Source organism: Calypte anna, chromosome 6, assembly GCF_003957555.1.
Source record: "Calypte anna isolate BGI_N300 chromosome 6, bCalAnn1_v1.p, whole genome shotgun sequence".
In the NCBI taxonomy this organism is placed as follows: domain Eukaryota; kingdom Metazoa; phylum Chordata; class Aves; order Apodiformes; family Trochilidae; genus Calypte; species Calypte anna.
In genome coordinates this window covers 28,564,206-28,636,294 of record NC_044252.1, presented here as the reverse complement: position 1 = coordinate 28,636,294, position 72,089 = coordinate 28,564,206, and the positions used below count along the sequence as shown (strand labels likewise).

The window sequence follows — 72,089 nt, the reverse complement described above, 5'->3', positions numbered from 1 at the left end:
AAATGGCTTGCACTGATACAAAAAAAAAACCAAAACAACAAAGCCAAAAAACCTCAAAAGAGAATGAATGAATAAAATTCTAAAAAAAAAAAAAAAAAAAAAAGCTATACAAAAGCAATAATTCCTGAGGTAAGTTCCTTCCCTCTGCCAATACACAATAATTTACAGAATATTTTCTACTGTTTTGCCCTGTTTAAATTTTCCCATCTGATATGTTCAGAATTTCAGATTTCTAATTAGGATAAACATTGTTTTTCATGCTTTCATCTCATCTCACAGATTTTTTGACAGTAAAAAATCATCACCTAGTGTGAAGTCTGACCCCATATTCCCCAAATTTTTGTCCAAGCTTAGGTAACACTGCTTACACACACATTAGTTGGCCACTCCCTTATGAAACTAATTAAATGTGTTCTACTCAAGCACCTTAATACTTTTCACTTTTCTCTGAAGTCTGTCCAATTTCCCATTAGGCTTTGTTACAGTCATCAAGATTAATAACAAGGATTTAATTCTGTTTCTCAGTTTTCAAGTCATCTTAATGTAGCTTAAGAAATAACACAGTAACATGAAGAGAACAGCAGGTCCAGTAAGAGATTAAAAGAGCAGCATGATTCTGAATAAGCTGTAAACTTTTTTTTTTTTTAAATAAACCAGAAAGGCAACTAAGAAATTATTAAAGGAGCCATCCAAGGAAAATGCCAGTGCTAATGTGTTTCACAGCCAAAAAAATTGTTTTCAGCAAACAAAATCTATGGAATAGTGCATATGAAATGTGAAACAAATATGTGATAAAAGTCAGGACAAGAGTCATTTAACTGTGGATTCCAGCAGGGATATTTCAGCAGAGATTTTCCAAAAGAAGGTGAGAATTTGGGGCTCATCTATCCCTAGGTTTCTCAAAATCTTTTCTATACAAAAAGGCAACAAGGAGCTGTTGATGTATGTTGTAACTGATGTTTATTTATGCACATAGTTCTATATCAGACACAGGGGAGCTTCTGGGTTGGTTTAGGGAAGGTCAGATTTTTCCCACTGAAGTGGAGCTGTAAAATATTCCCTGCAGTTATTTGATAACTTTTTACTTGTTGCTCTTCTGACTGGTGAGAATTTGAAGGTGGAGAAAGCAGCAGGCAGCTTTCTGATACATTTCTGAGGTGACACTAATGTTTTGGGTGGGAAGGTGGACAGTTTCTGTGAATGATGCAGCTATAGCCTTTGTTTTACTCCTCTAGGTCCCCCAAAACTACATATATATTCATATATACAACGTTAAATAATTACTATAGTAAGAGTATTTCACGAGGTAGCAATTCTATATTTTTTGGTAGCACTTGACTTAGGTTTCAGTCATATTATGCCTTCTATGTCAAATCTTCTGTCTGTATCTGCTTTGACATGTTTGTGCTGCTAATCCTAATTCCAGTCTCCTGACACAGTTGGAACACAGGTGTTGTACATCCTAATGTTGAAAAGACAAAAAAGGAAGAAAAAGGGCAGTAAAAGCTGCATAATTTAAAATGAAAAGCTTAAGCCATTCAATAATATCCAGAAATGAAGATACCAGGGCAGATGCTTGTCTGTGAGATTGCTTTCCCTAAACCCAAGACATTTTATGTTCACATGCTTGGCTGATCTTCATCCTCAAACCTTTGTGCAAGAGTTTTTCAGCTGCTGCAAGGTACCTATTTGTGTAAGAAGTAAGAATTCACTGGAGTGTAACAATTCACTGTTACTTCCCTGGGCCTAAGAAATGCCCATGGGGGTCTCTTGCCTGCACAAAAGTGCTACCAGAAATCCCTAGAATGTCCTCAAGGAGCTTAGTAGCATCATCTTTGGTTTTGTATCCACACCTGAGTCTCTTTTTTTGTTAACCTGTTAGGGGCTGCCAAGTGTGATTCTGGTGTGTTGTGTTGTAGGGCAGATGCTTATTTTGGTAGTTTTCCAGTCATCTTTTTGGGAAAGTTCTGTCTCATTTGATATTCTTGCAGCATGTCTTCTAGTTTCTTGGCTTCCATGGCTTGTTTAGAACTAGTCAGGATTCCTTCTGATTAAAGGTGTGTGGTAGTTTTTGGAATTAAGGTGCTTTCTTCTGCCCTTGAACATAACCTGGTAAGTTTAATTAGGGAGTTGAGTGTCAGAAGAGCTTTGTTCTACAATTGCCTGTCTGATTTTAGATATGCATCAGACTTCATAGTGCAATTTACAATTGACTGTCCTCTGATTCCTATTCCAATCTTAACAATTTCTTGTAATATGGAAGAATGTCTCTTATAAAGCACTTTGAACCCTCCTTGGTTCTTACACTCCTCACATGAACTGAACACAGTGTTCCAGGTGACACCATCATGTTTAACATAGCTTTATATCTGTATTTTTAAAAATTCTTTTCCTTATTTCTTGCTGGCTTCTGAATGGTACATTCACAAATGCCTACAACCTTCTTTGTTGGATTAATTTGGACTTTAGTGGTGTTTTCAGGAAATCCAAATTATTTTTCCTGAATAATTTGTTTTCCTTGCATGACACTGGATAGTCTGAAATGTCATCTGGATTGCTAGTGTCTGATTTTAGATATGCATCAGATTTCATGGTTCTTTTGGTCTAAAATACTGGTTTTGTGTTTCTGCCACACTGGGACTAGAATGATCAACTTGCTTCAGATTTACGCTATGGGAATTTTAAGCAGAACTTTATTGATTTCCTCTGCAAAGTTAAGATTGCATATTCAGTTGGCTGAAGAAAAAGGCCACATCAAAGAGCAGAAATTAATCAATTGGGACAGTGTCAATAGCTATTTTGTAAGGACTGGCTCTGTGTTTCTGGAGCTCCTGTCATAACATTAATGATGTGTGCCATGCATGGGGATGCTCAGAAAGCAGGTACAGTGGAAATAACACTGAGAAGTTATGGGTGTTTGGTCAGTGATTGAGTGCTTATAGGTTTGGTAGAGAGCTCTGTCTGAAGCCTCCAGGCTCCTTCATGTATGTCTAAGAAGTAAAGGTAAGCTCTGGGTAAAAATTTATTGTAAAATTTGGGCCTTGGGACAAACAGGGTTTGGTGTGAGCAGTGTGGCATCATCTGTTCCTTTGTGAAATGCAGGGGCAGGATCACAGAATTATATTGTCTCTGATTGGGTTATCTTTTATTTTAGATTTTTGTTGATACTGCATTTGGGCTTTGGGTGTGGTTTTCTTTCTGTTTTTAGGATGCATTCAGTTCAGCAGTTTGGCAATTGCAGTTTTGGTTCCTAATTGGATCCGCGTTTGGTCCTGAAGGGGAAAGAGATTATTTATCCAAAAGGTTTTTGGATTCAGATTTGTCTGTCAACTCAAAGGCTGTGCATGGCTGTTTTGAAAGGAGCTGGTTTCCATTTTGTTCTTGCCTGAGTGTGTTTAACTTTCATTGGCTTTAAAGAAGGTCACACAAGGTTGTGGGGGGGCAAAATAAGCTCTGCATAAACACAACAGATACTGAGAGTGGAGTTCCTGAAGATGATATTGTGCCATTCTGAAGATGTCCTTGGCTGTTCCAGAATGCTTAGATAGCAATAACCCTCAGGAATGCTTTTATCATCTATGTTTGCCCAAGAGTCTGCAACCTTTACTTTCAGATGCTGGCCTTACATGGTTTCCTGTGCCTCCCTCACCTCTTGAGCAGATTAGTGGAGTACATGGTATCTTGAGTAAAACACTGCAGTCATTGGAAGCTTTGGCTGCTGTGGGAAGTGGCTGCTGCCTTGTTGAAAGAGAATGATCCGAGTGTTCAGAGTCCTGAAGAGTCTGAATCCAGTGGGATTTTGAAATCATCTGTCTGGATGACTTCTTGCTGCAGAAGCTGATGTTACAAGTATAGAGGATTATAGCCTCATCCTTTCTTTCTTCCCTACTTTAAATCTTGAGGGAGCTGGATATAAGGAGTAAAGGAGCCTTGGAGATGTGTTTAATTGGCATTTTTTGTGTGCTTTGAACTTTTGATTAGAGCATAATATTCTTCTGTTCTCACAGATTTTTCTGCAGAAATGGTTGATTTCAGTAGGAGGGAGTGAGGAATCTCTACTGAGAAAAAACCTGCCAATTAGTTAATTTGGGCCTTTTTACCAGGGTTTTGTGGGTTCATAGATTTGTGGGGGTGGTATGCATGCTGGCTTGTGGGACAAACCACAGACAAACAAATATGAAGTCATGGTCAAACTTTTTGTCTTGTACTGCAAAACCAAACACCACAGGTCACCCTTGGTTACTTTTAAACATAAATCCAGAATTGGTTTCAACTTTGCATCATAAATCTGTCTAAATTAGGCATAGAAATTAAATGTCATCTGCTTTGGTGTATATATCAGGTTAATTTACACAAGCAGAAGTGGAGACATCCTTGCCAGCAGTTTACCTGAAAACAAAGAAGCTAGGTGAATGTGTATCCCTCTGGATTCATACTGTTGGATCTCTTTCCAGGTTCAGGGTGGGTGTCTCACACAGCACTAACAAACGCTTCTGACCTTGTCAATAGATTTTGTACTTTAGACAGAGTTTAAGAAGATAAAAATCTTTAAAAAAGTATCTTAAAAAAAGTAAAAAAAAAATCTTAAAGTTTAAGAAGAAAATAATAAAATTGTAAATGCTTTCTGGGACTTCTGTTTTGGTCTTTTGTGATGTTATTCACATGAACGTATTTAAAAGACCTCTTGCTGTTATAAAAAAAATAAAATGCATCTGTCTCAGGCCTAGACCTTTAAAGGTATTTGAACACTTCAATCCTGGGTACTGCCTGACTGTGGTGAGCCTTGTGGCTAAATGGAGTCCTCGGCTCCAGGATTCCTTCAAAATATTTTTTAGGAAAGAGCTAAGTAATCTAGAGAAGTCTCACAGATGCCAGCTGTATGGAGAGAAAATCTTACTAGCCAAGGCAGGAACATCAAGGACTCTGATGGGACTAAGAGGGTCTTTGAGCAAGCAGGCAATTCCTTTGGGATTCCTAATCATGGAATCTCTTCTGGAGCTATGAGGCATTGGTAACAAGAGAAAAGTTCAAGTCTCCTTGTCACCAGCACTTCTCTCTCCCACTGTATACATCTGGACAGCAAGTATCCTTTTGGCATAGATGTGCTCAAGGCATCTGAAAGGATCAGAAAGCACAGGCACTGAAAAAATGGGAAGCCCTGCTTTAAAAATCCTACTACAGATCCTGAGGCATCAGCTTGAGGCTGAAGCTGGAGGCAGTTTATTAGCATCTGCTGCTTGGCAGGAACTCAGCTACCTGCAGGCTTGGAAATATGCTGCAAGAGGACTTGGAGAAAGCAGAAATCCTTAACTGGTGAACCTAGGCCCTAAAAGAGACCTGTCCATAATTTACCTATTGCTCTTTTTGTACCAGTTTAGAAGGACCAGCCAAATACAGAAGCATTTCAAACAAAACACTCTATAACAAGAAGATTTAGCAGTGAATTGAAAAGAATTATGACTTTAATTGCCCACCTAGAATTGTATTTTTGTCTAGAAACCAGATAAAATAATAAACTGTACCATAATAAGAGCAAACAATGGGATCTATCCACGTAAAACTTGTTCATCTGTAACACACTAGAGAATTTCACATGTAAGTACAACTGCTTCCCATCTTTGTGGTGACTCTGTGTATGCAGTCATTTGAAGTTCTTGAACCTTCAAACACCTGCAGGAAGACGCAGTTTAAGGGAACTACTTCAGGGCAAACAATTTTCTGTCCAGCAAAAATCCTTGTAATTGCAAACAGTATAAAACCTTGCAAACACATGGATACAGAGAAACATCTATCACAGGGGAAAATGCTTGTGCCAGTAAGGTTGCCAAAGGACCTAGAAATGGAAATAGCTTTCCAGCTTGCTTTCAAAAGCAATTTTACAATTACCTCCTGTAATTTTCACTGAACATTAGGTGGCTCTGTGAATTTGAAAATTCAGATTGGTGTATAGCTATCTCTGAGTGCTCTAAATGCTGGAAATTTGCTCTTTCTGATGTTGAGCAGTGGCATCTCAGGGAAATCAGCAGTTAAACTGTTGGAAAATCTAAAATTTACCATTCAGAATTAGTGAGTGCTTCTGAACCATCGTTCTCCCTGCCTTGAGTCTGGAGAGGTTCTGAGTCCTCCCAGCACCTGTGCAGTGCTATGGGAAATGAGTTATGGATACCCATGAAAAATTGACTATAAAGCCTCTTGTTTGAGTTACCTCAACTGTAAAATCAAGGTGATTAAAATTGTGTGCCACTTTTGCACTGATTAAACAGCAAGCATTGAAAAGTTTAAAGAAGGAAAGGTGGCTATAAACAGTTGTTCATGGCAACGTTTGGACTGTTTATGTGCTCATGTTCTGCATGATCCATTTATGACTGGGAAGACAGCTTTAAGTTAATGTCATTCCAAACCCATTTATCTGTAGAAAGTGCCCCTCAGATCTTGCATCTGTGAACAGAGAGATGTATTTGATACAAGCACCCTATCTTCCCTGTGGCTATATACAGTATTTCATCTCCTATTAACATAATCTATCTCCAGAGAAGTTTATAGGCCTTGACAGACAGTACCTCGGGTGAGAAAAAGGATGACAGAGAAAATTTACTTTTACAAAGTCAATCTTTCTGGATCTGTTCTTGGACATCTTGACACCAAAGGCTATAAACATAGACTGGAATCTGAAACCATTTCTGCAATGACCTTGTTTTAGAAAATACTGTTCTTATCTGCTTGCTCTTCTCTTGGCAGCCACTCCTCTCTGTACATTCCTCACCATGTGCTCCTTATTTCTTGAACACTCCCTTCATATTTATTTTTGTTTACTACACGTTTTTATTTGAGCCATGCAGTCTGAGGACCTACTTTATGCTCCTACCACAATTATGTTAGTGAACCATTTGATTTGATACAGGCTTCTTGTCTCTGGCTGTTCCTTTTCCATTTCTTGGGAAGAAAGCTTTTCCAGGAGGAGGACTGCTCCTGCATTGAGCACTGCATTAAATTATACTTTAATGGCAGCAGTTTTGTACATTCAAATTTAAAATTGCCCAGTCTTTATGTTAGGAAAAAGAAGGTCACTACTTTCTAAATAACAGAGCAGTCACACGCAAGCTTAAGGCAAAGGATTGAAAATAGGGATTCAGTCAGAAACACAGTCCTTTGGAAGGGAGATGTCAAATGGATTTGAACAGTGTTTTTACACATATTTCACTGTTGATAAACAGTGTCAAGAACTTCTTTTTGTATGAAATGGTGTGCTGCCATTCTGAGCAAACCAAATGCAGTTTCCTGTGGTGCTGGCGTTTTATGTTGTGCTTGCACCCTGCCCATATGACAGACATCGTCTGCAAAACTGATTTTAAAGTAGCACCTACATTTCCTTTCATTGCCCTGTATTTCAAAGCCAAGAGACCTTGAATGAACAGAGTTTATCTGAGGTGTGGGCACATTATCTCAGTGCATTTGCTGTGTTTGGGTTTCAAAACATCCTTCTTGAGATCTGCTGGTGTCGCCAGATCCTGACAGCAATGCAGTCTCTCTTTAAGTGTGTTCTGCCTCTTTTTTAACCTAAAAAAAACCAAACCAAAACCAAAAACCAAACCAAACCAACAAAACCCACCCAAAATCCTGAAATCCCAAGTTCTTCTTGTGTAGCAGACATCTTAAAGCATCTGAATCCAAATTCTGTGACAGTCATTCTGGTGACGAGGAACAATCACAGTTCCTGTGTCCCAGCTCAGATTAATGAAGTGCCAGCTAAAGACTGTCTGTCTCAGAAATGCTGGCCTGTCTTACATCCTCTGTTATATATTCCCCAAGATACCAAGGCAGCTATGACTTGACCTCAGTGGTTTAGGGCTTGATTTAAAATCTTTGAAAGCAATGGGAGATTTTCCACTCATTTGAATCAGTTTGCCATCATGTCTTAAGTAGAAAAAGGCATGGAATATTTTTATTGTCAATAAAAACCCTGACACACATGCATGCATAGTATACTAAAATAATCAGCTTTGTCTTTTTCTGAATGATAATCTTCACCAAGACATAAAAAGCATATCTTTTATTGCAACTAACAGGGTCAATGCTGTGTGATTCTTGTCTTGGCAATGAAAGGGGGTAATTAATATGACTACACTATGTTTTTTCAAGGGATTAAAACATCATCTTTATGGTACTTACCTTTAAGAAAGTGGAAACATTTAAAGGAGTGCTACTTTTCCTCCTGAACAAATTTTTAGTTCGCTGAACTGCCAGAACTAAGCAGTTCAGTAATAATTTAGGCTGAACACTGAAAGGAATGTCAACAACATTCTTTTCTGCTGGCAAAGAAGACAAAAATAATAAATCATTATTGAAAATACCAGAGTCAAATCCAACAGATTCAGTAAGAGAAAGGATGTTTCTTGCATTGCATATGGCAGTTTAAAGATTTTAAAGTGGTATTAAAGTGGTACTTAAATGAGAATGGACAAATAAGGATCATCTCCAACTCTCCAAGCTCTATGCTTCATCAAAGTAACATTTAAATAATGTTTTTTTATTATTATTTCAATTACATTTTAAGTCAGTAGAGCTCTGCCATTTTTTTTTCTTTATCTGTTGTTGAATTCTGAAGTCCGGGCCAAGCTGTATTCTCATTTACATTTGTGTAAATACAGGAAGTAGCTTATTTTTTATTCTATTTTTATGCAGCTGTTGCAACTAACTCAACATTCATTTATAGAAGCTGAGTGTAGTGCATATTTCAGTGATGCTAATCTTGTGTAAGAGGAACTACTTCTCTTGGAAAGAGTCATGACTGTTACGTGACTTTTGGTTGTTACATGTTACACAGTTTGACTTCTTAGGTACTTGCTACCACTCAGGGTAACTTTTCACCTTTGCAGGAATGACTAAACAACTCATAGCTTTTATTTTAGCATACTCCATGTATAAGAATCTCCAAAATCTGTTATTGATGCCTTCTTCAGAAAGATTTTACAGCAAGTGAGAGTGAAATGATCTTTCTGACCTGGCATCCTGTTAGTGATGAAAAAAAATTGATCAGAGGTCTCATGTAACCTGTGGTGAGAGAAATCAGAGACTGAGCAGAAAACCTCCCACTGTTAATTTGGGATATTATGTACTTTCATTTAGATGTGTGTGCCCTCATTAAAGGTTCCAAAAATAGGACTATCTGGTAGTTAACTAAGAAGGTACAGAGAGAAGCAGCACATCAAGATTCTGAGAAAATGTTAGTGATGCTTAAGGCCCCATTCATTTCAGACATTTTAACCAAAAGTAAATAAATTACTCACAGTGATGAGTTAGCCTTTTAATTTTTACAAATGAGTTAGTTACTGGAATTTTCTTAAATGTTTTATAAGAACATAGTTCAACCAGTACATTCATGCTAAAATATCTACTTCCTCTATGTCTAGGATTATTTCTATATTTTCCTTCATCTGTGTTGTTTACTATGCTTCCTCTACCCATGACTAAATAAATGATACCATTTGATTATCTGAATATCATTTTCTACTAAATTTTCTTTTTAAAAGTGCAGTGCTCTAAGAAAATAAAAATAAAAAATCCAGCATCAGTTATATTAACAGACATAGGTTTCAAGAGAATTTCAAAGGCATGTCTTTTTAAAGCACCTTTTACAACATCTTAGCCTTTTATTTTTGGATAATGTTCCTAGAAAGAAAACAACCAAATCATATAATGTTCATATACAGGAAATGTTAAAGGTAAAACTTATCAAAGTATGTTTACAATGCTAAAAATATTTTCAGTATTCACCAGGCACCTATGAAGAGTGTCAGAGGGCTTTTGGTTATTTTTCATTTCCGTTCAAAATCCAAAATGTCCCTGTCCTGCTGCTTTGTTAATTGTCAGATGGAAGCTGGAAGTCAGTGGAATTCATTAGGATTTACTCCAGTGAGTAAGCAGTTTGTTCAGCCCTAGGTGGAGATGTGGATTCCTCCTTATGCTGCAAGTAGTGTCTTGTAAAACTGATCATGTTATTTCTCTTGTTTACTTTGCCAACCTTCATTTCTGCATTTGACCTTTAAGCTTCTTTTTACACACTTTACACGTGTGTCCCCAAATGTGACCTCTTCTACCTCCTAGAGCCAAGGTGAGGTGGTTAAAATCTAATGCACATTATAGTGCTCACTCCTCTGATTCATTCTGTACTAATCTGGAGGATCTGGGTGGACATTTTTATTATATATAATAGATTGTTATATTATACTCTCCACACAGTTGTCAAACATCTTAGGGAAAAACCCAACAAACCTTAAGCTAACATAGAATCATAGAATCATAGAATTGGCTGGGTTGGAAGGGACCTCAGAGATCATCGAGTCCAACCCTTGAACCACCGTTGCGGTTGCTAGACCATGGCACTGAGTGCCACATCCAGTCTCTTTTTAAATATCTCCAGACACGGAGAATCCACTACTTCCCTGGGCAGCCCATTCCAATGTCTGATCACCCTCTCCAGAAAGAAATTCTTTCTAATATCCAACCTAAACTTCCCCTGGCACAACCTGAGACCCTGCCCTCTTGTCTTGCTGAGAGTTGCCTGGGAAAAGAGACCAACCCCCCCCGGCTCCAACCTCCTTTCAGGGAGTTGTAGAGAGTGATGAGGTCTCCCCTGAGCCTCCTCTTCTTCAGGCTGAACACCCCCAGCTTCCTCAGCCTCTCCTCATAGGGTCTGTGCTCGGGTCCCTTCACCAGCCTGGTTGCCCTCCTTTGGACCCGCTCCAGGACCTAAATGTAACATGTACTTAAATAAAACCTTGTTTCCTATGAGTAATCAATCTATGGAAAATGCACATAATTCTAGTTTCAGATTCTCCCCTTGGATGCAATTTTTTTTTTTTTTTTCAGTGTCACCCTAGTCCTGTGTTGCTTATCTTTCAGCATGCTGCCTTTTCTTTCCAGTATTTAATTGGAGAACAGGAAGCTTCAGAAAGCAGTTAGGTAGGTGCCTGGTAACTCTCATCTGTTCTGTGTGTTTCTGTGATGACATTTTTATGTACCACAGGTGCACAGTGAGAGAATGGGCTCCGATGTCACTTGCTGAAGCTGACAGTTTTCTGAGTCCTTTCCCCTTTAACATTGTCAAATTCCCTATACTCAGGCTGGCACAGGGTATTTTTAAGGGTCAGAATTATTGCTTGCTGCAAATAACATTGCAATTTTGGTAATGATGTTTAATCCTGTAGGCTGCAAAGCAAGGCTATGAATAATGATATCTATACATGCCACCTGAGAGGTGCAATGTATTCTCTGGCCATAAGAAGCAAGGTAGGCAGAATTTTATCCTGCCCAACTCTGGTTCTTTGGTTATAGATTTGGCTGAGCCATCTGCCACTTGTATTGACTTCAGTGGAAGCCAAGATGTTCGTCCACCTCATTAAGCTGTGTACATGTTAGCAAAAAATATGGAACAAAACAAAGTTGAACATTTGGTGCCCCTTCAGCTTTGTTTCTTTTGTAACAATAAGCACTGTAGATGCACAATCTGGCTTGAGATTTTAAAGAAGCCTTGTCAGAATAACATTTTTTGCTCTATCTAGATGGGTGCTTATCTGGAGAGTGATGATGGTATAATCCCATTGTTAGAGAATAAATCTGTTTCTTCTGGGTTTTTTGTTTGGTCATTTATTCTGGGGGTTTCTTTGGTTCTGGGGTTTGTTTCTAACACATCTAGGAGGATGTATTAAGTGATGAGGAAAGGCGGTTGTATTTGAAGAAAAAAAGAGTTCAGGACATAGAGTATGAGAGGGAACCTTAGGGACTGAACCCATATTTTGGTTTTGTTCACACCCCACCTAGCACAGTCCATTGGGGTCCACAGACAGACCTTTCAATATGGCTATGATGGGTTTATTGGACACTTTCTACATTGTTTGTAAAAGAAGTGAAAAAAACAAAGGGTGTGAGCAATGGTGTGAGCACTGGGGTTGCCATTTCTGCATTTGAAGGTAGTCTTCAAATGACTGTGTTACCAGAGGCTTGTGAGCACCAGCCCCACAATTACAGTGTTTACAGCCTAGTTTTTACTGCTGTAAAAACCTCCTTCTCTGAAATGCTAAAGAATTTTATGCAACCTCTGTTCCCCAAGTGATGCACTTCCAGCAGAATCTGGGATAACAGGAATGAGACATGTAGAAAAGTCAGATGAAAACTGTATAGTCTGTTCCTTTTGAAGAAACTCTTTATATCCCTATGTGCCCAATAAGCTGCTTTATTGAAAGGCTGTGACAGGGAGGAACAGAACAGTTTTTCATTCTTTTCCTTACGAAGATTTCTTGAGTATTAATATAAAAGGCTGTTTTTAGGAAATGGGAAGATAGCAACTGCATCTAGGGAAGCAGATTGCCAGTTGACTCTGTAATAAAAATAATTTCTAAGTTTTTAGTAAATGAACCAATAAGCAGAACTGGTGAGGTTTAAGTGCTGCATGCTGAGAAGCTGTGCAGCTGGAATGAAGGAGGAAATGCAACAAGAATTATGCAGGTGACAAAAAAAATAAGGTATTGTGTGTTTAATGATACTCCAGATAGTCTGTAAGATGAAACTCAAGTATGTAACTCTTACCCTAGGAATTTGAATTGAGCAGACTGGCATAGTGCCTGATGAGGGATGTTTACCTGCTTTCTCTTTTTTTAAAATGTATCTTTTTGAAGATACAGCACTCTTTGGTCTGGGCATTGGGCTGGGGGTTTTGGACTTGGGTGCCTGATCTCTGTGTCTGTGTGTTCCCCTTGCACCGAAAGCTTTATTTAAATCTATTAATTTAAATGCCCACTTTACTCCCAGATCTCTGTGCCTAATGTTTATGGCCTCCCTGATTCTCAGTACTACCCCATCAGTGCCTCACTTAGAGCCTTGTAGTCATGAGTGAGGAGCCCATAGCTCTTCTCACTCACCAGCCACAGTTTTATGTAGCTCTCACAGCACGTGAATATGGCTCTGAAAGGGCACTGTGGTGATCTTCAGCTTCCTCATGAAATTTTGATGGATGCTAATGGATAACATGTATATGGCAGCTCTGCTGACATCAGAGCTAGGTTAGGCAGCTGTTATTCTTGTACTGTCAGTTTACACCAGCATATCTGAACCCTTTTTATGATGAGCTGAATGGTTTGAGGCTTCCTGGGGATCACCTAGAATAAGAAGTGCTCTGCAGAGGCAAAATACAGCATAGAAAATCACTGTTCTTGATTGTGCTTGAGGAGTGTTCAGTCCCAAGTAGATGCTTGAGAGGGGACTTGAAGGAGACCTCTGCCTCAGGATACTGCAGAAATCATGCATTTCCCCATAGGGTAATCCCCTGACAAGTGCTGGGTTTGGTCCTTGACTTTAACACTGGCAGGTGTCTCAGTTGGCTCCCTGAACACCACTTTGATATTTCAGAGGCAAAAAAAAGTTCTTCCTTTCTGCCTCTACTCTCCTGTAATGTACTAAGCCTGGTGATGTTAGCTCAGTGAGAGGCGGAAAAATTCCTTAGCAGACCCCTACTAAAACTGAATCACATAGAGGACAAGCTAATGAGCTCACTGAGGTGTTTGTAAGAACAGATGTTCAGAGAATGTAGATGACTTTGCTTGTGTCATTGTTTTCAAAATCCATCTATCTGTAGGTTTTTTAACATCTCAATAATTACATTTGAATTCCTACTACACTTATAAAATCTCAACCTTCAAACCCACAGATTCCAAACAATCCAAACCGTAACAGTGGTTCAAAGGTTGGACTCAATGATCTCTGAGGTCCCTTCCAACCCAGCCAATTCTATGATTCTATGATTCTATGATAATCTATCAAAATGACCATAAAAGTGACAAACTTCCTAAGGAATAAATAATAAAAGTAATGTCTCTTCAATTTCAGAGTGAGATCATATGGTACAGTAACCTTTTATAAAGCTTTTTTTTCTTTTTTTATTTCTTTCATATGAAATGTACCTTATATGTTTCTAAGGGAGGTGACAAGGGAAAAATAATGCATTATTTTATTTTTTCTGTAGTTTTTTTTTTAATCTATAGAGCTAATTTTGATCTATATAAAACAGAACAAAATTTAATGTGTCTTAGTCCTTTGGTTTGTATTTCAGATTGAGAATCTAATTTTATCTCAAATGCATTTTTTAACTTTGTTCCTCCTTAAAAGGCTATACTGAACTCTCTGGGATTATTTCTGAAACTAGCAGTCACGTGCCTTCAAATATTCTCCTGCATTATTCAGAACACCTACAGCTGAGTGTGTAACTTAGGCAACCTGGCTTGATATTGAATAATGCAGTCACTGCCTTGACATTCAGAAAGGTGCCTGTACCCAGCAAATGCTATTTTTATGTCTGTCTTGTTGCTTGAAGTATAGTGGCAAATTAAACTGCATACAGTAATTTTTTTTTTCCTGAAATCATACTATTTGGATGTGTATCAAGTTTTCCTTAATTGTTTGTTTTCCTTCCCCTCCGCATTTGTTAATTATCTCAATGCATTCTTAGAGCCCATGATTAATTGCTATTGAAGTTCATTTAATCTGAAGCAAAACTTTCTGCTATTTAAGTCTCTTGTCAGGAAACCAAGTGTTAGAGGAGTTGTTTGGTTTCTTATTTCCGAGGCTGTTTAATGACAGCATAAGTATTCAGCCTGACTGCAAATCCGTAACTAAAGCTGACTATTGGCCAGATGTTCCCTTTGGTGCCTGGTGTGGAGCAGAGGGAAGAGCAGGAAGTCCCAATAGCAGCAGTCCCAACACACACTGCCCCAATGCACACTGTCCTTGGGTTTTGGCAGATGATGGTGAGGCCACACCTCAAGTCCTGTGTCCAGTTCTGGGTCCCTCAGTTCAGGAAGGAGATTGAGGTCTTGGAGCAGGTCCAAAGGAGGCAACTGGGCTGGTGAAGGGACTCGAGCACAGACCCTATGAGGAGAGGCTGAGGGAGCTGGGGGTGTTCAGCCTGGAGAAGAGGAGGCTCAGGGGAGACCTCATCACTCTCTACAACTCCCTGAAAGGAGGTTGGAGCTAGGGGGGGGGTTGGGCTCTTTTCCCAGGCAACTCTCAGCAAGACAAGAGGGCAGGGTCTCAAGTTGTGCCAGGGGAGGTTTAGGTTGGATATTAGAAAGAATTTCTTTACAGAGAGGGTGATCAGCCATTGGAATGGGCTGCCCAGGGAAGTAGTGGATTCTCCGTGTCTGGAGATATTTAAAAAGAGCCTGGATGTGGCACTCAGTGCCATGGGCTGGGAACTGCAGCAGTACTGGATCAAAGATTGGACTTGATGATCTCTGAGGTCCCTTCCAAGTGAGATGATTCTATGATTCTATGATTCTATGACGTGAGTGATCCCCCTGTAAGAGGGTCTGCAAGATCAGCAGCTTATAGCTGACCTGGGTGGTGAACTGAGCTGCTGTTCATAGAATCATAGAATCCTAGGGGTTAGAAGGGACCTCGAAAGATCATCTAGTCCAACCCCCCTGCCAGAGCAGGGCCACCTAGAGTACATCGTGCAGGAACATGTCCAAGCGGGTTTTGAATGTCTCCAGTGAAGGAGACTCCACGACCCCCCTGGGCAGCCTGTTCCAGGGCTCTGTCACCCTTACAGTAAAAAAATTTTTTCGCATATTCAACTTGAACCTCCTGTGCTCCAATTTACACCCATTACCCCTTGTCCTATCACTGGTCATCACTGAGAAAAGCCTAACTCCATCTCCCTGACACTCACTCCTTACATATTTGAAAACATTGATGAGGTCACCCCTCAGTCTCCTTTTCTCCAAACTAAAGAGACCCAGCTCCCTCAGCCTTTCCTCATAAGGGAGATGTTCCACTCCCTTAATCATCTTAGTAGCTCTGCGCTGGACTCTTTCAAGTCCATGTGCTCCTTTCCAGTTTGGAAAATCGTTTTGTGCTGTTGCTTGTGGGAGGTGGGCTGAGGAGTTCAGCTTTTCCCCAGGGAGAGGCAGTGGGTTTCAGGATGAGGTTGTCTTCTGAGACTGTACAGGGTTGGTGCAGGCCTTGGGGATGAGTCAGGTGTGTTGGGGTGAAGCAGTTTATTGCTTTAATTCTAACTTCAGTGGCACACTCTCTGTCCTCAGATGGAATAAAACTTACAGGGAACAGAGCTAATGGCACGAGAGGAGGAAACCGAGGAACAAAGAGAGGGAGGTGCTGAGTAAGCACCTGCAGTGTCTGGGTTTTGATTCAAAATTCCCCAGTCCTTGGATGTTTCATAGGGATCCTGGCTTGTGTGGGTGATGGCTTTGGTGAGGTGACTCAGGAGAAATTTGTGATAAATTTCACAGTGACCTCCTGGATTTAGCAAAGAACTGACACTGGGCTTGGTGTTAATGCCTTGAGTTATTCCAGGTGAACTGCTGGCAGTGCTTTTAAAATGTGAATGGCTAGAAAGTAAAGGAGAATTAGACCGTGAAGGATGGGAGGAAAACATTTTCTTGGGCCCCAGGATTGTTCATGGGAGGAGACCAGCCTTGTTTTATTCTCAATTTTGTAATGGCTTCTTCCTTACATTGGAAAACTCTTAAAACTTATTCATGTATCAAGTGACAGCAGGGGTGGTCTCTCTCCCAGGTGCTGGAACGCTGTTAATAAGCTAAAAACCACTAGAAGCAGGAGGTTCTGCCCCGATGGCACTGCAGAACCACATGGGCGAGTTCGTTCCAAAGGCAAATAAAGAGAATCCCATGCCGTACAACTTCCCTCGTAATTGATGATTTCGGGGGACCAGCTACTGATTTCTGACTGCAGGTTAGCTGTACCTACACCCCTCCGACCCGGCAAACAACCAGCATCACCTGTGCAAACAGTATCACTCTCTGTCCCTTAGCAGGGCTCCAGGACCCTTTTCTCTGTCTCTCACGGCTGCGGGTGTCACGCTCGGCCGCAGAGGGGGATGCTATCACCCTGAGGGTTGGTTGTTTTTTTTTCTACTTCAGTAGCCGTGCAATCCGCATCTGGCTGGGCTGGGCTATCCCCCCCCTCCTCCCGCCGAGGTCTCTGCCACCTCCGAGCTGCAGCCGCGGGTCCCTTGTGCGGCTGCGGGGAGCGGGCGGGGAGGGGCTGCGCAGCCCCGCAGCCTGCGCGGGAAGGCTGTCAGCGCCGGGGCAGGAGTGGAGGCTTCCCCTTGGCTCCCCGCACCGTCTGCAGGAAGGCGCGGCGAGGCGGGGTGGGGACGAGAGGAAGGAGCGGAGCCTCCCCCCGGGGTGGGCAGCGCAGCTCCGCCGCCGGCCCATGCCTCGGCGTGCGCAGTGAGCGCGGAGAGCTGCGGGCGGTCAGGCCATGTCGGAGGCGGAGAGCGGTGCTGCAGGTAAGGGGGGAGGCAGCGGAGAGGGGTGGGGGGTTTTCCGCGGCCCAGCGCGGTTCTGCTGCCACCGGGTCCCCGCCGCAATGCAGGAGCGACGGGCGCGGCACAATCCAGGCTCTCCTCCCGGCCCCCCGGCCGAGCGGCTCCGGCTTATCGGGGGAAACGATCTGGAGCCATAGCCCCGTCCGGAGGAGGGGGAGGCGGCAGACAATGTCGCGGCTGTGTCGGCGCAGGCAAGGCGGCCGCGGCGCGGCGTGGGGCAGGGCCGACGGACCCCTCGCTACCCCGGGGGGTGTGGATGGGTGGGGGGTTTCCGTGGGAAGGGAAGGGGGGGCTGCGGTACAAGGGGGGGGTGCAGCTTGCAGCGGGGACCGAGCCCCCCGGCTGCTGCGGAGCTGCGGCGGCTCCTCCTGTGGCATTCCCGGGGGAGCCGGTGCAGCAGAGTGGGAGCGGATCCAGGTGAAAAAACAATGCGGCGGCATTGCCGGACCGGAGCCGGCGTCGTGCCGGGGCTCTGCGGCGGGCGCGGCCCGGCGGGGCGGTACAGCATCTATCCATCCCTCCCTCCATCCCTCCTTCCCGGCGGGGGGGCCTTTGTGCGTCTCTCTTCCTCGTGGGTTGGGGTCTCCCTTTCCCAGCAGCGGCCTGGGAGAGAAGGGGGAGGGCTGAGGCTGGCAATCAGGGGCTGATGGTGAAATAAAGGAAGGCAGATGGGCTGAAAAAGAAAGACCTGGCGGTGTGGTGGGAAAGAGCGCTGGCTGGGATGAGAGCCTTAGTTAGCATCCTGGCACAGCCTCGGGGACCGGAGAGCTCCCAGCGAGGCGGAGGGAGGAGATCAAACCCAAGTGGTTCTGTTTTAACACGTTAAGGGGGCAGCGGTGACTTTGCGAACTGTTGACATATGCGCTGAGGGGATCTTAATCTTGCTTTGCCTGAAACACGGATTCTGTGGTTCTTGTCCTGGTAAAAATAATACAGACTTTGCAGGACAGGGGTGGTCTCTCCTTGTATGGGAAGGGAACTGGAGGAAGGAAAAGGGTTCCAAAGATACAAATGATACGGGTGAATAACCCCAAGGGAAGTGCAGACTCAGCCTGATTTAATTTGATCTCTCCATCCCTTCTCCCTCCCTCTCTACTGCAAAGATTTGAAGAAACTGTTATGTTGAGCCTAAGGTGCAGCTAATAATGTATGGGGAAACCTCAAAGGTTGAGTTTATACAGATCATAATGAGATTTGGGGAATATTTTCAGTAGAATAGCTTAATTGCAGTGCAGCTGGGATGGAAGAGTCATAAAATATCTATTTTTAAAAACCCAGAAAACAGTACTTAGAAACTAATTAAATCTTCAAGATGACCTGCCCTACTGGCTTCCCTCCCTCATCCTCAGCTTCCTAAATAAAGTCTCATGCCTTTAGGTTTGAAATAACCTGTAACAGTTTTCTAGCATGCAGCTGACAAAGAGAAGAACAGCCTGACAGATTTGCTTGTCTTTTAGGTTTCAGGGTATCTTATGTGGGTTTTTTTCTGCAAAGTTGCAAGCTTAGTGCAGTGCAATGCTGAAATTAACTAACTTGGGGCATGGGGAGTATCTATACAGGAGGGATTTTGTTTGAAGACAGAAGACCATGTAGCAAAGCAACAATTTGTTCTGCAGGAAATCTTTATGTTCTTTCCATGCACTGGGATGCTAAAGCTGTCAGAGAAAAAAAAGGCTTCAGGATGAAACATGATGTAGTGAGTGTTGTTGTATTGACAGTATTGAAGCTGCAGTCACTTATTGCAGTGTAGTACAATGCAGAAGAGAAATGTCTGTATGTAAAATACTGGTGGTGTGTGCAGTGCCTGCCAATCACTTTTATAGCTTCAGTTAGCACAGCACTGCGGTATCTGCAGCTTGGTTAGGATCAGCTTGGATGAAATTGTTCATACCCAGCAGCTGTTGCATGTAAAGCTTCTACTTACACTGACTTTTGCCATTTTAAAAGCTCTTGGCTTGTAATTGGGTGGTGCTAATTCAGCCGACAAGTTTTCTTTTATGGCACTGTCACCCCCTGAGCTTTCAGGCTGAATATTTAGTTCATTCCCACTGGGACAGCTGTTGGTGTTCAGCAGAGCTGCCCTGCTCTCTACCTGCAAAGTTTCCCTAAAGCAAGAGGAATGCTTTGTACAGAGGTTGCTTTAGTTGATGCACATCTGGTGTAAGGGGCTTTTATCCCAGTCTAGAGGGTCTGCCCAGGATGTCTCTCAAACACAGTGGTCACCAGGAGCTGGAAGAGGTGTCCTTAGATGTCAGGTCAAGTTCGAGCATCCTTCTGGAGGGTGGTTCTGCACAGGAAGGACCAGAATCTGCCTCAGCTAAAAAAGGTCAGACCTCTGTGTGTAGATGTTGAGATTTAGGATCTGGTTTGCTTTCTGACTGCATCATGTAGTTTGGGTTATATGCAAGTTGACTGGTGTCACATCTTGTGCTCTTTCCTGCTGTATGCTTTTTTTTTCTTTGAGTTGATGTGACCTGCCATGGCCAGCTTCTCCCATTTTAATGGGAATGAAGTTGAAATATTTGAGTCTCCTTCTGGATGCCAGATCTGCAGTTGCAACTAAGTGTGGATTTTTTGATTTTTACTTTTATTTCTTTTTTCCTTTTGAAGCTATGTTTGTGGCAAAATATTTTAAAATCCCTATTCTTTTAGGATGTTCTGGACTATTCTTTTTTTGCTATCCTCTACTATGATTTTGTCTATAATTGCACCACACAACCATTCAGTTGTGGTTTTTTTTTAAGAATGGAATGTTTTTTATATCCAGAGGATCCAAGTTACTCCTTTTCCTGGACCTGAATTGGTTCTTCCTTTTGACAATGTGTTAGGTGGGATTTCACAAGTGTTTGACTTCAAAGAACACACCATTTCTCTCTGTAGAAACTTCTCTCTTTGGCTCTTTTAGTTTGTAGGTAGTGTGAAGGAACACCTTGGGTAATTTTTAGTATTTGAAAAAACTGAGCTGGTTCTCAGGAAATTATAATGGAAAATGTGAAACGAGTAAAATCTAATGCAGTCAAAAGATGCTATTCCAAACAGAAGAAAAAGAACAGTCATGATTTTGGATATGAGTCAACCTGACCTTTTTGGAGAGTTTAAATACATTTGTTTTATTTATTTTTATAGGTAAAATAGACATTGACTTTTTCCATCTGCAGCTTAGTGAAATCTTTTAGAGTATTTTGTTTATCCATAAATTACTTTAGTTGCTTACTTATTAAGCTTCTGTATGGCACTTGTCACCTTTCAATCAAACAGAATTCCTAGCTGAAAATGTGTGATAGTCCAGGGTGCATGTCTGTCATACAGGCTTGTTCAGCTCTGTTTCTCCAAAGGTGAAAGAAAGAGAGGAGGAGGGCTTGGGATCTGTTTCAGGAATGAGCTCTGAAGTCCATCAGTTCTGATTGTAGATGGTGCTCTCACTTCACAGATGTTTTACTGAGGAGTGTGCAGCTGGTGGGTGATGTAAGGTCACAGATGTTGGTGCTGTGCTGAGGGAATGCTGCTGCCAAGTCTGCACATCCATGGGCTGAAACACCTCTGATGTACCTGCTGACTCTTTCACTGTAACAAATATTCTGGCTCCTGGGTCATTAAACCCCAACTGCTTCTCACAATGACCAAGCACGTTTTTGGTCTTAAAAAAGAACATTCCAAAATTCTAAAGTTCCTCAAAAGATGTTAACCATGGGCCATGTGCTGTGCTGTTAAGAATCACAGTGATGTGCATTTAGAATAAACAAATGTGGATTTCAAGTTTTGCCACAACTGCTACTAAAGCAGTGACTTTGCAGTGGTTTAAAATTAGGACGGCAGTGGTGAACTGAGTAAGTAATGGGGATTAAAACAGGAAATTCCTTCAGATGCTGTCTCAGAGGGATTTGGGAAAGGTTTTCATGTAAATGAGAAGCAAAATGCAGTCAGTTCTAATAAAGTAAGCAAATGAATGAACTAAAATACTCAGAATATGAAGGCTAGAAAGCCTTTGTTGTTTACTCAGGACTGCATCAGGGTGTGTCAAGGACACCAGAGGATGGGTTTCTGCATTGCACTGGCTCCTTCCATCATTAACCTGGGCTGGTTGCATATGAGAGTTGCTTAGTGCTTGCTGATCCAAATGAGTCTCTTTAGAGATTGATTTGCAGGGCTCTGGGCATGCAGATCTGTCTTAAAAGTGGCTTACTTAAATGGACAGCAGCTCTGAAGAGGGTTTTTCTTGGATTTGTTGTTTCTTATGTAATTTATTCCTCGGTACCTGAGTCAACACTCTTAAGAGTGCAGATGCAGATCTTAACCCTGCAGAACTGCAGATGCAGTTTCTGAGGGACCCTGAGAAAGATTTCCAGTAATTCTTGTCATTTGGAGTCCAGAAAGAAGTGTGCACCTGAGTGGGTTTTCACGGTAGCAATTTCATCTCTTCTTAAGGAGTTTGATCACTTTGTCTCCCTCAAGAAAAACTCTTGCAGGACCTTACCCAACCTGCAGGGGTTTCCTTGGAGGGAAGGCAGATTGCTCTGCTTGTGCTACTTCCTTCTCCCATAGGGAATATTCTGGGAACACTGCTTCAATTTGTCTGTTTGTGGATTCACCTCATGTTCTTGGTGCTGCTCAGGACCACTCTCTCGGGTTGATATTTGTCTGTCTCAGGGTTCTACAAACCTGAGCACTCCATGGCCACCTGTCCCACACGTCTTTTCCTTGCCAGGCTCTGTGCTTTTGTATTCACACTCCCTTTTTCTCCTGTTTCTTGTGAGATCTGAAGAGTGGGTATCTCTCTCTCCTCATTTTGGGCAATTTTTGATAACAAAAATAAAATCACAGTTTCTTTAGTGTCTCCCAGTCATTGCTTGGGAAATTCCTGGGATAATTTGATCTTGTGGATTTCATCCTTGCTTGAGGACTCTTGATGCTTTCTCCAGGCTTAAGGATCGAAATACCTGTGGTTACAGGCTGACTGGAAACTAACCCTCTTCCCTGGTACCAAACAGATCCAACAAATTTACCATCTCTGTCTCAAGTTTCCATGGATACCTTAGTAGAGCACACACTGCAATCAGACTGGCAGGGCATGGCATTTGCAAAAGCTTTCAGAGTTGTCATTCTGGAACTCCTGCATTCAAAAATCAACCTCTTGTAGTAACTCTCTTCCTCAGCCATGCTCCTGTGAGGATTTTAGCCACTTTTAGGATCTTCTTTGCAGGCTGGGGCTGTAGCATCTGCTTGTCACCATGACACTGGAACTTCCCAGTTGGTTTTCTGGCTGATCAGTGTCATTCTCTATGTGATGTGGATGCCCAGTCAGGGCATTTTAATGTAAGCTGGATGGGTGCTAGTATAATAACCTCTGGAAATGTAGTGTAATAACCTCTGGAAATGGATTTTGGTTGGTAACTGCATGGTTTTATGATCCACTCTTCAAATATTAAGTATCTACTTGCTTCTCTCCTCACAGGGTATTTAGCTTTAAGCCAGGTAGCTGATGTGTTTTGATAAATAAAAAGAAGAAGCACAAATTTGTGTTTCCATTATCTGTGAAATGTCCCTCTCCTCCCCCTCTATTCTGCATTGGTGAGGCCACACCTGGAGTATTGTGTCCAGTTCTGGGCCCCTCAGTTCAAGAAGGACAGGGAAGTGCTTGAAAGAGTCCAGCGCAGAGCTACGAAGATGATTAAGGGAGTGGAACATCTCCCTTATGAGGAAAGGCTGAGGGAGCTGGGTCTCTTTAGTTTGGAGAAAAGGAGACTGAGGGGTGACCTCATCAATGTTTTCAAATATGTAAGGAGCGAGTGTCAGGGAGATGGAGTTAGGCTTTTCTCAGTGATTACCAGTGATAGGACAAGGGGTAATGGGTGTAAATTGGAGCATAGGAGGTTCAAGTTGAATGTTCGAAAAAATTTTTTTACTGTAAGGGTGACAGAGCCCTGGAACAGGCTGCCCAGGGAGGTTGTGGAGTCTCCTTCACTGGAGACATTCAAAACCCGCTTGGACACGTTCCTGCGCGATGTACTCTAGGTGGCCCTGCTCTGGCAGGGGGGGTTGGACTAGATGATCTTTCGAGGTCCCTTCCAACCCCTAGGATTCTATGATTCTATGATTCTATGATTCTAAATCAATAGCCATAAACTATGGATTCACAGATGACTTGACTAACAAATTGTCATATTTGATACAATGTTTTTTTCCAGTTTTGTAATAACTGGTATTCTCTTATTTTCCCATCTTTGAACAAAAAATGGTTTAATAGCCTTGAAGAATATGAAGGGTTTTATATGTAGCATCAGTCATGCTGATTACAATGGGAAGCAATAGTAGCAACAGTTACCATAGTTTGGCTCTTCTTTCTTTGCATTATTTTTTTTTTTCTTTTTGATGGGGAAATACTTGTTTTCTTTTTGCCAAGACTTCAAGAATGTATAAAGCATATTTGGAATTCCTGAAGATTGTCAAAAAGAAGAAAATGAAAAACATTTTCCAGTATTTTTCCCAATTCATGTTTCAAGAGAAAGGATTTGCTTCATTCATCCAGCTTGATGAATTGCAAGACACTTGAGAGTCTTGCAATGTTTGATAATTAAATGAGCCTATTGCTTTCTGAGCAAACCAGTACCAGACTGTTCTTCTCATATCTGCTGGATGCACAATCTGGAAAAGCTGAGCAATATATTTATTTTCCACATTTTGAATAATATTCCTTTGGTTATCTTGATCTAGAAAGGTAAATCTAGGATGGTGTAGCTTTCAGCATACTATTGCATTTTGAGATGGTTCTTAAATAGGAACTTACAGTACAATGGGGATTTTTATAACTGTGATATTTTGATCTTGCTCTTTTCAAAGAAAAAAAACAAACAACCAGCCCAGTGTCAGCTGGCAAATGGTGTTTTTTCCCCAGTGAAGCTGATGAGATTAAGAAATGGTGTGTTTTATGAGCATGAATTTATTAACAAGTTACTAAGTTATCTTCTCACAGAACCTATGGTTCTGTATACCAGTGTTTTGTTTCCTATTCTTTGTTTGGAAGCAAGGAGGGAGGGGATGAGAGATGCAGGGAAACAGTGCTTGCACAGAGGCAAATGGTGCAAGGCAGCTTGGAGGAAACAAGTTCATAGAAAGGCTCATTAAAGGAAGAGTTCCTTGGTGCATATTAATGATGTCTTATTACAGAATTTATCTGTGGAATGATTCTAGCTGCAAAATCTGTTGTTACCCCACGTGCATCTCAACACGAAGCCTGTCCTTTCCATCATGTAAACTGGGATCAGCTTTGGGAGTCCTGGCAGTAGTGTGTGTAGCTGGCATCCAGGGGGGGAGCACTGACTGCAGGGTGATGCTGGTGAGACTCCCAAGCCCCAGGTTCTGGGGTCTGAGCAAGTTCCTGGCAAGTGGGAACCACATCAGGCCTGGGAGGGAAGAGGGAGCTGAGTGTGGGAAAAGCTGGGAAGTTCTCAGGGCATTCAAAGTGGAATTGGATTTAAGACCTTACAGTGTTAGATGGTGAATGGGTTTGAGTTTAAGGCAGCTTTAGGGTCAGGCATAGCTATTGGTGAAGTTTTGGCTGAGGTTTTACAGTTGTGAAGTATGCATGGGAGTGTAATAGGTCTGGGGGTATAATTAGTCCAGCTTACCAAGCACTAGCAAGGTCAGATCAAATTTAGGTAAAGTAGTTTAAACTACATCCTGTCAAAAAGAGGAGTGAACATAACCCATGTGGCATTTGCAGAGGGTTATTGCAAGTTCTTGTGTCTCTCTTTCATCTTAAATTAAGTTCACAGAAAATAAGTGGTGTCTTTTGGTTTCCCTTTGCTGGCAAGGTGCAGAAAAATTACTGTTATCCACAGAGTGAGTGATGGGATGAACCTGGGGTCTTTTTTTGATACTCTTAACAGTAACATTAAAAACTTAAATTATCTCAAAAAGCTTGAAAGCACAGTGGAAAAGTAATTCCTCCAAACTGTAGTCATTATAAGAGGCACCATAAAAGCATAAATGAAAAAGGTCAAAGTTGTAATGAGGAACGTGTCTTATTTTTAGAATTTTTTCCAAAGAATCGAGAGATTATTTTTATTTTTACTTAGGAAATTACTGTTCTCTAATTGGTATCAGTGCAATGAATACCAGCTCTTTGGGTGACCAATAATTAAGAAAGGGTATCGGGAAACTTGGATTTATATCAGAGTTTTGCTTTGGCTGTACTCACAGGAGAGAAGGGGGTTGCAGTCTTCAGCAAACCACTGGATGCCTACTGGCATTTTAAAACAAAGGACTCTGATTCCCTTGATGGTAATAGCAGTGGCTTTGTTTCACTAGAAACAGAAGGGTCTTAATCCTGATATGAAATATGAGATCTTTTTATTAAGCATAAGAATATTTTAAGTAGGATTTTTTTTGAATTTGCTTTTCTCTGACTTTTTTGTGGTTGTTGTTCTGCAATTATTTTCAAAGGACATCTTTGTATTTGCAGTGAAGTGCTCTAGGTTGTCATGTTACATTTGGAAGCCATGACATTTTCTTAATGCAAAGCAAAATCTCAGCAACAGGAAAAGCTGAATAAGATTTTCTTCAGCAAGGCAGCAGTTGCCAGCCATAGCAATATGGGAAGCCCTTCTTTGCCTGTTGTAAACACCATCAGCAAGCTTTACTTGCAGCAGAATTATTTATGCTCAAAATTATAAACAATGTTTTGAATGAAAAATTATGTTTTAATTCCATTCTTTTCTTGCCTGATGGATACCCCCCACCCATATTTCACTTGGCTACTCCTTTTCTGAAATCCAGATTTCTCGACTGGATAGAAAAATGAGGAATCTGGCCAAGGTTTTGGTTTGACCACCAGGCTGACTGAGGCCATAGCTACAGATAGCAATCACTTTCACCAGCTGCTGGATGGCTGAAAATTCCAGAAAAATGGTTATCAGATACGTGGAGGTGTTTGATCTGAGAAAATGATTGTTATGTGCACAGTACATTCAGTTAATGTGGATTTATTGCACCCATAAAGATCAGCTGCAATAGTGGCATTTTTAGTACATCTGATGCATCCTTGCTGAACTCTGCACCTGGTTCATCAGCCTACAAATAAGTGGGAGGCTGAGTGGATTTGGCATATGGAACAGTGCATTCTACATCTCAGAAAGGGTTATTGCAGCTTTCCTTTGGAGACAGGGGGTTGTACTGCAGGAATTCCCAGTCAAGAGTTTGGGAGAAGCCAGAAAAGGGTGAGGGGCTTAGGTCTCTAACCTCAGGCAGAGCTGCATTGAGTTCATTGCATTGAATATAATGGATTGGGGATTAAAAAAAAAAAAAAAAGAAGACCTAATTTCACAAGGACTTCTTAAAATACTAGAAGTATGCTCTGAAATGGAATGGCATTGATACGACTGTCGATTCAGAAACCATTAGAAGAATTTAACGAGCAAAGGATGGGTTTGCAGCCACTCTTGCAGGATAGAACTGAGGATAAAAATGAACTTAAGATACATAAATTGGGATGTAATAGTACCCACTGGTGTTCAGGCATATTCCTACAGAGAGCTGGTTTGATAGGGACTCTGCCTGGTTTGCAGAAGAGCCATTAGGGATACAGACCATGGGGAGTTCCTTTCACCATCACTGGGAAGTGAGTCCTGTGGAGGTTCAGAAGCTGCACTTCTCTCCCAGCCAAGCCTCTTCTTTTGTAGTCATGCTTAAAGTACTGCAGAATGTGCCTAAAAAAGGTCCACATTGGGGTTTCTGATGGCAGACTGGGGGCTTGATACCTTATTTTATTCTTTTTTAATTTCTTGCTCATGTTATAAACTGGTGACATGAGACACATTCAGAAATTTCACCCCTGAGTTGACTGCATTTTTCTGCTTTAGAATTACAGAATAGCTTAGGTTGGAAGGGACCTTGGAGATCATCTTCTCCAAGCTGAATTTATATGAGGTTAAATATTTAATTAAAGCCAAATTTAATAGAAGAGAGCTTTTGTGTAGCTGCTCAGAAGAGGTTTTTATTTAGCACTACCTTAGTGATACGTGTCTGAGGTTTTGCAGTCTCCATGCAGGTTTAAGCCTTCTGTCTTAAAGCTGATTATCTGTGACCAGAGTTGTCCATGTCTGATACTTCCAGTGGTTCACTAAAACTCATTTATCTGGTCCTGAATAGGACTTTCAGATATCCAGAAGTGTCATCCAGAGGAGATCAGATGCCAGTAAATGAACTTTTTAATTAAGTAGCAAGCTTGGTCCTTCTCTCCAGATCTCACGGAAATTCAGATTCAGCTGAAATGTTCACACCAGACAAGCTGAGTTTTTATAAATGCTGTGGACTTTGCTTTTACTCTGTGTTTTGTGATGCTTAAAGGTTAATCCTGCATTGCAATTTTGTCACCAGTAGAGCTGGAAATCTAGAGGGTGGCTGATCATTTACTGAAAAACAGAAGAGGCCAAATTGATGAGATGTTGTAGGAAAATACAGAAAGCACTCGTTCATGTGTTTAGATTAAGAGAAGAAATAATTTAAATTAAGGCTGCTAAGCCAGCAATTGCAGCTAATATGATAATGGACATGATTCACTATTAATACAATATTTGTGATCTCATAGTTTTACCAGTCCTGCACTTGTTTGGGAATTTGGAAAAAAAAAAAAAAAAGCTGAAAAAAGTGCTGAAACAGGTTTCTCTGTTTGCCCTTTCTCCTTTGGTAACCTTGAAACTGCAGTAGATGTTGTTTGGCAACTGCTTACCTTAGCACTGAAGTCAGAAATTGTAGTGATGTGCTTAAATTAATTCTATACATATTTACTTCAATTTAATTCTATACACATCTACTGAAGTTGTCAGAACCCCTGATAGAGACAGTCAGATTTCAGGTTAATGATTATAAGCATCAATGTGCTCATCAACTAATTTGTGTCCTAAATGAAAGATTGTGATTTGAAATATTTGAGTAAGTATTGGAAGACTGAATAATTTACATTCTAAATCATATTCCTTAATCTTATTTTTTTTTTTTTGGCAGATAACCTGTCAAGAATCAAGTATTTATTTAACAGATGCTGTGTAGCATCCTTTCTTTCCTTTCTATCCTTTCTTTGTCTTTTTTTTTTCTTTGTCTTTTTTTTATTCCTTTTGTTTTTCTCTTTCAGATTCAGATCATAGGCTGGACTTGATGATCTCAGAGGTCTTTTCCAGCCTCAGTAATTCCCTGATTCTCTGAGTGCAGCTCAGGTTGCTAGCAGCCCTCTTCTCATATTCTCTCTTGAAACAGATGCTTTTTTCTTCCAGATCACCCCAAAATGTGTATGCTGTCACACAGGGTTTCTGAGTTGTGTATAGAGATATAAATAACTTCTTAGGGCTGATAACTACAGAGATAACTCTGGAAGATAGGTTGCTGAAACAGGTAACAAACAGAATTAGTAACAAAGAGAAGCTCTGAAAACACAGCTGGGTTGATGTCTATATTTTTGTTTTCTAAAGCCAGGATCTTTAGAGGGGGAAAGGAAGATTTTCCAGAGGTGTTGGGTCAGTATTGCAGTGTCCTGGTCTACTCGTGAAGTGTTGGTTCAGGTCCAGTCAGCAATAATAGCAGGATGCAGGGAACCTGTATTGTTACTAATTTGCCTTTTTTATTTTTTTTTTCCCCTCTTTGCTGCATGATTGTGCTTCAGCTCTATGAAAAATGCCATGTTGATGGAACAGAAATTAATCTGTTTTGAAAATGGGAAGAAATAGCACAAAGAAGGCTGCTAACAAACAGCATCTGAAGCTGATGGCAGTGTCTGATTCAAATAAATCTTAACAAACCAAGCAGATTCTGTGTGCTTGTCACACTTGGCCTGTGGCTTTTTGTACTTCACCCCAAGAGGAGTAACATGATATTGAAGAGCTAGGACAGGAAATGTGAATATTTGGCTTCTGCAAATGCTTCTGAAGATCAGGCTGAACATGCATATTATAATTTGAACACAGATAAACATTATTATAAGACCATCATCAAGATTTAGAGGAAGATTTTTTTTTTCCTGTGGGCAGATTATTCCATAGTTGCCTAGTGCAGAGTTTTTGCATCTTTATCACAAAGCTGAATACCAGGAACCACAGGTTTCTTTATGAGGAGCCTCCTCCTAAAGTAGAGGAGAGCTCCTGTGTCATCTTAGAATAATTCTTTGACTTGTCAGTCATACCCAGGAATTACATGCTATGCATAAGTATGCATTTTAGTATGTGGCACATCCAAGTAAGTGATAAAAATATGATGAAATTTTATTTACTTTGATATTTATTATGGTTACCAATTTGCAGAGACTTATTAAATAATTCTGCTTTACATCCAATTAGCTTGTATTCTAAAGAAGAGAATTCAATGAAGGCTTAAATATGGGGGCAGAGAGGTATCAGCATAACCAGGGTGTGTGGCATCTCTTCTATATCCCATTTTCATAAACTATTGCAGTCTTCAGAAGAGAATATATTAGATAAAAATCTGCCCAAGTCATCAGTGCTTAATTATTTTAATGAGCTATTTCCTTTTCTGTCATCAGCGGGGTAAATATAAGAAGGGAAAATACAAATAGTGCATTACAGCATTTGTCACTCATTTGGGATGTTCCTTTAAATGAAATTTCAGTATTGTATGCAGAGTAGAAATATTTCTTGCTTTGTTAATACTTTCCTTTTTCCCAGCTGGATTATGTCCTTCAGTAATATTAACAGCTGCAAGATGTTTCAGTGCCAAGTATATTGAAGAATAAGCACAGAGACAGTATTGGGAAAGTTTCAGAATAAGGGTACATGATGAAATAATTGCAACTTCTTAGTGCCTTGTCAAATTTATATCAGCTTTATTTCTCTTAATATTCTCTCTCTGTCCTATTTTTGATCTCACAGCTTGTGTTTAGTTTTTGCATTGACACTTAGGCCATTCCTCTGAGTATGCAAAGTTCAAAATGCTTGGATCAGCTATTACTTCTGAATAATTTGGGAAGAGTTTTAAACTTATATATGGTAATGTAGTAGGCAAAAGAATGAAAATTAGTTATGAAGGTCAGACAAACATTTTAAAACCAAAACTGCAGTCCTTATGCCTTTAGCATATTGTAAGGGAAAAAAAAATGTATTTTACATGGAAGCTGTGAAGTTTGCTTTATTTTAGCAGATTTATTACAACAGGGAAGTATTGCAGCAGTATGCAAATGGCTTGTCCTACTCATCCTGCCTGCTAAAGATTTGTTGTTTCCTTTCAGATGCAGTTTCCACATCTGCTTACTCATCACCAGCCAAAAGTTTGGGAGACCCTGGAATAACTCCACTGTCTCCATCACATATTGTGGTAAGAAATGCACTCTTAACATAAAATGCATGTTGACATTCCTTTATCCTGCTTCTTTAGTGGCTGTAATTACTTTAGGAAGCTGTCATTGCCCCATGTGAAATGCCTTTTATGCTATCTTAAGAGAGGCTTTGGTCACATTGGAGTTACATGCACAGTTCTCATTCATTTAATACAGGTCTTGGTTTTGTTTTGTTTTGTTCTTTGGGTTTTTTTTGTTGATTTTTTGTGGGTTTTTTGGGTGGTGTTTTTTTTTTCTTTTTTTTTTTTTTTCTGCTTGCTTAGGTAATAGATTTGCTTCTGTGTATTTTTATATCAAAGTTGGGAGCTTCATCATCCTGAGGGTTCCAAGGTCTGTCACTGTCTTTTGTCACTGGATTTGTTTAGGCAGCCTCTGAAGTCTCATTCTGGTCAGAAAGATAGATAGGATATTCAACAATAAAATACAAATTCCTAGACAAAAAAAAAATCTTCAAGAGAGAGAGCCTTGGAATAGGACTGTTTCTTAAGGAAAAAAAGCTTCTTTTAAGGTTTCAGAATAAAGCAAATGACCCATAAAGGTAGTGTGTTTTAATCTCATGTATATCATGTTCATTTTGTTGAAAAATTCCCATTAAACTAAATCCTATCTATTTTTAAGACCATCTGCATCATCTGTAACACAGCAAATGCACAGTGCATTTCTTGATAATGCAAGGGACCATGCTGAGGACAAATTGCTGCCCTTGTCAGAATTCTTCCTTAGATTTCTGAGTCAAGTCCAGAGTTTTGTCACATTTCTCTTCAGTATTTCCAGATTACTCTTTTATTAATTTTTGCTTTTATTCTCTTTTTTTCATGTAGTCTAGAGCTTCCCTCTTTTATTTCAGTCACTGATGTGTTGATATCCTCTTCCAGTTAAATTTGCTTCTTCAACTCTTTGAGGAAGACATAAATAACATCATTCTGGTTGAAAATTTTATTAAGAAAAGCCAAATGAGTCTTTAGTTATTTGAGCCCAAACCTTATTGCTCTCATTTCTCCATTTCTATTGCCTGATACTGAAAAATTCAGGGGCACTATAGAAAAGTGATGAAAGTAGAAGGCATGGAGGTGGCTGGAGATATGTGAGGAAGGTTGTAGTGTGTTCCTTGTACTATATGGATGTTTGGTTATTCCTATGTGAAAGATAATAACTGGTGCTTCAAAGTGTTATTGAGGGTACATGCTGAGCAGCAGTGGTGGATGCAGAGGTGACCTGTACAGTAATGGGTCAACAGGTCTGTCCCATGATGGTTTTTCCTTCATACAGGATTTATGTAGGTGACAGCACACTGGGAAGTGGTACAGCCCCTCATTTATTCATGTTGTGCTTTATATCACATCACTATGATTTGGGCCATAACCATTTCACCTTGTAGATAATGTTCCCACGTTGTCCTTGGCTGAGATGTTCAGGGATTTTGGGATTATAGGTGAAGACAAGGAGAGGGATTCAAACTCACTACAAGCAGCTGAGCAGCTTTCATAGAATCATAGAATCATACAATTGGCTGGGTTGGAAGGGACCTCATAGATCATCAAGTCCAACCCTTGAACCACCGTTGCGGTTGCTAGACCATGGCACTGAGTGCCACATCCAGTCTCTTGAAATATCTCCAGGGATGGAGAATCCACTACTTCCCTGGGCAGCCCATTCCAATGCCCAACCACCCTCTCCATAAAGAAATTCTTTCTAAAATCCAACCTAAACCTCCTCTGGCACAACTTGAGACCCTGCCCTCTTGTCTTGCTGAGAGTTGCCTGGGAAAAGAGCCCAACCCCCCCCTGGCTCCAACCTCCTTTCAGGGAGTTGTAGAGAGTGAAGAGGTCTCCCCTGAGCCTCCTCTTCTCCAGGCTGAACACCCCCAGCTCCCTCAGCCTTTCCTCATAGGATCTGTGCTCGAGTCCCTTCACCAGCCTGGTTGCCCTCCTTTGGACCCTCTCCAGGACCTTGATGTCCTTCCTGAGCTGAGGGGCCCAGAAATTCTAACACAGAGAGGAGGAAATAATTCATATAGTGGTTACAAAATAAGTGTTCTGTGAATTCTTCATAAAAATGATGGTGAGGCATAAACTTATTGCTGTAGATATTGCTAATATATGGAGTTGTATATTGAATTTCGACTCTCAATGGAACGTGGAGCTTTCTGATACCAACTTTAGTCACAAATGGGGTCTTGGGGCAGTCCTTATTTCTGCTGAAGAGCTATGCATGTCTCAGAGAGCAGAAATCCTAAAGGGTAAGACAGGTTACAGATACTCTCATGAGTGACTCGGTGTCTGTTTTGCTTTTGCTACTGAACAGAAGGACTCGGATGCAGATGATGCTGTAGAACAGATATTTCTTGTTGTTGTGGCTATTGATTTTGGCACCACATCCAGTGGCTACGCCTACAGCTTCACCAAGGAGCCAGAATGTATCCATGTAATGAGGTAAGGGCTGCAATGCAGCATTCACTTTCCAATTGGGATAACGTGGATTGTCTGCATTAGCTGTAGGTGTGCAGGAACCTGAATTGTCCAGATTTCTGTGTTGTTGCCACAGTGCACACCTTTCTTATGGTTATGTTTTTGGTTTCATCTGATTTTATTCTAATTTGCTTTAGTTATAATCAATGTGGATGCATCCTCTTGCTGTTCTGAGTTATCATGTAGAATTGTGTAAAAGGAGGGATAAGTGAGTAATTTGTCAGGGAGCACTGATAGTTATTGCTAGGATGCCCTTACCTGAGAGATTGAGAGAAGCTCCACATTTATTAAGAGTCATGGCATTTCCTTGGAGCCACCTATCCCCTCCAATCCTGCTTCTATACAGGTGCCTGTCCAACTTTTAGTTACTTGTACCCAGAAACTGTTAGTTCCTTTGGATGATTTATGCTTTTTAGCATTAAATTTGAATCAGATCTCTGGTAATGAACCAGGCATGAATGTGAAAATTAAGGTGAAATCTATCCTGTATTATTATGTTTGCAAGGGACAGACTTCAGGTGCTGTTGTGTAGGGTTTCTTAATTTTTTTTATTTCTTGGTTAATTCAAATTAATATAAATCTATGCATATAAATCTAATGCAATAAAAATGCAAAAAATATAACTGCATGTACTTGAAAGGATTGGAAATAACAACAAAATAATTACTATTATCATTATTACTACTTAAAATGGCTACATTTTAACAAGACCAAAATATCAGTAATATCAAGATAAGGTGTGTATGAAAAGCTTAGCCATAGAAGTTCTAAACAAAGCTTCTGTTATAGCAGTAGTTCATGGACTATTTTAGCACTGTAATACTGAGGACAAAAGGGAAAAAAAGACTGAACTTGCTGTCCAGTGTGATATACTGTGGTTTTTCTAAGCAAAGATGCTAGCTGAATGTTGCTCTCTAAATCTCAGCAGACAGCATTGATTTTGCAGTCCCCCTGCATGGTTGATTTGTGTGAGATTGTGAAGTATTGCAGAGATCTAATGCAGCTGGGTGATGGGAAATAGTGCCTAAAGGGAAGTAAATTTTGGGATGGGATTGGGCCCCCCACTTGCAAAGTCAGCTGCCATTTCCAGGATGGAAAAAACCCTTCTCTGCATCTCACCCACCTCTTATTCAGCAAATGATGTAGGAAGCTGCATGGGGCATGGAGTCCAAGGGCTGCTGGCTTATCCCAGGGTACAGGGGTGTGGGGTTGAAGCCCATCAGTTCCTGTTCTCTTTTAACAGCAAACAATTAACCATATTTCTTAAAGAAGCTGGATAAAATGAGGGGAGACATCCCTGAAGTCCTGTCTGAGCAAGTCTAAATCCCACGTACTGTGTTGGTCCTATGGGTTCGGTAGAGATTTTACTGTGTGAAATCACTGCTGTTTCTAGGGATGTCCTTTAAGCACTTTGGACTCAAAAAGTTACTGTGGACCTGGTTTTGCTTTTGGGTTCACACACTATACTGCAGTGATTACAGAGTAGGTTTCCTCCTGGGGTACCATGCTTCTTGCTGGAGAGCTCTGAGACATTGAAATCCAGGTGCCATGTGGCCAGCTGAGAGCTTATTCCAAATCTTAATTGACATTTTAGGGTTCATAACACCACATTTTGTTTCTTAACCAATAATGATAATGTCATTGTGGTTTTAGACCCGTGTAGATATATTGTACAAGATACTGATATAAAATTAAGTAAATTAATTCATATATTTCCAACCAGAAGGGAGGAGCATATTTTTTTTTGGGGGGGGGAATACATTTAGATTTCTAACCAGTATTTCAATGAAAACTATTTTAATACCAAAAATTATTTTTATTTTTTAAAAAATACTGTTTGAGAAGGATTTTTTGAAAATACAACTGAGAATTGATGTAATATTTATATTATACACTGATACGTATTTATATATGTACTTATGTATAAGTATGCATGAAATATATTTTGAAGTCTGGTATATGTATGAAAATAAGGCTTCAGTAGCTCAGAAGTTATTAAGTTCAAACTCTGTGTATAATGAGGCATCCATGTACCATAATGTACAAATATTTCAGCAGAGCAAATGTGACTTCCTGCCCTTACTCAAGAATATTTACATTAAAATAAAACATACTCATGATGCATGCTCCTCTTTGCTTCCTAACATTTTTTCCTACTTTCTCTCTCTAGTGTTGATCCTTTCCAGACATTTAGTTTTCTGACTGCATTTTAACAAAGCTGCTTTTCTGGAAATGCCTCAGTGATGGATTTATTTAGAAGGTTTTGCTTTGGAAAAGAGCAAACCCAGAGGGCTTTAGGACCAAGTTGGATTGTAGTATCAGCAAAGTTGTGATTTTAGTTGTGTAGCAGACAAACTAAGTCATGTTTTTGACTGTGTGTACTTGTTTGCAGTAGTTAAAACATCAGATTTACTGTTTTATCCATTTTAAATGGTCCTTCACACCTGTTAACTCTTACTAACTGACGGCAGCTTCTGTAGAGATAGTTGTGGTTACCTTTAAGCTCTTGTTGCAGAGTCATAGTAGATGTTACAAGTGGTATTTTTTGCATATCTTGAGACTGAGTGAATGCAGATGAAGAACCCAGCCCTGAGCTGAGCAGGCAGGGCAGTGCCTGAGCTGTAATGGAAGGGATTGGGGTGCTGTGGTACCAGTTGATGGTGCCTTTGAAGGGAATTCATGAGATCTGACACAGTTCTGAAAAACTCCTGTTGATTTATGTGCACTTACCTGAAACTATAAATGTTTTGGCTGCTGGTTAAATGGCAGCAAACTGAAGGTGAATGTTTTGCAGGTGGAATAAAACGCCTGTGATTATGAAACAACATGCAGCCTGTCTTTAGAAGGAGGGAGAAAGTGGTCTTTTTGCAGTGTAACTTTACTTCAACCTTCAGAATTTTCCTTTTCCATCTCTTCCCTGTTGGATTTTAATTTTTGGCAGACACTTGCCTGTCTTTATTCTGCAGACACAGCCCTGTAGCAGCATTTGGCTGAGTTTTGATGACCCCTCTGCTTGGTTTCCTTGACTGTTTTGTTGCAGGTCTGGATTAAATTCTCATCACTCTGCACCATCCCTCTCTTTGCTCTGTCTGGCAGCCAGGTCCGTGTGTAAGGAAGGGCATTTCTCTAACCTTAGTATAACCTTGTGATCTTTTTCCACACTGTCTTTTCTCTTGTCTCTATTTTTACTTTTAATACAGTCAGACCCTCTGTGGACAAATGCTGCTCTGATGAGCTACTGCACTTCATTTCACTCTAGAACTGATCTCATGTCTGAATTTAGGCAGAAATTTACCTTGAGTAGATTTTTAGCTCTGACCCTGCGTTGAGAAAATATCCCCCACATGCATTTAGGGCACTGCTGGCTTGTATTCTGCTATTCTTACCATCATTTGTAATATTGGAACCCTAAAAAAACCTGCAATTGAAAATTTTGAAATCCCAGCCCTGCTGACAGGAGTGCCCACGAGCTGGAGTGATGCCGGGGCTCAACCTGAGGAGTGTCACAGTCAGGAGTTACCACACACATGCCTTTGTGTGGCAGATCCAGAAAAGATGCCACACAAGAATATCTTCAAAGCTCTGATTGCAGAGGGTGAAGTTGGACCTCGCATTCTGTTTCCTCATTGCTCTTTCCGTGAGAGAACTGTAATACAGGCTGAGAACTTTAGAACTTGCTGAGCAATTACCATGTCTTGTTTCTGTCAGGAAGCGATGCCATCAATTCTCTAGGTGGCTTGGAAATTTCAGCCCATAGCACTGAGCATCAATTTATCTTCATTTAAACTGCACCTTAACCATACTGAACCTGGAAAGAGAAAATGTGCCCACTGTAGAGAAAAATAAAGAAGTATTGTTATTAACAACATCCTATTTATGGAATTTCCTACCCATGACTCAGAATGAATCATTAATGATCCCAAGTGAAAGTGATATCAGTCTGTCTCCTCTCTGCTTGCAGCGGATGTGTAGGATTTAAAAGTTCTGGTGAAACAGGCAGTGTTTTCTGTTCTTGGGCTCTGGGATCCCAGCTTCTTCACATTGGAACCATGTTTTTGCTCTAACACTTACTCAAAGGTTTTGGAGTTGACCATGTACGTCTCTAGCAGCATGTTAGAAGAAATGACCTGGAGCAGAGTCCTTGCATGCTGATGATAGCTCAGGGCTGAGCAGCAGGATTAGAAAAGTTTAGAAGAGTTTCTCCAAGTGGGTGAAGGTAGAAAACATTCCACTTATCATCATCATGCTCTTCTGCTTCTAGAGCAGTGCAATTGCCCTCTACAGTCAAATAAATGTATAGATATGGGATTCCCTGCCATTGCTGATGCAGAAAAGGTCAGATTTTGTTCTCTTTGGTGTAGCTGAATGATCTGAAGGGCTCCCAGCTCTTCAGGAGATCTTGTTCCTTTGCTAAGTATGAACCCCTGGGACTGCAGTTTTCCATTTCAGTTGTCTGCCTTGGCCTGGAGTTCAGTTAATTCTCAGTTGGTTCAACTGTTTCTGAGAGTGAAATGGAAAAGAAAACTTTTTTTTCTCCCTAATTTTCCCATGTCGCATAAGGAAGCAGCACAGAACAAGGCAATGTTCTGGTGCCTTGGAGCAAGGACTTCAGCAGTAGTAGATTATGAAAGTGTGTTTTGCTATCTTTAGAAAAAGCAATCAACATGTGGTTTAATAATGAATGCAGCTGCCCACGTGGTCATAGCTTGGCTCCTGTTGGAGCTGCATTATCATTATGTCTGACAGCATAAAGGAGATTTTCCACTGATGCCTTTTGAAGCAAATGTACGTGTAGGTTTCCCATGCTGAAACTACTTGCATATGGGGCAAGGAGAAACAGTAATGCAGATTTCTTGTTCTTCCATTATTTGTTTGGGGGTTTTTTGTGATGGAGAAGTGAGAAGATAGTGCTCACAGCTCTGCTACAACTTTACACTGTCTGACCTTGTTGTCCTGCCATGCCTCCTCTCCAGTTTCTCCTGCATTTAATAGTGGCTCCTCTATTCAATGTTCTTATTTATTTCCTTATTTCTGTGAAAGAAACCTTGGGTTGCTTTCACCTTAATACCTTGGTGTGTCTTGGTACTTCCTGAAGATACCTTCACAATCTTGATAGGAAACTTTTATTCACCATTTTAATGGGTGGTGTTGAGAAAAAGCCTATAAGATAGTTGGGGCTTTGGGAAGTCTGCCTTATTTTTGACAGAATAAAATTTTTGGGCATTTTGGGCATTTAAAACAAAATCAATCAACTTCAGGTGGGTAGGAAGTACAGTGAGGAGACCTCAACATCTGCAGGTGTGTATTGAGTGCCAAGTGTCCAGGAAATTAGGCTCAATAAGAGGTGCTGGTTGAACTGATTTGTCTTGCTTCAGAGAGCATTCTGTGTCAGAAGAGGGGATATAATTGACTTCTCTGCACTGGTGTTCAGCTGATTTAAACAGGTTCTTACTCAAAATGGGGTAAAATATCCTGTACAAGTAAATACTCCTGGAGTCTGATAGTTGTGTAAGACATCTTGAGTGTTTGGTTTTTCATTCATTGTGCTTACTTGATTTTTTTTTTCCTTAAAATATTTATTACATATTTATGTTTAGTTTTAAAATGTAATACTGTTTCCTTGTTAATTGTGTGCAGTTTACTTCAGGGAACTTGTATTATAAAAACGAGAGTATTAATATATCCTCAGAAATCATACAACTAACTGAAATTTATTGAACCGACCGAAATTAAAATTCCAGCCCCGTTTTCTTGGATGTGAATAAATACACTTGGTTTTGGTATTACAAGGAGTGAAATCAGTATCTTAAAAGGTAAAAGTGGTTTGTGCAATCTGTCACCAGGTTTGGTTTTCTTGTGCTCTGCTGTTTTTGCTGCTGCCAACTCTTACTTACTGAAGCTGTTTCATTTGCTGGGCAGACGATGGGAAGGTGGAGACCCTGGTGTATCCAACCAGAAGACACCCACAACCATCCTCCTGACACCAGAGAGGAAGTTTCATAGCTTTGGGTATGCAGCAAGAGATTTCTACCATGACTTGGATCCCACCGAATCAAAGCACTGGTTGTACTTTGAAAAGTTTAAGATGAAGCTGCATACTACCAGTGTAAGTAACAACCAGCTCACTTGGGTAATTGTGCATCTGCTACTCAAATTATCTTCCTGTGGACAGAACTAGATTTTTGCCTAGATTGTCAACTAGATTGCAAGCAGCTCTGTTTCTAAATATAGAGAGCAAATAAAATAAATTAAACTCTTCTGGTAATGTTGTGATTAATTTTGCTTCTCACTTCATTTGGCAAGTATATTTTGCCAGCCTTTCTTTCTAGATCTTAGAAGTTCAATGTCTGTTTTGCTTAGATCTTCATTCCTAATTTTCCTGAGTTGAAACCCATAGTTCTCTAGGGAGGATGCATGTAGTTGGTTTGTTTTATAAATATACTCAGAAAGCAGAAATGGAATACAAGAGCCATATTGAACTCTAGTTCAGAGGAGCAAATTTACACAGTTTATTCTCAAAACTGCAAGTGCAAACCACGTTGTTAATTTGACATTATTCCTACACATTATATTTAAGCTATTGGTGAGATTTGGGACTTGGCCAGTCCTTTCTGTATTAAGGTGTTTTGTGTGTTGGTGGGAAGCCAAAGATCTGTGCTTTTAACTTCTAACTTGGATTCAATACCTTGCGTATGCAGCTTTGTTGGGATCAATTATAGATTAATCTATTGTAATTACCTAATATTTAGTCCATATTCCCTTTTCTGCCTGCAGTAGACATGGTAGGTGTTTAAAAACAAAGTCTAAAATAAGCAGCAAATGTCACGCTCCAGGAAATTCAAGTGATGAGTTAGATCCTCTTCAGAACAATTTTGTCACTTTTTCCTAACCAGGTGGATAATGAAGAATTCCCTTTCCTCGAGCAGTGGGAACTAATTTCATGTTTATCTTTTACTTTTAATAACTTCTGTTTGTTTTTTTTTTTTTCTTTCATGTAGAATCTTACCATGGAAACAGACCTGACAGCTGCAAATGGCAAAAAAGTCAAAGCACTTGAGATATTTGCTTACGCTCTGCAGTTCTTTAAGGAGCAGGCATTAAAGGTAGAGTAATGCTTCCTTATCTAGATTGTCTGTATTTATAACTGGTATAAATGTGAGCTTAACACTTCTAACCTTGCCAGGCTTTGACCTCAGTAATGTTTGATGTAAACAGAGCAAGGCAGCTGTAGAAACTCCAGGCAGGCTGTGGGCTCCAGAGACCTCACAATAGCCTGAAGTGATTTCCCCTTGCACAGGGGAAGCTTGATTCAATAATAGTAAGTGTATCACTGCCATGCAGAGTTCTGAATATCTTCTTACCATCTTTAATATTTTCTACTCCTTTTTTTTTTCTTGAAAAAACATTGATTTGAAAATTTAGAAGTGCAGGAGCTGAACTTGTGTAATTAAATTTGAGAGGGTGCCCTATCCTTGTCCCCTGCGCTTCTGCTGCTGAGACAATGGAATTTCTGTGTTCATGCAAGGCTCTCCCTCATGGTAAAGAGTTGACACAGTGAAATACAGCAGGATGAGCATCTCCTGACCCAGCCTGACTTCATTGTCTTCATGGATTAAGCAAAGCAGAGTCTCACAATTTGGATTAATTTTGTAATAGAAAAATTGTTAAGAATTCCTTTACACTTTTGTGGCTTGAATATCACTGCAAGTCTGTATGAAGATGACCTGTTCAGGTGTGCAAACCTACTGTGGAAATGGTGTGATGAAGCCACTGCAATGATTTGCACAGGGCACTTGATTGCACTGGGAGGTTCAGTAAGTTGGCCCACATGGGATTCTGCACTAGCACAGATTTATAGTCCCCATTATCCAAACCAACCTAACTACCTGTGCACAACACTCCTTTATTCAGTTTTACACAGCTAAGCACAGGCCAAAGAGCCATGATTAGGCTATGGGATTTTGGACCCGTGCTGACCCTTTGCAAGGCTGAGTTTCATATTGTTGTGCTGTGATGTTCTCTGGCAGTCCTGATACTCAGTGCACATTTATGCAGAAAACTTAACATTAGGGAGAACAAAAACAGGCAGACATCAGTGAGGGTTTAATTTGTAAATTCATGCTGTGTTCTGATGGACTGCCTCCATTTATGTTGCTTTTTTTTCCCTTTTCTTTCCCTTACTGTGGCTTGTGTTGCTAAGGAAATTGCTTTTTATTTCCCATTTCCCATCTGAAATGTTACAATACTCATTTAATGTAATACTCTTTCCAGTCACAAGCTTGGGGTTTTTGGGTGGGATTTTTTGTATGTTTGTTTTTTTATTATTTTTTTTATTCTCCAATAAAAGACATGGTCACAGTGAACAGGTTTGGAGATTTAAAATCTTATGTAAATAGTCAAATGTGACTCAAGTACACACTGGCTTCAAATGCACCACTGTAACATCAATGTAAGCATAGCAGTAGCTGGGTCAGATCAGTGTTCATCAAGCAAGTATTGTTTAAAATAACCTTGTTAAAAAAAAAACTTTTGTTTTTGAATGGGTTTAATTTATTTGCTGGGAGATCTCGGTCTATTCTTTAGGGCTACAGAGAGAAATTATCCTATCATTGCAACTGAAAATCCTCATCTTGTCAAAGCCTGTATTTAACTATATTTTGGGCTTGATGGTGGAGTCACAAACCTGAGCCTGTGCGTAGTCTGAGGAAATCTGCAGTGAATAGGAATGTTGTAGGGTGCAATCCCATGTATTTCCTGTGCTGCCTGGTCAGGGCTACATCCCTTATTGAAGTTAGTAAATAAATAACTGTGATTTGTGAATTCCTGCTGAAACTAATTAGGCAGGCAATGTAAATGAAGTGCTACTTGGGACTATGATCTGTCTGTTCCTCATGCCCTGTGCAGTATAAAGCTGCTACTCTCCTGCTGAGGATTTTTGAGCAGCAATATAGCAAAGCAAACACAACACCTTGGCACAGCACATGCAGAAACATTTTCTTACATTCTAAAGGCTCGTTGTTCACCTTTCTGAACCTTCCCCTGTTTGGAGGGAAGTCTGGATAGGACATATGGTAGGGACATTTGACTTGGAAACTTTCCCAAAACATGTCAGTGTATCACCTAATTTGCAAATGCAATACAGGCTTTCCTCTTTTTAAGGGGAAAAAAAAAGGACAATAGAAGAACTAAATTAGTCTTGAATGTTTGCTTGAAGCAAAATTTTCAAGAAGCAATCAGTCTTTTTTTTAGGGCTTAACTTCCCCTTGTTAACTGAGCTGTAAAAATCTGATTTAAAAGTAAGTGCTGTATAAAGAAGTCATTGAAAAATCCAGATTGTAAAACATAATGTTCACCAGTGATACCTCAAGTATTTTTCTGCATGTTAATCAAGATACAAGTGTGAATTTTTCAAGCTAACAGTAAATAATCCCATTCTGTGACTAAGAGTGTACATACACGTTCTGTGATATTCATCAGTGCTTGAGCTGCTTTTGGAAAAACGTAAATTCTTTTCTTTATGTGAAGCAGTAAACTTTTGGGTAGGCCTCCTTGACAAGGCATCAACTCAAATCCCAGCTTTTGGCACAGTAGAGCACTCTTGAGAGGTTAACACTAATTCTGATTTGTAGCATCAATGTAAATGCTAAAAATTGAAAAGAAAAACTTACTGGAGCCGGCAGAAAATAATGTTTTCTTATATATTTGACACCCATCATTTTACATTCACCTCTGTTTTCCTTTTACATAGGAGCTCAGTGACCAAGGAGGCTCAGATTTTGAGAACACTGAAGTCAGATGGGTCATTACAGTGCCTGCTATTTGGAAGCAACCTGCAAAGCAGTTTATGAGACAAGCTGCCTACAAGGTAGGATTACAGGCTGGATGTAGAAATGCTCCTATAAAGCCCTAGTTGACAGGCTAAATGATAAACAATTAGCTCTAATAGCAACTGGATAAAAATGGCCTAGAAAAGAGTCGGATTAGCATAATTGAAGGAGATATTAACTTTACCAGGCAGTAGCTTTAAGTTGTATTTATTCACCTCTTAAATGCCTTTTCTATTTATTTGTATATATTGCTGTCCCTCAGTGCAGACTGATATTTTAGTTGTCTTATATACTGTATTCCTCCTGAATTCAGTGTGTGTGTGTAACAGATGCACTTTTGAGATTCAAGAGAAATCTGATTTTAAAATACTGGACACAGTCTTGTTTTGTTATTTTCATTAGGTCATCACAGACTTTCAAAGTTAAAAAAAAAAGAAAGGCAAAACAAACAAACCAAAACCAGCAGAAGAGGAGAGAAAGCAAAAGAGCCTCCTCAGAGGGACTTTTTTCCCCGGTTCCCTTTTTCCCACAGTAGGAATGAGAGGGTTGTGAACCGGATAGTCTGGATATAAAATTAAATTCAAATGTTATTTTCACCAGTTAGAGGTTTATCTGCATTGAACTCCCAATATCTCCCCTTTCCATCTCCATGTCCATTATCTCAAATTCAGTTGATGTCTTTGTTACACGCATTGTACCCATTCTTCTTTCCATCAGGATTCTTTATTTTTCATTCTGTTTTATTTCCTTTTGGTCAGAGACTTGTGTAACCCCTTGGCAGCTGCAATACACAGTGTGTAAAAAAAAAAACAACCCATCTAGCAGTAGTAAGCAGTGTGCAGAGTGCTCCTGGGAAGCATCCAGATTTTTCTAACTCTGTTTCTAATGTTGAGCAACGTTTTTCTTAACAGTCTGTATTGTGGGATTGCTAAAGATAGTGCCAGAAGCAAAACACTCTTAAAGTTCTGATGGAAGGCCACGGTTGTAGGTAAATCTGTAAAACTAGAGACCCATTTGTTCTCTCTTTGTATATTGTTGTCTGCCTGCTGTCTGTGTGCATGTGTGCTCGTGAACCCGGGAGCTGTGTAAGGAGCAGGGTAGGAAAAGGTAGATCTCTTGGCATTTCTCCTTTGTGGCACAATGGAATGGTGTTAAGTAGTGTCTGTGTCTGTGGTTGTGTCTGTGGTTGTGTACTTCTATTGGCAAGCTTGATGAATAGCAAGGCCTGACAAGACTTAACTGGGGATGTGTGATCAGTTGCAAGAAGACAGAGCTGTTTAGGGAAAAAATTGGTGTTTACCTGATACACGGTTGATTTTTTTTTTTTTTAAGAAAAGTTAAAAGTTTTGCATTGCCATTCAGTCTTTCAGATTCCCGTTGCTGGATCCAACATATCCCTCAAACCAGTATGTCCAAATGGATCAGAAGTTGCAGCCCTTGTTGGTAGCAACTGGAACATGTGAGCATCATAATGAGAGCTTGCTGTCCTAGGAGTAATCAGGCTATTAAGGACAGAAAAATGTGAAAAGGCAGGGGTAGAAACTTTGTTACTGGAAGCACACTGAGTTAATATCACTACTGTAAGCTGAGAGTTATCTAGTGGGCATGAGGTCTGGAAATCTTGAGCAATATGTGGCAAGTGAAATAGCTCTAAGAGAACAAAAATATTAATAGCTTGAGTTATTGGATCACAACATAAAACCACGCCTTTCTGAAATGGTTAAGTAGTTGTCTAGGCAAAGCTTAAAAATACCTGGAATTAATCAAGTCAAGTAGGAAGTGTTGTAGATCTGCTCCTGCTTCCAGCATCCACCAGATTTTGTCTAGCCTGCAGTCTCAGTGCAATGCTGACATCCTCTCATCTCTGTCTTGCCTTTAACAAAACATTTCTAACCTGCAACTCTTCATCTGCCCATGGGCTCCCTCCAAGCTCCCTCCCAGCTGCTGTGCTGCTTTCCCATTTGAATGAGTAATCTGGGTGTTCCCTTCAGCTCTCTTCCTCTCTGTGTCCATCCAGCCTATCAACATTCTGCTAATTCTGTCTGCATGACAGAATTTCCTGTCTCCACATACTGCTGAGCTTTCATCAAAGCTGACTTTGGATCTCAGTTACTGCAGCATCATCTCCTTGGCTTTAGCTCCTGTAATCTGGCCTGGTTTGTATCTCTTTAGAACATTACCACTAAAGGGTTTTGTAGCCTCATATTTGACAGGAAATCAGCCTACATTTGACTCCTTCATCTGTGTCATCTTGGACATAAACTGCATGTTCTGGACATGAACATCTGTAATGCTAACTCATTTTCCTCCTCTGAACATCCTGCTCATCATGGCTTTTTGCTGCCACCCTGCCTGCCCCATGTGTATTCATCTGTGGTGCTCTTTGTATCATTAACTCTTTATACTTGAGTTGTTACCTCTTTGAAGCAGGTTTTTGCTTATTTATTCTCTTTTGTCTTGTCCTCTGGGGCTTTCTGAGGAACTAAGTCTAGTAGGCTGTAGATTTGCATATCTTCATAGCTTCACTTTGCTGAAACAAAACTCTTTTCTTCCTGAATAACAGCAGTTCACAGACAATTCTTCCTGTCCATCAGGCTTAATTTCTGTGTGTCCAGAAGTAGTTCTAGAGATTTGTGACACTGGGATCTGATCACACTTGGAGAGATCTCTGTGGCAAGAACAGAGTTTCATCTTGGGATGACCAACTTTGGCTTAAGTTTTCTTTCCCAAATTCTTTGCTTTGGTGTAGTTCTGTGAGAAGTGCTATATTTACCAGAGTGAGGAACAATCCCATTCTCATGAGGAACTCTTACTGTGAGTAATGAAATCAAATTGCTGATGTGTTTTCTTATTTTGGAGCCCTTGGCAGAGTGGTACAATTGGACAGGATGTGGGAAGGCTTCATCCTGCTCCTGGGTGAATCCTCACAGAAGCATCCAAATGTTGAGCCCTGAGCCTTAGGTTTAGACCACAATATCAAAAGGTGACTTAGGTGACAAGCCACTTTCTGCTTCTGAACACAGCCTGGCACTCACAGCCTCATCAGTATGTGGATCCCTCCTCTGTGTCACCTGAGTTTGTACTGACACAAGAAAATTCTCTGTTTTGTTAGTCTTATATTATTGATAAATAGTAATAATAAAGCATGCATCCAGTAACAAGGTGAAAGTAAAAGTGTCCAAGACCATCTGTGTAGAAATCTCCTGAATCTGGGTGGGTTTTAATAGTTGGTTCAGTCCTAACACCACTTTGCTGACTTAATACATTACGCGGAGCACTACTTTAAATCCCCAAATCCAAATGAAGTTCAGGCACTGTAGATGGTTTATCGGAGGAGCACAGGATCCAGTATTCTTGGTAGAGTGGTTCTTTTTTAGCAGAGACATTTCCCAGCTTATCTTTCAGTCCAGATTCTTTGGGCACAGTAAGTGCAGAGTACAACCTGCACGGTGGAATTCCTTGAAGATGCCAATAGTAGTGAGGTTTTAAGGGACTGTTAAGTCTAAGAGGAGTATATGAAGTTATAAAATAAGAAAGTAAACTATGTGTTATGGTCTAGAGATATTGAGGGTTCTTTTAATGCAAACTGTTGGTTTTGAAATGGAGTTCTAGAGCTCTGAAGTGGATTTATTGTTCAATTGCAAATAAAACAATTTGCATGGTAAGCTTGTGTAAATAAACAGAGAGGCAGTATAGGCTTTAGGATTAAGCCTGTGAGCCTGGAATTCCAAAGGCTTTCCTTAACAGCTCCTATTCTGAGTATTTTGTTAATGTTTTCACATCAGTTTCATGATAGAGTGCACATGATGAAAGTTATTTAACACATTTTTTTCCAGGGCTACATTACATTACATTGATCAGTATTGCTCTGTAGGAAACCTCTGCAGCAAAGTAAACACCACTGGTGAAGTACTCATGTGACAGCACATAAAATCTCTTCCTAGGAGAAACACGATGCAAAGTGTGTTTGATTTTTTAAAATAAGACTAGAAAAATTTAACCAGATTGATATCTGTGAAGATGAGACACATTTACTCCTTTGTTAAGTATCTTTGGTACGTAGAACACACACGACTGAAATTTATCTGTCTAATGACAGTGTGGCAGATTTCTCCTCTAAGCTACATGAAAAAGCAATGATACTCAGGCATGAGAAGCATTTTGGTGGTCCCTTTAAATCAATACTTGTTAGTGGGGACAGATGAGGCAGAAGTATCTTAAGGCATCAACCATCCTGATTATTTGTACCTTCTGGGGTTCTCTTGAGTCAAAGCTTTCACTTCTGTGATATTAAGATCTTTTAAATCATAAGGATTTAAATACTTATTAAGTGATCTGACTCTGCATCTTGTAGCAATGTCTAGGGAAGGATAACTAACTGAGGAGGGAAGATTAGAGTGGGAACTTGGCACAAGAAGAAATGTGCTGATTGAGGTTGATTTACAGATTTTAATTACCCAGCTTGGTTCTCATGAACGCAGAGGCAGTTGACAAAGCCATCTGCTAATCCAGTTCTGTACATTGCTATTTGTCTAATTCCGTGGAAAAAGTCAGAATATTTGGATGTTTTCCTTTTATTTCACTGAGCAAGCAAATTAGGAGGCTTTCCTAGCATCCCAGGTAAGAGTAGGTAGATGATGGATCTGTTCCTGTCTTACAGAGCTGTGAAATGTATTTCTTGAGATCTCTGAAATTCCCTGAAAGAGCACTGGAACAAATAGAAATAGCAAAACAAATCAGAGTCTTCTTTCTGCCTGTCAGAAAGACAGTGCCAGTGGGGTTTTCTGTCCAGAAGAAGCAAGTTAGTTTTGAAGGCTTTAAAGAAGAATCAGGAGGAGTGGGGAAAGTGATAGCAGTTGACTGCAGTGCAGACAAGAGTGGATAGGTTTGTTTGTAGTAAGGTCATAAAAAGGACAATGAAAGAGGATAATAGAGCAGGCTAAAAGACATCTTAGGTGCCAGTATCCAATTACAGAGAAAAGAAGTACAAGCTGAAAGTGAAACTGTAGTGAGAAACACTAAGGCAAAACCAGAAAGCCCAAGGTACAAAATAAGATGCAACTAATAGAAAATGGCAAGCAAGAGATAAATATAATAATAGAAAAGAGCAAGACTGCTCTCAGTCAGGGCTGCTTGTGGGTCTTCAGTGAAATCAGCCTGAGCCACAAGGACCTACAGCAAGGGTCTTTTGAAACAAAGGGAAGAATATGAGGCACCAGGAGAATCCATCAATAGGGAGCTGGGCTTTGCTGTTGTGGTAACTGGTGCATGCCCCTGGTACAAAAAAGCATTTCTAGAATAATACAACATGAAAAATTGAACAGCTTATATGAATTTAATGGCTTCGTTTTTCTAACGCAGGCTAGTCATAAAACTTGCAAATAATGCCCTTCTGCACCTTGGGGGATATAATGTAATGCAGCAAAAAGTTCTTGGTAACATCACTTGGGGCTAAGCTTTCATTTACTGCACAAATCTGACCTGTGGCAAGAGTCACTTGGGAGCAAGGGGCAGCAACAGCACTGTGTGGAAATGTGGACTCAGTGGCATTGTGGTCCCATTTACCATCACCCTGCCGAGAACCATGACCTTGTCTTTAGCATGTTGCTGTTCAGCAATATGTGAGTACATTTTATTAATGCTAATTTGGATTTATCTGTGGTCTTAATCCCTGTGATAATTTTTTAGGAATGAAAGGGTGGGGGTTCCACAAAGTAAGCAGTTTGGAGATTTCGTGTAGCCCATAACACAATGAAAATAGTCAGTAATTTCAGATTCTTATGGCTGTTCCTTACTTTGAAAGGAATCCAAGATTCTTCTGCTTAGAAAATATCTGGGATTACTTCTGAGACTAAAATGGGATGGACTAGATGTGATCTCCTAATTAAGGTCTGATGCAATTATTGGTAGTCTTTTTGATTGCACAAATATAACAGGTTTTTTTTACTCTCTCATAATTTTAGGAGTTTCAGAGGTTTGTGTTATAACTTACATTAGTAAATTTTATTGGGTTTTTTTTTTAAAATTAAGAAAGGTAAATTCTAATAATACAAAATCCTGAAGACCTGATGTGTATGGGTTTTAATAATAGAAACAAACACTGCTTGCAGTCCCAAAGAATTTTGAGATCAGGTTTAAAATACAAAAAAAGATTATTAAAAATACAACAATAGAAAAGCACTGGTGAAGCAATCTGTACTCTTAGCTGGGTAACAGCAACCCCTGGAAAAATAAATTGTCAGTCTGGCCATGCTTAGCAAGGGCATTTATTTCAATAAGACAGCCCAGCCATCTATAACAAATTACTTCATCTAACCAGTGACCACAGAAAAGCAGCAGATCCACTGTAGACAGTGCAACTTCTAAAATTTATTATTCAGAGTGTGCTGAAAGGAAAAGTCACAGTACATTACAGTTCCAGGTGCCACATTTATCTTCCTGCTTCTCAGAATGGGATAATGCCATAGTTTCTAAACAGCCTTAAAAGAAAACCAACCCTCCCTTAAGAGGGAAGGATGTTTCAGGCTGTTCTTTATTTCCTATCATAAGAGCAGCTTTACTGATAGATAAATAAAAGAAAAATCATAAGGATTCTGCTTTGGTCCAAACCAGGCTGGTATGTGGCATGATGAGGTGTATGGGTAGCCAGCTTGGTTATTCAGAGTCCAAGTATCCCGATACTCAGAAAGTGTTGTGTTTGCTTTAGTGGACTGGTTCACAAAGTTTGGTTTCACTGACTTCTTAAAAGTTGCATAGGAAGCTTGGAGCAGGACATAGAAGAATTGAGCTTGAAGTCCAGGTCTGCTATTTGTATTTTAATGCTTTTAAACACAAGATATTTTTTTTTTTCTATAACCAAATACAGGAAGATTAAGTCACTAGGACTTGAATTTCCCTGTGACAAAACACTGGACTGAAACAGGTTTTTGTTTTAGTACAAATTCTATGACAGTTGTAAAGTTCTGCATCCTTGATGCATTAAACTAATTGCTTTCCATTTACTGAATCAATTTTTAAAGCGACTGATGGATGGTGTTTAAGGCTAAAGGACTGCTGAAGAGTGTTCTCTATATTCTAGATTTGAAGAGTAGCTTTCAGATTAAAAAAAAAAAAAAAAAAAAGGAAACTGTGACAAATGTTCCATTTTGTTCCTAAGACACTTAAATGAAAGTTCAAATTACAAACATGAACATAGTCTGTGGGGAAACCTGTGAGGCCCTGAATAACTGCAGGCTTGTTCCAGTGAGTCTGGTCCTGCTGTCATACTGTCAGGCACGATGGGCTCACTCTCTCTGACACAGTCTTTGACATGGCATTCACCAAGACAAGCAATGGGAAAGTGTGTATGGAGGTCTTTTGACTTCTGGAAAAGATTCCTACCAGCAGTTCTGGTCTTTTTTCAGTGTCCCTGCACCATTTCAGAATCTTGGAAGTCTTCACTGGAAGCACTTAATGGAGCTCATCTGCTCTGACCTTCCATTTGAAGCAGGGTTATTGCCTACCCCAGGCTTTGTTTAGTCAAGTTTTAAATGTCTCCAAGGTTGAAGTTGCCTGTCTGGGCAGCTTTTCCAAGTGCTGCCTCACCTTCCTTGTGAAAAGGGTTTTTGTGATACCCAATTTGAACTCCACAAGCTGCAAGGTGTGGCTGCTGCCCCTTCTTACAGGGGCAAGGCTGAGAAAATTTGTGTTCTGCTCTCTTCATAAATGTCTCCCAGCTATCTGTCAGCTTCCTCCTTGGCCACCTCTTCACCAGTCTAAACAAACCCAGCTCCCTCAGCCTCTCTTTACAGAACATCTTCTCCAGCAGCTCTCCTTGGACCCTCTCCACTTTTTCCAGGTCTCTCTTGAACTGTGAGGTGCATAAGTGTTCACTTTGGAACCTTACTCATTTTAGGACTTGTTCTGTAACTGTGACTCAGGGAAATCAGCAGTCACAAATACTTCCCTGTTGTTTCCCAGTGAAAGTTCTCTAATAGAAGGCTCTTAAGTGATTCTAGTGGTTTCTTTGGAATTAACAGTAATAATAATAGTTTACACAATCATTACATAGTTTCATGCCAGCTTTTTGAAGTTGGTATCCAAGAATTTCTTCTCCTGTAAAACTGTCTAATTATAAATAAAATGCTAATCTAAACCTCTGTCTCTTCAATATACACGTTCAAGAGAATGCACAAACTCTTTAAGGGGGAGTAAAGTGGGATCAATGTATATATTGTCTGGTGAAGTTCACCACACCAGCTATATAGGTGCAAGTGTGAGGTATTTTACTGTCATCGAGTCTGATTTCTTCCAGGTTAGAGGATTTCACCTAAAAACTCACTTTATAGGAGTTCACAGCATGTGAGTTCTACCTTGGAAATGTGAGCAGCAGTAAGTTCAGCCTACATGAAGGCTGTGGGAAGGCTGTGAATTTTCTGTGGGCTTGTTGCTTTGTATGAAAATCTGGTATAGGCAAGTCCTGGGAATTCAAAAAGCACTGCCAAGCCTACACTGGGGTATTTTAAAAGCAAGGGGAAATGATATAAATACATAGTATCTGCTTCATCATGGCAGAAGGGAAGATATTTGGGCTCTCAAAGGGAGGTCTCAGGATAATCCTAAGGACAATTTTAAGGCTGATTTTTACACTGGGGTTCATTCTTCTGTGACTTTCGTGTTAATCACTTGTGCTAATGCAAAGTGAATAAAAAAAATATTACAGGGAACCCTTCCAGTTTTGTGCCCCCTCCATTATACCAACAGGTTTTCCATTTTTCATCTTTCATAATTTATATTTCCCTCATCTGCAAAATGAAGTTGCTACAATTTTACCAGAGCCTGAGATTTCGTGTATGCTCTCAGGCAGTTTTCTCTCAGAGAGATGAGAATCTTTGTGCTGTCACTTCACTGTACAGCTGGGGAAGCTGGCACTGAAGGAATTCTGCAGCTGTGATAATTATCCACTATGTTCTCACTTGTAAAAAGCAGAATATTATCAGTGGCACCTGATCAGAAGAGGAGAAAAGGACAGCCAGTGCCACAAGCCTAATTTTAGCTCAACAGGCAACAGCAGTGTAGTGACAATGTAGGCTTTTATGTGGATTTGTGATGTATGTGCACGTATGTATAACAAATGTTACTTAAAAGACAGCAAAAAGCTCTTGGTTCCGTGAAGCAAAAGTGCCTCAATGACATTGTAGGTGTCAGATCTCTGCAGCATCAACCACTACTCAAGCACTGTATTGACAAGGCTTAAAAAAGAAAGGAAGAAAGAAGTTAATTACCAGTTTTCATCCAGGCTCTTCAGTCCTGAGGGTGAATTTTCTGAAGGAGGGGAGCACCCTGCAGCTCTTCCTCCTGCCTTTGGCACACCCAGCCTCTTCACTGTAGTCTCCAAGGGGAATCTGTGTGAAAATCCTGTTTGTTTTGTTGCTGTTGAGCAATTTTAAGAATCAGTCTTTGAACTGCTAAGTGGGCTGAGCTCAATGGGCTGCCTGACCTCACTGTGCTATATTTATCTGTGATACTTGGTGTACAGCAAGCAGTATTCCTCATCACTGCCTAGCACCAAAGCATCAGAATATGTGATGGCCTGGTGATTTTCAAACATTTCTATGAAGGCTTCTTAAGTCTCAAGGCTGAAGATCAGTAAAACTCCTTGCCCTGTGCTTTTTGTGCACCTTTGTGGTACCCAGTAGCCCCACTCCCTGCCAACCCAGCTCCCCTTTATGTGCCTCTTTGTGATAAAGCTGAGAGTCTTTTCCCATGTTGCTCATCTTCTTTCCTGGCATGCTCTGCCTCTGTAATTAAATCCCAGTCATTTATTTGTGACATCCCAGTTTGATGCCACAGGACTGGAGAAAGTGCTAGCTAGTGAAAGAGGAGGGGGATTAGAGAAGAGCTCACTTACTAAGGCACTAAGTGGATGGTGTTATCATGAATCCTTTAACACAATGAACTGATTAGTTTAAACAGTGTAAATTTCACAAGGCCCTTAATTTCCAACTGCTGTTTTGTGTTGCATTAATTCAGCCACACAATACTTTCTTCGTTCAGGCTCTGCTGTGCTTAACTTGCAATCATGGCTTTCCTCTTGTTACTAATTATAATAAATATCTTGGAAAATAAAAAAATGTTGATGTAATTAACAGCTCCTGCTTTTTTTGGCTGAATGTTGTTGCCCTACAGAGCTTAATTTCTGAATAAACCATATCTTTATGGTGCTATTTCATAGAATCTAGCTTTTAGATTTTATCTCTGGTGCCTACAGATGTGGTTTTAGTGGTAAAACAGATCAAGAAGTTTCTTCCTACCACCCAAAAGAATGGATCTGGTCTCCAGTGTTGCTTCAGAAGTGACTGGAGGAGCTGGTGGAGGTGTCAGGGTCGGGTGCCCAAGGCTGTGCTGGAGTTCTGGTGGGCTCCATGTCACATGCAGAAATTGACACTTGGTTTTTGGTGAATATTAGCATTTAGCTGGGACAATGAGCTGCAGTTCTGGCGTTGTGGAGTGGATTCCCACCTCATTGTGAGTTCTGCACAGTATTAGCCAAGGCTTTTAGTGTCTGTGCCTGGTTTTTCAAACTAATGGGAGTTGTTATTCTCTTGCACATATTTATTTATTTGTTTAGTCTGTTAATGCTACATTTTTGTATCTGGAAGTGTCTTAGTCTTAATTGTGAATGCCTTGCATATGGAACTGACAGAGTACTGAGTTAGGTCTTGGATGACTACATGGTTTACCAAAGCAGTCAGTTAGAATTCATTCTTAGTTTGTTTCTCTTTCTGAAAGATTGAATTAAACTGCTGGGAAAGCAATATAGTATATTACTCTATACTTAGTTCAGAAAATATTTGCTTTAGTGGCTTTCAGTGCATAAAGGACAAAGGTACCAGTGTGTGTGTTTTACAGACAGGTAATCTGAGCTAGGAAGGAGCAGAGAGTCAGCCAGGATAATCTCACTGGTTAGTAGTGCAACAGAAAGTAAAATAAACTGTTCTTATTCAGAAAAAATGCACTTTTAAAAATTTGTGAATATATGTTAGAATAATTTACTTTTTCCATGACCTTAAAAGTGACGTAGTAAACGTTATTAAGTGGGTGAAAAATAGGCCTCCATCAGAGTACTTCTTGTTTGTGGACCTGGCCTGACCTACTCTCTGGACCAAAGAGGAATTAGGAGGTCAGTGTGGCCTCTCTGCTTTTGCAGTGGTGAAGATCACCAGGCTGCAATTTAATGTCAGCATTAGGACTGAAGTGAGCCCAGCTGCAGTTTGTTCTGGCCCTGAGTGGTGAAACAGCAGTGCCCTGGGACCAGCTCACAGACCTGCTTTACTGGGTGAAAATCAGGGGCTCAAGCTACATAGAGTGTGCTCCTATAGTGCTGTGTTTGAGGCTATATAGATATAATACTTAATAAAATAGGTAAAATAGAGACTAGGTTTTAAAAACCAGCATCTTTCAATGTGTAGTAATGATGGTTTGGTGTATGGAATGAGTGAATATTGTTTAGTTCTCTGGCAGCACTCAGACTGAGCTTCAGTCCAGACCTCAGTGTTGGCTAATGATGAATTAGCAATGGTGACACTGGACAGCTGATGCTGTCTGCTTGTGGTCACCTGGGGCTCTTCTCAGGTGACACATCTCTGGCTGTAAAAGCAGAGTTTAGTTTCCAGGTTGAGAATTCACCTGCATTTGGATGGTAAAGTTATTTTTTAAGCTTTGAAGCCTCAGGTTTGCTGTTGAGGATGTATCTTGGCCAGTAAAGAGCAATGCACTGACACCAGCTCACAGCCCCAGAGTGAGTGAAAATCTGGGAGTTCCTTTGCCAAAGCCTGAAATCCTAGTGCTCAGGCAGCTGAGCAAAGGGATTTTGGGGCAGTCTTCTAAAGCAGTTCTTTTCATAGTGGTCTTTGCTTCTTCCAGCTCTATAAACTCAGCAATGTCCTGCAAATAAATTCATTTTTAACAACCTTTTGCTGACCAAATAGTTTTTGCAATTCCATGATGGGTTTCCCACACCTGTGTTTTAGGGAAAACTACTGTCTGCTTCTCTCATATTTCCTAAGTGATAACTGTGTTGTGATGCTACTGAGGATAATGGGAGAAAGAAAATCCCCTTAGCAGACTTGAGTCAAGACCTGGCTCTCTTATAAAGTCTGCTATGAGCTGTCCTGGGCAAAACCAATGTGATGCATCTGTCTCACTGCCAGGATGGTCTGGATGATGTTGAATACTGAGACATCATTTTGGTGTTTCCTTCATGACAGTAGTTTTTGGGCAGCAGCAGGTGAGGGCATGAAAGTGAGATAGGAAGGAAGAAAGGAATGTAAAATATAGAAAATTCCCAGACTTCTGTGGCTAATATTTTCAGTGAATGCATCACCATTTCTTTGTGTTGACTGCTTGCTGTTTTCATCCTCTTTCTCTGCACACTTGATACTTGTCTCCCATCTGCTCCTTGCTCCTCACCTGTGATGATGGGACAGAGGCACTGCCTCCCAAGTCTCCATCTTCTCAGAGCCTGCATTAAAGCAACCTCATTGCTCCATCCCTCCCTAGCAGAACCCATGTGCTCATGTTTCTTTCTCATCTCCCCTTCCCCCATTCTCTCAGTGATGAGTGTAGATCTATGTATGTACAGAAATGTGCTGTCTCTGGGGAACTAAGTTGAAATACCCAAGCTATCAAATAGAGTCAGCATTGATCCATACATATCTATGTACATGCTATATGTAAATATATATGAAAATATAGGTATGTTGGATGCTCAGTACCTGTCACTGTACAAGATTTTTTGTATTGTCTTTTTATGAGGTGAAGTAACACAATCTTTTTGTAAGGAAAGGATTTTGTAAGGAAAGCTTTTTAACAAAAAACCCCAACCTTTTCTTCATTAAATTCTCTTAGGATCAGCTGTGCTTTGGACTGTTAAAAACTGTTGTTTGCATTGAATGTTTTCCTCAGTAGATATTTTGAGTATGTTAAAATAATACCTAGAGAGAAAATGTAGCCAGAATTGCATCTGCTATACTGAGAGGGGCTGAGAAGATGGGTCTGAGCCCTTCTGCTGCAGGTCACTGCCTTCCTCTCCTGCCATGCAGGTTGCAAGGGGAAAAGTTCATGGTCCAGACCTGTGTTAATGATTTACTGTTTTTTTTTTTAGCTGAACCAGCCTTGAAAATTTGTACCATAATTCCCCCTAGTACAGATGAGTTGGCAAATAATAAAATCTTCTTTTTTCTCCCTCACGTTAGGAAATACCAATGTATTTGTACGTGCAGCTCCATTCTTCTCACCTCTCCACATATTTTCTGATGTAGCCTTTGGATTTTAATATCCTTAGCAACAAACTGTTATTTCCTTAAAATACAATTTTCTCTTTTAGTGTGTAGGCTAGACATGAGAATAAGAATTGCTTTGCCTGTGCTACTAACTTATGCTGGGTGCATGAAGCAGACTTCATGCTGAATTCATCCAGATTGCTGCATATTATAAAAAAAATAATTGCTGCTCAGATTCTGAGCTCTAACAGGGAATGATAATGGGTTTATATATGTGAAAACTGCAGCAGGGTATTAGGGAGCTATTTGTTTTCTGTGCCCTTTATTGGAGAGGGCAACAAGTGCTGGCCTTTAAATTTCAGCAAGATTCAGATTAGGCTTTTAGCAAAGCTTTCCAAAGGCAAAGACAGTAAAGGGCTGAATGAGTTTGTATGTAGACACTATACATTTTTTGAATTCTTTAGCAGATAAGTATCTGTAAGAGACTAATTAATGATTCACCTTGAATGTTGCCCTTCCCAAAGCAGCAAATTAAAACTTTGTGTGTAGAAGAGCTGATCTGCAGATGAGTGATGTTGAAGTGAGCTGCCATGAAACCACCCTGCTTGTGCCTGATACACCCAGACTTGTTGGAGGAAAGATTTGGCTTGGACTAAGGCACAATTCAAGAACTTAATTTTCGTCCCAAGTGCCAGTTCAGAGCTTTATCTGAGCCTGTACCTACCAAGATGATTCCATGCAAGTGAGGTGATGGCAGGAGAATCTAGTTTGGTCCTGTGCTTGACTGATAACTCTTTTTATGCCTTTTAGGGTTACTCTGGCTGCTGTAAACCTGCATTTTCCAAAGTTTGAAAGTTTAGTTGTAAACATTCTTTTAAACATGCTTTCTTCAATATGTGTTGCCATATAGTTGGCAAGATTTGATATTCTGAGTTTGATATTCTGTCGTTATCTCTACAGCAGTCTCCTTCTCAGACAATTCCCCTAATTTCAGATCATGCTCTTTGGTCCAGTGGATGTAACTATGGCACAAGGTTTTGCCTAGCAGCAATGAAGGATGTAAAGGGACCATAATCCCAGTGATGAGGTGTGCTTTTAAAGTAATAAGCACCTATGACTAGCTTAACCCTTACTTGCTTATTTTGGAATTTATTTGTTGCTTTTCTTTTTTTTTTCTTTTTGGATTTTTGTTATCAGTAATGAAGAAGATGCTTACTATAATAATAAATTATATATTTTGGTTTTTTAGTAAAACGGACTGGATAAAACAGAGGCAGTACATGTGAGGGACAAGGTTTACTCCAGTGTTGCTTTTTGAACAAGCTTTACTTTGAGTTTTTAGGTGCAGGTGTAGACTTAGGCAGCAATTCCCACAGCGTGGCTGTAGGAGGGAAGCCAGAGTCCACATTCTCTCTGTGTGTCTGCCTTATTTTTGTGATATGCTGGAGCCACACAGTGTGCTGAAGTGAAGGTTTGAAGCAGACAAATGTTCATACATGTATTTGTTTGACAGAATGGTTTAGCACTCAGGCACTTAACTGAAAAAAATAACAGCAGGTAATCCAAAAGCTGGGCAGAGTTAAAATGTATTTTTATCCACTTTAACAGAAAATCATACAGTAGGCAGAAAAGGAATGAAAACATGTTTTTGCCAACTGTTCTTTAATATTTTTGTGTAAGCCCAGCTCTGAGAGTGGTGTGGGTACATGTGAACTTGTGGCTTCTAGAAAATCCATGTGTCTGGAGGCTGCAAAGCCAGAAGTAAAATAGAAAGAATGGCAAATGTCATTTTTGTAATAAAAGATTATACTTATTCTTGGTGTCATTATTTGGGGACCTGCCTGATTGCACTTTGAGTCCTTGAATATACTGAGCATTTTGAAGATATAAAAGTGAATGTGCTTAAAAGCAATGGATTTTGAAACAGAAAATGTTGGTTTTGGGTCAGAAGATGCATTACTGGCAAAGTGTATCATGAATTCCTCATAAGCTACAAGGTGCAGGGAGTCCACTGCATGAGCATATATCTGGGATATAAAGGAAGGCATACTTCAACTAAGTGGGGAGGAAATGCCAAAGGTATTTCTTAATTTATTAAGGGAGGCTGGAGCTCCTCTTAGCAGGCAGATTCAGAGCTTAGGTAGGAATTCAGGTTTTAGGCTGTTCAAAACAACTTTCTTCCTTTCTCCACCTGCCATGCAAACAACAGCTGGGTCAGGCACTTAGTGTGGTAAGTGCATGCATCCCTCCCCTGACAGGCTGTGACATTGTGCCATCCCTCTGGGCAGGATGCTGCCCAGGTCCAGACCTTTAGCAAACACCAGCAGCTCCTTTGTGCCTTGACCTCGGAGGGTTGACTGAAACCTGGGAGCTGGGGAAAAAAAAAGCTTGTTCACTGCCTGAAAAGTGTCTGATGGGTTTTGGTATTTCCCAGCCCACTTCTCTGATCATTTCTCTCTTGCAGGCAGGAATGGCATCTCCTGAAAATCCTGAGCAGTTGATCATTGCCCTGGAACCCGAGGCTGCCTCCATCTACTGTCGAAAGCTCCGTCTGCACCAGATGATAGACCTGAGCAGCAGGGCTCCTGTCAATGGTTATAGCCCAAGTGACACCATTGGAACTGGATTTACACAGGGTACTTTTTCTATTAACTCACTTCTTTAGATTATTTGTCCTAAATTTGCTTTGCCCTTTGTTTTTTTGCCTTTTTTGCTTTGTTTTCTTACCATTTCTTGTCGTCTTTACTCTTTTAAAGTTCTTCACGTTACCATCAGTTGGCTTTTGTAAACTATTTTCTGAAATTATATTAGATCAGGCATTGATTCAGCAGGTAGGTTGGCACAGACTTGAATTTTAGCATGCAAGTAGCTTCATTGCCTTGCCTTTATTGGGATTTGTATTGATTAATTATTAAGTTGTTGATTAACATCGATAGTTCATGTTGGGTCAGTTTTTCAATTGCTGGAAATAAATATGTGATTGATTAGCTGCATTATTGAAGCAGTGTTAAAGGACTGGATCTGGAACGAGACTTTTAGTCTGAGGTATTTTGGCAGATGCTTTTTGATGTCATCTTTATGAAATATTAATTACTGCCAACACTCAGGGGAACACATGGTATTGGGATAGCAATGAATTTATCTGCTCGTAGAGGAGCAATTGCATACAGCACTTCTGATTTATTAACCTGGGATCTGTTACAGTGAGGTTCAGAGACTGGAGAAGAGTGTAAGTCACTTGCCAAGAGATCCTTCATCACCAAACATTTTTGAGCATGGTATCCTACCTCAGATCAGAGGAAAATAGGAGAGGAAAAAAAAAAGGAAAGCAAAGCAGCAGTAAGATGTGGTTGCTGCATAATCCAGAGAATTGCCATCTCTGTGCATTTCAACAGTAGCAGTGATATTGGTGGTAGGTAGTGTGCTTATCTTATCCCAGAAGGAATTTTTCAGATGGATTTGTGGATTTTACCACATTTGCAAGGTCAAAAGAGTACAGGAAGATTAATACATGTACAACTACTCCTGTACTTACCAGAGGGGGTTTTTTTTGTTTGGTTTTTTTTTTTTTTTTTAGTTAGGTGGGGTCACTACATCATTCTCTCAAATCCTCTCCTAGCCAGCACTTGTCAGATGTGTTCAGTGTCAGAGGCCCACACGAAGCACAGGACACAATCCCTTTACAGGACACGGTCCCTTCAGGGGGGCCTCTCAGCTTCTGTCCCCCTGGTTCCTGTCCTGAACCATTCCAGTTCCATGTGGTTGTGCTTGAACTCCTTTTCAGACTACCCAGGGATTTGCTTCTGGGAAAATAAAGTTTTTCTGTTTTGTTAAGGTTTTGAAGCTGGGCAGAATGTGACAGATTATGGATTTCTGCTAACAGGCTTTTTCTTGGGTGAGGGGTAACATTCTCCTTCTTGACTTTGCGTGGTAAAAGCTATGGGGGATGAGAGAGGTTTCATGTCAATATTAATGAAAACAAAGTTTGGAGGGAATTAATTCCAGGTTAGAATTAAAATTTCATAAAGACATGGCAGGCACCCAAGACAAGCTGAGAAGAGATTAAGGAGGAAGGCCCTTTAAATGTAAACTGAGGGAAGCACTGAAAGGCCATATTATTGCTGTCAAGTCAAAACAAATTTTTTACTGTTCATAGTAGTCAGGAAAACCTTATTTTTGTGGAGGGTCAAGGCTGTCTCTTGAGTTCTCGTTTTGCCCACAGAGGTGAATGAAAGGACTCAGACCTGGTGCTTGTTCTGTCACTGAGTTCTTCATCATTGAAGCTGTGACTGGGTGCTGCTTTCTCAGCACAGTGAGGCTGATGTGCCCTGTCTGGGTCTCTACAGGGAAGGGATGGGCTGCATGTGGAGCTGTTGGGGTTTTCCTGATGGCAGATGCTATAGCAACAAGAAGCAAAAAGCATTCAGTGATTTGCATGGTAATATTCTCATAAAGAATATTTTCACACCTGACAGGATGCCTCCCTTCTGTAGTATTTCATACAAGTGACCTTGAAGGTGAATGAAGGTCACACAGGGAATGATTTTTGATCATTTGGTAGTAGAGGTTGATTAAGAAACACAACAGTGAAGGCTCTCACTGCTCTGCTATCTCTGCACAGATTGTTCTGCATCTTTTGAATGTCTAAGCAGCAATTAAGTCTTTTAAGTTAACCCATTGTTATAATATTATTGCTAGATTATGCTTAATCATGAATTGGGGTATATTTAAAATATTAGGAGTGTTGGGCTTAGCCCTCAATGTGGCCTTAACAAGTTTTAACTCAGAAAATCAGTCTTTGGTTCTTTTTTTGGAGGCAGACCAGCATCCTGAAAGGCTCATGAGGCGTCTGTGCCTGAGCACCTAAAATCCACAGCAGATTTTTGGCACCATAGGAACTGGGTGGGAGCAGAGAAGGGGAAGAGGGGGACCCGGCAGCGGAGCGGGGCTGCCGCCTGCTGGCAAAGCCTGTGCTGAGCACCCGGTCCTATGAAAAACAGGGTAAAAAAACCCCAAATCAGGCCCCTCTGTCATTGGTTTTGATCCAGTTAGTATCAAGGAAGACAAGGGTGACCGAAAATAAAAATTTAAAATTTTTTCCCCCCTTATTTCTAGATGCAATGGTGTAATGTTCCCAATTCTAATGTTGTAATTTTTGTTCATTTGTTTTGATAAGAAACGATACAGATCTGTCAGCCAGCTTGCACTTGTTTCCTGCAATTTATGATAGAAAATTCTTCATGCTTTCTTATACATACTGATTTTTTAATTTTTTTTTTTTCTCTGTCAATGACAAGGCAAGGAGCACGTCCGTCGTAATCGACAGAGCCGAACCTTTTTGGTGGAAAATGTCATAGGAGAGATCTGGTCAGAACTGGAGGAAGGTAGTATCCTCTCTTGAATAAACTTTGCTCTTTTTATATAACTTTTTATATTGTGGGCAAATGGTGTATTTCCCACAAATGTGCTGCTCGTGGCATTGTTCTCACAGTGGTTATAAATAGGAAAAGAAAAAAATACAACTTCATGTGTTGTTCTTGGTAACTAAAGCTGATCTGCTGTGCTGCATGCTCTAGCAAAACGTGGTTTATTAAGGAGATGGTAGAAAAGAATTCAATTTGTAAAATGCAAAGAGGATATTTCCCTCAGAATAGTCCTTGTAAAAGTGCCATAGCATTCGTTTGGTAGAAGACTGGAACGTGCACTAGCAGCATGAACAGTTCCACTAATTGACTTTCTGTCTGTGCTAAATCAATAAGTTATGATGTCTGAATTTTTTATTTCTTATCAATCACTGCATTATAATTACTAACCAAGTCTTCAGTGTAGGCATTCAAGACAAGTGTAGACATTACTTTCAGTAATTCATCATCTCTCGTAGTGATCGTGACTCTGCAAAGTTTTCCATGCTATGTGGAGTTGTGATAACACTGATAGAAATACCTTTTGCCTATTTTTTTGGTGAACCAGGTGATCGTTACATCGTTGTTGACAGTGGAGGAGGCACAGTGGATATAACTGTCCACCAGATAAGGCTCCCTGAAGGACATCTTAAGGAGTTGTACAAAGCAACAGGTGATATTTCCACTGCCTGCTTTATTGATGTAATATTGTCACTTCTCAATAAAGGCAATGTATTCCTTTATTATTTGCTACATTTAGTTCTTCCTGACATAAGGCCAAGGTTGAAAATTAGTATAACTTAGCTGCTGGTCAGCCAACAAGGGTAAATCACTTCATGCTTCTGATGCTTTTGGGTGGTAAATATCACACTGTGAGAGTGAGAAATTGCCATCTCTTGTGTTACTCCCAGTCAGGTCATGGCCTCCTGACATGGTCCTGGTCATCATCTTCTTGTCTTTTGAGAGGTAACTTGTGCAGAGATGTACTGTGGAAATGAATAGCCAAGTGTCACAACAAGATCATCACAAAGTGACTGTTGGCAGAACAGGATTTTCCCAGATTTAAGGTGGACAGTTTATATATTCCACTAATTTCACAGGAAGTGTAACAGGGGATCTGTAATACTCTGGGAAAAATAGACTATAATGAGTCCACAGTAAAGATATAAAGTACAATTCCTTGAATGGTATTCCCTTCCTGAACTCCATATCCCCTTTGACCGTGTCCCATTACTAAGCTGTTACCCACAAGAGAAAACCTATTATCTGTTCCTCTGTCTCCATCCTGACTTAGTCTCCATGTGTGATCCATCACAAGCATTCTCAGTCTTGGTGGCTGTAAGACTACCTCAAGAAACAACCTGGTAAGGGCAAGTAGAACACTGTACATCAGGTCTGTCTACTAAATGTGATTCCAACTCACACTTTTTCATGTGTGGACAAGGAGGTGGTTTGCTCTTCAATGTCTAATAGACATATTTCTGTGTTTTATAATGTAGTGTTACAGTGGCTATGATGGTATAGGAGTAAAAGTGAGGCAAAGGTAAGATTTTGTTCTCTATTACAGACAAATATTTGTCTCTATTATAGACAAATATTTCTATTTTATGTTAGGAAAAGATGCCTTTTCCTGTAGCCCTTTACCCATGGCAGTCCTAGTAGTGTCAATCTGATGTGTTCGGTCAACTTGAAATCCAGTAAGCAGTTTCAGATATTAAAGATGTGGGTTTTTTCTGTGTTACAGGTGGACCATATGGTTCTCTAGGTGTGGACTATGAATTTGAAAAGCTCCTGTGTAAAATATTTGGAGAAGATTTTATTGAGCAATTTAAAATCAAACGTCCTGCTGCCTGGGTAGATCTGATGATAGCCTTTGAGTCCCGTAAACGGGCAGCAGCTCCAGACAGGACTAATCCACTAAACATCACCCTGCCTTTCTCCTTCATTGACTATTACAAGAAGTTTCGAGGTCACAGTGTAGAACATGCCTTGAGGAAAAGCAAGTGAGTAGCTGACTGAACCCAACTCGATGCAGAATTAACTACTGATAGCAAATGGAAGTGAGGAGAAAGTAGAAGTGAGCATTTTGCATTTTTGGAGTCAGGTACTACAGGACACTGTGGATCTGAGACAATGGGAGAACAGATATGTGGCATTTAGTACATTAATATATTGGCCTCTCTCTGCATTTTTTGATCCAATGAACACTGACTGTAGCATGAAGGCTGAAACTCCTGCTTTCTTACTAAAGTTGTTGGTAAATGTGCTTGGAACCTGAATGACTTGGGGTCCAGCTTGGAGCCACTTCCTAAATGAGACTGAGGTTCTGAAGTCATTAAAAATTTCTGGAAATATTCCCCCTCAGAAGACCATTGCTTTCTTATTAATAATCTTAGTGGTGAATCTCAGTGGGAATGTTAAATGATCCCTTCAAATAAAATGAAATTATTTGGATAACAGGATAGAGTATAAACAGGATAGAGTGTTAAATGATCCCTTCAAATAAAATGAAATTATTTGCATAACAGGATATAGTATAAAGGTGACATATAATGTGTATGACTACAGGGGAGATTACTGAGCTATAGGGCCATGCATCAGTGCTGGAATAGCATCTTGCCTGCATTCACTTAATAAATGTTATGCCTCATTAAAAATGCTGTGCTCCCTTCTGCCTCCCGAGGCTTCCCATCCTTGTTTTCCTTGTGTGTTTCCAGTGGCTTTGGCTGCGACTGCTGTAATCTAAATGTTGCCCTTCTGGGAATGAGTCAGTGCTGATTCAGATGAGCGAGCACTGGATTGAGTGCCAGCTGTTCAGGAAGCAGCTGAGCACTGGGAAGGCAACAGAAAGCAATCAAGCAAAGAAAACAACAATTAGACGAGCAAAAATAACAATTCTCCCTCGTAGTTTCACATTGCTGCAGTTGGTTTGGGACTAGGGTGAAGTGAGGCCCTTTCTTCCAAGCAAAATGCGTGCAGATTCTTTAAGCTCATTCATTTATTTGTTTAGTGTATCTTGTGAGTGCTTGGCTGTTTCTTACAACTCAACTGTAATGTTTTAACATCCTTCTCCACTGTTCTTTTCCAGTGTGGACTTTGTAAAGTGGTCCTCTCAGGGAATGCTGAGGATGAGCCCGGATGCAATGAATGCTCTTTTCAAACCTACAATTGACCAGATTGTTCAGCACCTTAGTATGTATCTGCATGTAATTCCACTTTCTGGCAGAGCTGAAATTGGAGCATTGCTCTCCTGTTTCAAACCAGTAACTGGGATTAAACTACTCCTGGTATGCACCAAACATAGGCAAGGAATTTAATTATGAAACCTGTAGTTCTCTGCAAAGTAGTTAGGAAAATAATAAAAGTCAGGGACATAACCTTAATATGTATTCCTACCCATCTCTAGTGTCAGTTATTGAGTGAGATTCATTCCTGTTACTTCTGAAGGTTCAATTATTCTGTGCTTCCAGGTATGCAGGCATTCAGAAGGCTGAAATGCATTGACCAAGCCAGGTCCTGCTTTTCTTTTTCCTGTTTTAAGCACCAATTGCATAATGCCAGAGAAATAACTAGTTTCTGATTTATTCTTTCTATTAAGACTTCTAGTTGAATTCTCCTTCGTGGAGGGTCAATTTTTTCATAACCGTTCTAATCACTGACATCTGTAAAACACAAATATTAAATGATGCATCATGTAAAAGTACTTCCAAACATGGCCCAAGCAGCACTGGATTTATTTCTCCAGTAATGGAAAGTGGCATGGGCTCATTGGGAAAATTATTATCTAAAGATTTCCTGGTGAAAGATTGGATTTGTGTCAAGTGGAGTATAAAATATGTACTAAGGAAAGTAGTGGTGTTCTACACACTGAAAAGCACTAATTGGATCATGTTTGGAATGAAATATCCAGCTTTTCCCACTGTATCTGAGGAATTATTAGGTAAATTTTTAGGTTACAACTTAGTAAGCCAGCTAGCAGAGAACAGTTTATACATGAGCAGGGAGGGAGGGACATAGAATTTCAATAGTTGTGGTTAAGATGGTAGGGTCAGAAATAATAAATGAATTTAAAATGGGGTGACCTATCAGGAATACAATAAATGGTATGTGAATTGGCTAGGTCTGGGAATAATACTTTGGGTGGAAAGATAATGCATTTTCCTACTACCCATAATGTAACTGGCAGGATTTCTTTCCCAAGAAATCCTTACTGGTAGGAGCTAAATAAAAATTCTGCTTTAAGTGGTACTTTAGAAAGATTTTATGCTTTGAGGTAAGTTTCTATTCACAGGGAAAGAGGGTACATAGAAATAACTACAGAAGTGGAGCTAATGCATGCTGAGTGTGAGCATAGATGCAGTTTCAGATTTCATGCGTGTGCATGGAACATTTGGTGGACTTAGTCGTTAGGAGTTTTACCTGCATTGTTCTTGTCCCAGTGGATTTTTCCCTATTGAACGGGCTCTGTTTCTGTCTAGGTGATGTATTTGATAAGCCAGAAGTGACCAATGTCAAGTTCCTGTTCCTGGTGGGTGGCTTCGCTGAATCCCCCTTACTCCAACAAGCTGTCCAGAGTGCTTTTGGTTCGAGGTGTCGAGTCATCATTCCTCAGGATGTGGGGCTCACAATCCTCAAAGGAGCTGTTCTCTTTGGTCTAGACCCTGCTGTCATCAAAGTACGGCGTTCTCCTCTCACCTATGGTGTGGGTGTGCTCAATCGTTTTGTGGAAGGGAAGCACCCACCAGAGAAGCTTCTGATCAAAGACGGCACACGCTGGTGCACTGATGTCTTTGACAAGTTTATCTCAGCTGACCAATCTGTAGCCCTTGGAGAGACTGTGACCCGCAGTTACACGCCTGCCAAACCTTCTCAGTTAGTAATAGTGATCAATATCTATAGCTCAGACCAAGATAATGTCAGCTTCATCACTGAATCTGGAGTGAAAAAGTGTGGCACTCTTCGCTTGGATCTCACAGGAACTGATGCTTCGGTGCCGAACCGACGGGAAATCAAAACACTTATGCAGTTCGGGGACACTGAAATCAAAGCCATGGCCATTGATGTTGCCACCTCTAAAAGTGTAAAAGTTGGTATTGATTTCTTAAACTACTAACGGTCCATTTTCCCCCACCACAGCCTGTTCGTGAGACTGATCTTCCACTATTCCATTTTTTGACTTTCATATGTCACGTAATCAACTTGAATTTCAGCAGGCTATATGAGAACAGCTAGTAAGGTGGAGTACATCGTGTTTGTGCTCTTTGATGACCAAAGACTGGATTTTGAAAGACCTTTAAAAAATTTTGGGAACGAAAGTTCCAGAGGTAGAAGTTCCCAAGTTACTCAAGCATGCTTATGATCTACCTTTATTAAGTACATACTGATTATTGTTGGGTCCTGAAGATTAGTTAAAAATCACAATCTCTATGTTACTCTTTTTCTTCTTCTTCCCAAGAAACACCCTAACCCACATGATTGTTGTAGGGGCTGTATCTATGTGGGGCATCAATTTAAGCAGTACCATCCTCTGGCAATGGGAACAACATAGTAGTGCACAGTATTTTGTTCTTTGAACACCCTGAAAGGAGATTGTAGTGAGGTGAGTGTTGGTCTCTTCTTCCAAGTAACAAGTGATAAAAGAAGAGGAAATGGCCTCAAGTTGTCCCAGGAGAGGTTTAGATTGGGTACTAGAAAAAATTTCTTCACTGAAAATATTGTCAGGCACTAGAACAGACTGCCCAAGGAAGGGGTAGAGTCACCATCCCTGAAGATATTTAAAAGACTTGTAGATGTGGTGCTTAGGGACATGGCTTAGTGGTGACCTTGGCATTATTAGGTTAAATATTGGACTTGATGATTTTGAAAGTCTTTTCTAGCCAAAACAATTCTATGACTTTGCTCTGTGCTTTCAAAATTTAAAGTGTTGGAATGACTGAATGACTTAAGAAGTGGGAATTGAGTTTTTTGTATTCTGAGATCCCACCGAAGAAAAATTCCTCAGAAATCCTTAAACTTAGATTCAGAATATATGTATCAGGAATCTAATATTGATTGCACCAATTTGAAAACGAGGCCTTTATTGTCAAAGCTCTCAGACCTAGCAGTTGTATTAAATTGTTAGTATTACCCATATTACACTCTAGAAAATTAATAAGAACAAAGCTGTTTCCCATTTTAAGTCTTGTGAACTTAAGTCTCCATCTGAAATCATAGAGTCACAGAATGGCTGAGGTTGGAGGTGACATCCATGGAGCATCGGGTCCAATCTCTCAGCTTTAAGCAGCGTCAGCTAGAGCAGGATACTCTGTCCAGTTTCAGTTATCTCCAAGGATGGAGCTGTCTGAACATCTCTGGCCAAGCTGTCCCAGTATTTGACAACCCTTACTCCAAAAAAGTCTCTTGTTACATTTAGAATGAATTTCTTGAGTTTCAGTTTGTGACCACTGCCCCTCGTTCCTTCACTGGAGACCTCCCAGAAGTCTGGCTCCATTTTCTTTACTGTCTTCTATCAGATTTAGATACATTCCTGGCATTCCCTGAGCCTTCTCAAATCCAAACAGTTTGAGTCTCCAGGCCTCTCCTCACATGACAAATCCTCCTGAATCATCTTCATGACCCTTTGCTGTACTCAGTCCAGCACATCTGTGTCTCTCTTGTCCTGAGAAGCACAGAACTCCAGATGTGGTTTCACCAGGGCTGAATAAAGTGGAATACTCTTTTTGCTTGACCTCCTGGCAGTGCTCTTCCTATTGCAGTACAGGAGGCACTCTTTGGGCTGTTTCACAAGGGCACATTTCTGATTTATGCTCGACTTAGTCTCTACCAAGACCCTGAGGTCTTTCTGCCAAACTGCTTCCCATCCAGTTGGCCCAAAGCCCACACTGGCACTTGAGGTTATTCCTCCCCAGGTTCAGGACTTTGCACTTCCCTTTGAACTTTATGAGGTTCCTGTCTGCACATTTCTGCATCCTGTTGGGATCCCTCTGGCCCAGTTGGTTTATCAAGCACTTCTCCCAGTGGTTGTACTTTTTTCCTTGGTAATCCCTGTGGTAAGACTTGGAAGTACAGTTAGGTGATGGGTGTCCAGGAAGATTTAAACAACTTAAAAGTGAATATGTCAAGATCAAAAGTACTGTAATGCATTTTTGAGTAGCAAACCTTGTAAAAGAGTAGGATATGTCTCTGGGTATAGTAAAGTAGAAGGCAGAAGCCAAGAGAAATAAGCTACAAACAGTATTACATAAACCATTCCTTACATGACTATTAGCACACAATAGAAACTACAGTGAAATACAGTGAGGGTCATGGTAGCATCTCTCTTCCAAACAATAACTTTTTGGAAATGTTTTCTTAAGCATGTTCACCTGGGAAGCTGCTTCTGCAGCCAGAGGAGATTTTATTTTATAAAATGTTGCAGGGAGATAACTTCTGAAAGCTGTAATCTATGTCTGCCATGAATTAACTTCAGATTCGAGTCTAGATTCCTCTGGCAGACTGGTACCAACCTGTAGAATCATCCTAAAGAGCTGACATTTCAGAATATTTATACAGAGCTGCCTGATCACCTGCTGGAATTCATTACATTTTTGAAGTTTTACAGTGTTTAACAACTGTTAAACTAAACCTTCATTTCTAATAAGTTGAGCAGAAGTTAAATCCATTACTGACACTTAGAAAATGAAAGCTTCATCAGTTATTTCACTAAATTATGTTCTAATTCTGCACTTAAGCTTTCTGTGTTTAGCCTGGAGTTTTGCCACAGTAAAGAGCTGCAGAGCTGCTCTACTGCATTTTGCCATTGGGTTTTTGTGTCTTCTGCAGAATTCCATAGTTGAATGTGAAATCTGTTCTGCATTCAGCTTTAAAAAAAAAAAAAAAAGGACTATGGAGAATGCTAGTCACAGTATCTGGCTGGATACTTTCTGTAATTACAAAGTGTGCTTGCTAGCATTCAGTTTCCTGCTGCCTGCTAAATGCTTTAAAAGCTAAATACTGGGATTTTTTTGTGTGTTGCTTTCTATGGTTTACAAACAAGAGAAACTTTAAGATGAGTTATGAACAATATAATTTTATGTATATACAATATTTAAATATTGTACAGACTCTTTCTTTCTACAGTGCTATTTTCTTGTATAAAAATGCTCTTTGCCTCTGTTGATTTCATTCAGCTGTTAAATAACATAGTTTCTCAATCAGCTTCTGTAATTACAGGCTTTTAAAGATGGTAAGATACAAAATGTAAAAGGCTGATCTTATAATAATAGGAAAGAAATGTTGGTGTGTCAGAGAATACAACATTCTTCCTGCAATGCAAGTCGTACCAGTTAAGCATATTACACAGATGCACTAGTATGTTGCTGGCATTTTAAGTTCTTTGTTTCAGATGGTGACCATTCCAGCTCCAGCAGTTCATCATAATAATGGATGAATCCTCCTGTAAAACCAAGTTAAAAATTAAATATACAGCTTGGATATACAGCTTCTTTGCTATTTTTTTTTTTTCGTTTTTTTTTTTTAAGGATCTTCTCTAGTGAAAGAAAACCAACCAACCAACCAAAAAAAAACCAACATAGAACTACCTTCCAAAGGCAGGCAACACAGATTTATTGTAGCTGCAGGTAATGCCCAGTCTCTGTCTACCATTACCACCCATCAAAAGGCAAAATTTTAAAAAGTAGGCTTTGGTGTCTGCATCCTCTGTTAAACTGAATCGGTCCAATTTTGCACAGATTTGTTTCCAGTGGCCTTAAGTTAACACAGAATTTGGTCTAATAAATGACTTCAACTTTCCTCTGCCCCCTGAAGAGGAGTTGAACTGCAGGATCAGGTGGCCCAGGATTTTCGTGCTCTTTTCAGCCTTTCTGCAGGGAATCCCTTCAGGGTAGTTTCTGCAGCTCTTCTGAAGCATGGTTCCCTTCACAGTAGCAATTTGCTGCACTTTCATATTCCCCTTTTTTAAGATAACTTCTGGATCCAAGCAGGGCTTGTTGCTGAAATGACTCTCCTGTAACTGTAAAATATGAAGTTTGCATATTTTTGCACTTGCTCATTCAGTCTGATGAGAGAACTCTCAAGCTTATCTTTGCAGAGCACTGAACTACTGAAAAAGCTCCCAGCTGTCCTTCTTGTCCTCTTTAAATCTAAGAATGGAAAATTAGTTTGTCTTCCTAAAGAATTAGAATTGTAAGTAGAATATTATGCTGTGGTCTATAGTCTATAACCCACTTAAACAGCTTTACATTGTAAGTGGCATGTGGATGCCCATTTGGATAAAGGATGTTAGGCTGTAAAATGAAGATGAAATTTATTAGGAAATGAGTCATTTTTAGAATAGGAATTCTGATACTTCTGCAGGAGATTGCCTGCAGAGCATTTTTTGGTAGGGGTTTCAGATGACATTGTGCAACTAGATGTTGAGAAGACAAGGCCTGCTGTCCTTGGAGAAAGCAGGAGGCCTTGGCAAAAGTTCTGTTCTGAGCAGCAACTTGCAAGTTTGGGTTCAAGTTATTTATCTCTAGGCTGAAAGTTAGCAGCTACTTGTGCTAGAATGATGAATTGTGCTAGACTATGATAAATGTGCAGTGATGGTTAGGATGGTTTACATTGGTATGAATATACCAATATTTATATACAGGAGTTTTAATGCATTATTATGAGAAGGCTAATTATATATTGCAGAGATTTAATTGCCAAGATAAGCTGCATATTTATGATATGAAGTGGCTTAAGCGGATGAATAGTATAAAATTGTTGGGCATAAAGTCACAGTACTCACCTGCTTGAAATAGTCTTAACCTATACTATAAAACCAACCATTGTGGTCTTGTTCACCTCTGTGCAAGATAAATTCAGATTTCACTGATGTTTGGAGCTGTTCACAACTTGTCTGGATTGTATCTTGAGTGTTCGTGTGTCTTCAACCATGTCAAATAAAATACAGTAAAACCAATTATTCTTTTTGGGTGTTAGTGTTTTTACAAAAACAGCTATAAAGAGAATCCTGATTGATGTTGGAAGTGAGACAGGGCAGGTGTGGTCATACTTGGGTTTGGGTGCTCCTTCATACACACACAGGAGCAAAAGAGACATCAACCATATGTGCAGCTTCTCAGGTTTCATCAAGCTCTAGGATGTGGGATCACCCAGGAATCTTGCCCAAAGGCTTGCAGGCTGCTGTGCAGCCCATACAACTCCTGCTTCATTTTTAGGTCACTTGTGCACTTCCTAAGGAGACTCCATATGTGCCTGAGGAAGAAATCTGCTGCTGGGGATTACTCAGCTTCCACTGAAGTCAGTGTAGTTCCAAGTAGGGCATCTCTTGAAGCCAAGACAGAAAGAGTTTGGGCAATACCAAAAGCAGATTAGGTATTTTCTGCAGCAATGCTCTTAGAGAGCCATGAAATGAAATATAAAAACTGAAACATCAGGGGGT

The 72,089-nt window shown here is 40.3% G+C and overlaps 1 protein-coding gene across 1 annotated transcript; it reads left to right on the top strand.

Annotated features, from left to right (window-relative positions):
- The first annotated feature begins 17,068 nt into the window (after nt 1–17,068).
- HSPA12A (heat shock protein family A (Hsp70) member 12A) lies at nt 17,069–71,606 on the top strand. Its single transcript, XM_030453446.1, has 12 exons — nt 17,069–17,323; nt 30,591–30,676; nt 33,003–33,130; nt 39,086–39,272; nt 40,165–40,269; nt 42,915–43,031; nt 58,720–58,891; nt 61,553–61,639; nt 62,226–62,330; nt 63,402–63,660; nt 64,746–64,849; nt 66,136–71,606. The coding sequence occupies exons 1-12, from the start codon at nt 17,296–17,298 to the stop codon at nt 66,768–66,770; spliced, it is 2,013 nt and encodes a 670-aa protein (XP_030309306.1). The 5' UTR covers nt 17,069–17,295; the 3' UTR covers nt 66,771–71,606.
- Nucleotides 71,607–72,089: the final 483 nt, after the last annotated feature.

What these genes read in the sequence shown, in the direction of transcription:
- HSPA12A (XM_030453446.1), top strand. Translation starts at nt 17,296, where the DNA reads ATGTCGGAGGCGGAGAGCGGTGCTGCAG. An exon ending in GGCGGAGAGCGGTGCTGCAG is followed by an intron (nt 17,324 to 30,590) that starts GTAAGGGGGGAG and finishes GTTTCCTTTCAG; the next exon opens with ATGCAGTTTCCACATCTGCT. An exon ending in TGGAACTGGATTTACACAGG is followed by an intron (nt 58,892 to 61,552) that starts GTACTTTTTCTA and finishes GTCAATGACAAG; the next exon opens with GCAAGGAGCACGTCCGTCGT.